The sequence below is a fragment of the Giraffa tippelskirchi genome, chromosome Y, assembly GCF_054371585.1.
Source record: "Giraffa tippelskirchi isolate mGirTip1 chromosome Y, T2T-mGirTip1v1.2.pri, whole genome shotgun sequence".
Lineage (NCBI taxonomy): Eukaryota > Metazoa > Chordata > Mammalia > Artiodactyla > Giraffidae > Giraffa > Giraffa tippelskirchi.
Window position 1 is genome coordinate 9,214,585 of NC_137290.1, and position 71,544 is coordinate 9,286,128.

At 44.2% G+C, this 71,544-nt stretch overlaps 2 protein-coding genes and 2 long non-coding RNA genes across 5 annotated transcripts in view; 3 read left to right on the plus strand and 1 right to left on the minus strand.

Annotated features, from left to right (window-relative positions):
- Positions 1-22,424: 22,424 nt before the first annotated feature.
- Positions 22,425-25,971, minus strand: LOC145537505 (testis-specific Y-encoded protein 3-like). Of its 2 annotated transcripts, none has more exons than XM_081568177.1 (6): positions 25,277-25,971; positions 24,617-24,694; positions 24,352-24,463; positions 24,109-24,254; positions 23,903-23,989; positions 22,425-22,580 (listed from the first exon to the last, which is right to left on the minus strand). In XM_081568177.1, exons 1-6 carry the CDS (start codon positions 25,790-25,792, stop codon positions 22,440-22,442), a joined length of 1,080 nt encoding a protein of 359 aa, XP_081424303.1. In that variant the 5' UTR covers positions 25,793-25,971; the 3' UTR covers positions 22,425-22,439. The 2 variants fall into 2 exon arrangements, with proteins under 2 accessions (XP_081424303.1, XP_081424305.1); XM_081568179.1 differs by having other exon boundaries at positions 22,425-22,635.
- LOC145537506 (uncharacterized) lies at positions 25,383-55,598 on the plus strand. The gene is made up of 5 exons (XR_014076392.1): positions 25,383-26,320; positions 32,528-33,045; positions 51,446-51,573; positions 51,768-51,860; positions 54,254-55,598. It is a non-coding gene; the product is annotated as an uncharacterized LOC145537506 (long non-coding RNA).
- Positions 55,599-57,670: 2,072 nt separating this feature from the next.
- Positions 57,671-64,308, plus strand: LOC145537507 (uncharacterized). Its single transcript, XR_014076393.1, has 2 exons — positions 57,671-57,776; positions 59,100-64,308. It is a non-coding gene; the product is annotated as an uncharacterized LOC145537507 (long non-coding RNA).
- Positions 64,309-69,215: 4,907 nt separating this feature from the next.
- LOC145537675 (uncharacterized) overlaps positions 69,216-71,544 on the plus strand; it is a 19,554-nt gene continuing 17,225 nt past the window's right edge. The window contains exon 1 of the mRNA XM_081568528.1: positions 69,216-69,246. Coding sequence (XP_081424654.1) covers positions 69,216-69,246 — 31 coding nt within the window. The remainder of the gene's footprint in view (positions 69,247-71,544) is intronic.

Here is a 71,544-nt window from a genome sequence, read left to right on the forward strand (position 1 = left end):
CTATTATCCTTTGTCCTTCTTCATTCTGTTTTCCACAGCCAAATTTGCCTGTTATGCCAGGTGTTTCTTGACTTCCTACTTTTGCATTCCAGTCCCCTATAATGAAAAGGACATCTTTTTTGGGTGTTTGTTCTAGAAGATCTTGTTGGTCTTCATAGAATTGTTCAACTTCACCTTCTTTGGTATTACTGGTCGGGGTATAGACTTGGATTACTTTGATATTGAGTGGTTTTTCTTGGATACGAACAGAGATCATTCTATAGTTTTTGAGACTGCATCCAAGTACTGCCTTTCGGACTCTTTTGTTGACCATGATGGCTATTCCATTTCTTCTAAGGGATTCTTGCCCACACTAGTAGATATAATGGTCATCTGAGTTAAATTCACCCATTCCAGTCCATCTTAGTTCGCTGATTCCTAGAATGTCAACGTTCACTCTTGCCATCTCCTGTTTGACCACTTCCAATTTGCCTTGATTCATGGACCTACCATTCCAGGTTCCTATGCAATATTGCTCTTTACAGCATTGGACTTTGCGTCTATCACCAGTTACATCCACAGCTGGGTATCGTTTTTGCTTTGGCTCCATCCTATCATTCATTCTGGAGTTATTTCTCCACTGGTCTCCAGTACCATATTGCGCACTTACTGACCTGGGGAGTTCATCTTTCAGTGTCCTATCTTTTTGCCTTTTCATACTGTTCATGGGGTTCTCAAGGCAAGAATGCTTTAGTGGTTTGCCATGCCTTTCTCCAGTGGACCACATTCTGTCTTATTATAAACTACTATTATTTTCATTGGTGCTGCTTGGATACACAGCAGGATATCCGAAAAGCCCACCTGAGTTCACCTGGAGTCTACTTTGGACCAGCGCTCAGTACCAAGCACGGGCCCTTTGAGCCCCTTCGCCATCACAGCACCCTCAGGTGACTCTGTGAGTTTTCCCTTGTATCTGTCATTCAGTCGTTAAGTCGTGTCTGACTCTTTGTGACCCCATGGACTGCAGCACGCCAGGCTTCCCTGTCCTTCACTATCTCCCAGAGTTTGCTCAATCTCATATCTGTTCAGTCGATGATGACATTCAACCCCTCATCCGCTGTCACCTCCTTCTCCTCCTGTAATATCTGGATCTCCTTATATTAAGTGATGGTCCACTGAAGAGAGAGATGATCCTTTTTTCTAGGCAAAGGACCTAGGCGGAAGTTCCAGGTAGGAAGGCCTGGAATTTTGGTGTGAACCGGGTTGGCGTTTTTTTTTTTGTTTTTTTTTTTTTAATGTGGCTTAAAAAACATGGATGGACCTAGAGATTGTCATAACGAGTGAAGTAAATCAGACAGAGAAGGAGAAATTTCATATGGCATCCCTCATATGTGGAACCTAAAATTAAATTATATAAATGAAGTTACAACACAGAAAGACTCTCACAGAACAAACTTATGGTTTGTTCTTATGGATAAACTTACGGATAACCAACAAAGTCCTACTGTATACCACAGGAAACTTTGCTCAATGTTACGTGGCAGCCTGGATGGGAAGGGAATTTGGGGGAGAATGGATAAATATATACATACGGCTGAGTCCCTTTGCTGTTTACCTGAAACTATCACAACATTGTTAACTGTTTATACCTCAATACAAAATAAAAAGTATTTTTTTTTAAGTTGTATAAACGTATGATGACTGAGTAAAATATTTGCATGGGAGTAAGAACCACAGGGTAATACCATGTTCAGGGGGATGATTTTCCTTTTTGTCTTAATAATATTTTCTTTCAGCAAATAAAAATCAAGATTCAAATGTGCATAAATTGCTTTTATATGATTACATATTGTGACATCTTAAATATGTATGAATATATAATCCCTTTATCTACTCTTGCTGCTCTGATTTTAACATAAGGAGTTAGAAAACCTTTTAAGACAATGTAACCTCCTACTTATGATCTCTTAAGAGGTGCTGCTAATAAATCTAACTGGAAGTTTTTAACTTTTTATTGTATATTGCAGTATAGCCAATTAACAATGCTGTGATAGTTTCAGACGGACAGCAAAGGGACTCAGCCACAGATACACATGTATCCATTCTCCCCCAAACTCCCCTCACATCCAGGCTGCCACTGAACACTGAGCAGAGTTCCCTGTGCTCTACAGCAGGTCCTTGTTGGTTCTCCATTTTAAATACAGCCGGGTGTACATGTCTGTCCCACACCCCCTAACCATCCCTTCCCTGCATCCTTCCCCTCAGCAACCATAAGTTGAACATACAGCTTTTTCACACTTGACTTCGTGTCGTTCCCCTGGCAGGCACCCTAGACAAGACACTCACACATAAGAAAATATTTGTGAGTTACCTTCAGCCTAGAAAATAAGAACAAGGGAGAAAAACAGATCCAGAACAATATATGAATTTCCAAGAAGTTGACGTGCACTTAAGGTATGTGTGTGACTTAGAGGTGGGAGTCTCCTGACCTCTGGATGTTTCATGTGGATTTTGAGAAAAATGTCTGCTTCTTTAATTAAATGGAAATGTACACAACAGAGAGTGTTGCATCAAGGCTGACATTTAGTGCATGACTCCCTGAGACATTCCAAGTTGGGTTGTTGACCTACTTTTCCTCTGGACCCCAAGCTGTGTTAACTCCTCACTGACTTCTATTCTGGAATCAGCGATCCCTGTTGGGAAAACCCTTGTTGCTTCCACCTTATCTCCATTCCTCCCTCAACCACTGTTATTTCTTACCTTTTAGGTTGCTGTGGTTGTTCGTCATCAATTCATGTCCACTTCTTTGCTATCCCACGGACTGCAGCACGCCAGGCTTCCCTCAACTTCGCCATCTCCCGAAGTTAGCTCAAACCCAAGTCTATTGAGTCAGTGATGCCATCCAAACATCTCATCCTCTGCCGCCTCCTTCTTCACTTGCCTTCAGTCTTTCCCAGCCTCAGGTCTTTTCCAAGGAGTCCACGCTTCACATCAGGTGGCCAAAGTATTGGAGCTTCAGCTGCAATGTCAGTCCTTCCAATCAATATTCAGAGTTGATTTCCTTTAGGATTGACTGCTTTGATCTCCTTGCAGTCTAAGGGACTCTCAAGAGTCTTCTAATAAAATTGAAGCCAACAGATATAAACTGCCTGTATGGATCTCAGACACCACTTTAATCATTTGACATGTGATGGGGTTCAGGATACCTCACCCCAAAATATGGCACCTGGCATATTGAAGGTGAAGCAGTTTGAGAAAACAGCGGAAGGAAGAGGTTCACTCTCTTCCCCTTCCCCCTTCTTCCATGAAACAAGCCATAATCCCATCATGGGAGAGGTACCCTGCCTATAGCAGGAGGAAAGGAGCATTCTTATCTCCAAAGGGTGAGGAACACTTCCAAGAGGAAGCCTAACACACAGGCCTTGCTAAGTTTCTGCCAGCTTATTACACTCACCTCTTATTCCTTAACCGATCATATTCTTCCACAACTGTCCCCACCTCATCAAACCTAGTTTGAAATACTCAGGTCTGTTTCTTTAGGTCTTCATTTCCTTAGGAAGGCTCCTGTGTCACTTAAAACATATTAAAATAAGTTGTAAGCTTGTCTCCAGTTAATCTGTCTTTGTTGATTCATTTTCAGACCCACCCATCGACCCTCAGCACGTAGAAGAAAAGATTATCCACCTCTACATGTTATAATCCTTATATTTAGTAACTTGCTGTCCTTTTAGTCTAGAAGGACAGACTGCGGCTCAGGGAGCTTGAATGACCTCCAAATTGCAGGTTTTCAGATACAATACATAGAAGGGCACTTCTGGGGAATCCCCCACACCAGGGGTTTGTGAGATGCATGTGTATACCTAAAATGTTATCCCCTAATCTCAGGTCATAGGTTTCCTCTTAAGTTCTCTTCCTGGAGTTTTCTAGTTTTGGTGTTGCATTTGGGTGTCTGATCCACTTTGAGTTAATTTTTGTCACAGGTATAAGGCCAGTGACAAGAATATTAACCATTATGTCATCATAATCATAATCCACATCACCATGCCTAAAATACTTATTGCACCTTTCACTATACTTTCCCTACATATCTTGAGGCCCTGATAAATGTTCTTTAGTTAAATACAAATGGCTCCTCAACACAGGAAAACATATTCTACCCTGCTCCTGAAAAATTTCTCGACCCTAGTTTTGGAAAACCTGAAAAAGCATCCTATAACACTGAGAATGCAGGTTTGCTCACACAGGCTGGTGGGGGTCTGATAGGCAAGCGTCTATGGAAGGCAGCTTAGAAATCTCTGTCAAAATGACACACACATGTGCACTGTGGCTCAACAATTCCACTGCAGGGGTTTTTCTTCCCAGAAGGTTTTACACAGCAGCAGGACTGCTGAAGTTCATAGTTTTGCACAGAATACTGGTAGCAAAGGGCTGAAAACAACTCAACCACCCAGTAGTCAGGAATGGGTTAAATAAATCAAGTCACAACAACAGTACAACAGAATTCAAATAGCTGTTCAGAAAAAGTAGGCAAATTCTCTTTGTACTGATATGAAAAGGTCTCTGAGATGGGAAAAAATGAAGGCATAGAACAGTGGGTACAGTCTGCCACCTTTTGTATAAAAAAGGTAGGCAATGAGACCATGAGTATTTTTGCAAACTAAAAATATTTCTACTCTATTTGTACAAAGTTACAGTTACACATAATATGAATCGGTGTGTCATCATGATATACGTGTTATAGTTGATCAGTCTTGTCTGACTCTTTGAGACCCCATGGACTCGACAGTCCATGAAATTCTCCAGGTACAAATACTGGAGTGGATAGCCGTTCCTGTCTCCAGGGGAGCTTGCCTACCCAGGGATCGAACCCAGGTCTGCCTGCATTGCAGGTGGGTTTTTTACCAGCTGAGCCACAAGGGAATCCCAAGAACATTGCAGTGGGTAGCCTATCCCTCCTGCAGCGGATCTTCCTGACCCAGGAATCGAACCCGCGCCTCTGGCACTGCAGGCGGATTCTTTACCAACTGAGCTTCCAGGGAAGCCTTACATCACTATCAAGGAAGTATATATATTACTTAGCTACACATTTTAAGCTACAGTATATACCACATTGCGTCACATTATAGGTTGTCTTACATCGTCACACTTATTTAGAAAATATATTTTTTATTTTAAAATATTTATATCTATTACAGATAAATATCTACCGAATTTATACTATAGATATTTATAATACTTATCAATGATAATGACATGTATGTGTGTATAATGCACACATGTATATACGCACATATCTCTATTTACATATACATAAAGACACTGTGGAAGGACACTGAAATCATGTTCACGCTTTCATAATTATTCATACATATTCAAGTAATTGCACCGGTCACCTGAGTGTTCCGTGGTTTTATAGCATGAGAATTTGGTCGGTGGCACACACAAAGTGAGAAGGCTTTTCACTGCATACTGTTTATTTTGAAACCGTTTTAAACCACGTGCTAACTACTGCCAAAACTCGTAAAGCATCTAAAGGAAGTAGTCCTCCGGCCCCTCCCAGCCCTCTCTAGGCCGCGTGGTCCTCGCGGGCCCGCCCAGCGGAGCCGGCCAGAAGCGGCCTGCGTTTTCTGCGCGGCGCTTTCTGCACCGGCCGTCCCACAGGGCGCATGCGCAGACCGCTGGTAGCGCCTGCCTGGCGGGTTTGCGCTGCAAGACCGAGGTGCAGAGGTTTGGTCAGGCGAGGGTGTCTGTCTGCGAGGTGAGCGCGCGGCGTCCAGGGCCCGGACGCGAGGGAGGGGCCCTGGGGGTGAGGGCCCGGCTCGCGGGCAAGGAGGCGCGGGCGTCCTCTCAGGGACGCCGGAGCAGACGCTCCTCTTCGCTGGGAACCTGACGGAAAGGGAGGCGCGAAGTAGCGGCCCTGAGAGGAAGGGGTGCGGGAGGCCGCGTGGGCCAGGTCAGCTCTGAGGAGGACGCGGCGGCCTCCCTGTTGCTCATGCCCAGGCTTCCTGCCAATGCTTCCCCCGGAAGGCCTTCCACCCGCCCTCCTCCTCCCGAGGAGTCGCACCTTCCTCCCCGTCCCAGGACCCCACAGACCCTCCCTTTTTAGGGCCTCTCCGCTCTCACCCCCAAGAACGCGTTCCTTGTTCCCTGAGGACCCTCCCCGTCCTCCTCTCGGATCCCTGCCCTCTCCGTTGAGGACCCCACGGGCCTTCTTCAGACACACCTGTTGGCCTCCTCAAGGACTCCGGCCCTAGAAAACCCTCCTTCCCCCTCTGAGGACCTCCCTTCCCTTCCCGTCCCCCTCCCGCCCCGTTTGGAGGATAAGTCTCTATACAGACTGAAATTTAAATTCTGTCAAAATTTTACTGGTCTCTTAGAAACTCAAAGTTACTTGATTGGAACTAAGGGCATCTCACTGGTGATAGAAGAAAGCCATTCTCTCCTGATAGCCCTTTGAATGAAACTGATACTAAATCAAAGCTTTGATTGTGTGTGTGTGTGTATGTGTGTATATATATATATATATAGACAAGGAGAGAAAGGCAAGGGTACAAGACGTGGATGTGGACCAGTGGGATGGGTTGATTACATTGAAAAATATAAAGAAGTAAATTTGAAATAAACATGAGTGTCATGTATGGCTGAATGATGATATAGCAAGGATTATGATCAGTCCAGTTTTGTGCACCTGCATTCATTAAAAGGATTTTGAAGATGCTAATAGTAAACATGTTGGACACTTAAAATGTACTACATTGTACATATTTTATAATAGTGCTTTACCTCTCTTAGTAGTTCTTCAGATAGGTATTACTCTCCTTCCACAGATGAGAAGACAGAGGCACAGGGAGGTTGAATAGCTTAACCTGTGAACGTGTTAGTCGTTCAGTCGTGTCTGACTTTTTGACCCCATGGACTGTAGCCTGCCAGGCTCCTTGCCAGTCGAATTCTCCATGCAAAAAAGACCGGAGTGGGTTGTCATTTCTTTCCCCGAGGGATTACGTCTGAGCCACCAGGGAAGCCCAACTTGCCTGTGGTCCACAGTTATTAGTAGTAATTGGCAGTCAGGATTTAGACTTCCGTGGCTGGCTCCAGAGTCTGTCATCTTAGTAATTGTGGCCGTTAATAGCACCTCCAGTGGATATAGGGCATATGGTCCCACAGAATTTTTAAACTTGGTCAAAGACACAGCCTTTGATGGAGCTGAAATTCAAGAGAAGGGAAAGAGCTTGCTAGGGTATGAGAAAGAATCTATAGAATAGTGAAAGGTACTCTTGGGAAGAGACCACAAACGAGGAAGGACTTCAGGTTTCCTAAGGGAAGGTGGTGGTTCTCTTCTAGATCCCTGAGTGAAAAAGATGTAGTAATAAGAGTTGTGGTCTTTTTTTTTTTTTTTTTAATACCTGCTTTGTGCTCCACATATGTAATGGTTAACCCTTACAGGCGCCCATAGAATTAGAGAGATCATTGTAATTTTCATGTTACAGATGAGAAACTGAAGTTCTCTGGTGACTAAATGGATGGTGAATCTAGGACCATTGATAGAAATAAAGAGGGAACTTTTGCTTTATTTGGAAGGCACTGAAAATCCATGGAAGCATTTAGAGGTGGGAGATAACCAAACCTCTTTTCTGGAATTGCCACACTGAGCTGAGAAATGATTTTTTTGGTCTTTCTCTTGTCATAGGAAGTGCTGCTTCTGCCCATGGCAGGTGAGGGGTTGGCAGGCTACTCTCTGTGTCTGTGGGTGCTGCCAGACTGGACTCAACTCTGTGGTCATTCCTTCTCCCTTCTAGATTTCTCTGCTTAGAACTCTGTCCTTGCAGAAGAGAGAAACACAAAACACTACCAAAAGAAGGACACAAAGATGTCTGACAGGAAGCCATTTGTTAGATCTCAGGTGAGTCACGTTTTCTTCTGACTTAGTTCTGCAGTGTGAGGAGCTCCCCTTTCTGATTTCTAGACCTCCTCTATCTAATTAAACCTCCTCATTTCCTTAAAGTCTTTATATAAACTTTACCTAACTGAGCCTTTTTTACCCTGGCTGCTGTATCAGAGTTTTCTTCTGACTCTTTGTTTTTGCTTTCCTGCTTTTTCTCACACTTACTGCCAGCACCACATATGACATCTTTAATATTTTCTCTCTTTTCCTATCTCTTGAATTAACTTTTCATTGCTTATTGTTCCATTATCTCTCCACTTTTGACTTAGTCAAAGCAACCCTCATGTGATTTGTACTACTATTATGCTCCTTTTCATATACGAAATAACTGTTGTGAATTTTTAAAAATTTGCTCCTTCATGTTCTTGTTAAATCATGTTTTGAAACCTAGAAGAAGCTAACGTGCTGCACTTCCTTTAGAAAAAAATTCACGGGTGGGGTGAAGCTGTTTGACAATTAGGAAAAGAAAGTGTTTAAAAATGCTCCTTGAGGAAGAGCTAAGGGGAAAAGGGTTGAGAAACGTTGTTCTAGATGATCTGTTCCTGAGAATAGCCCTCTGTCCCTACAGTGTCCGTGTCTACGATCCCAAGTGAAGATGCCCACAGAGACTACTGAGGTAATAAAAGAGAATTTGTAAGTGGGTATATTGTGACAAACTGGGGGGCATCTGCCCCATCTAAGGGGCAGCTATGACTCAGCTTCAGCTGATGGCGCCATGTGAGAATGTGGACCCAGATCTCTAGATCTTCTGATTTTTTAAAGAGAAGTCAAAAAATCCAACTAATAATATGAATTATACTAATATTTTGGTGTTGGCAACTAACAAATTTTGAAGAAAGAATAAAGAACACATGTGGGCCAAATAAACCCCTCTATAAAAGCTGGGCAGTCAGTACATGCTCTCTAGTTCATTGATCTGCATAACGTTTCCGTGAAAACACAAAAGATGTATATTAGTAAAATGGGTATCATGGTCTTCGGTAGTCTTCCAATACCTGCTTTTTACATCCAGCTTTCTGTTACCAAGAATGTTGCATGTAATTGTAATTAATTAGTTTGTATTACTGGATTTTTCTGAGGTGTGATTATGTGTGTGTTAGTCGCCCAGTGATCATGGCATCTGGTGCCATCACGTCATGGCAAATAGATGGGGAAAGAGTGGAAACAGTGGCTGACTTTATTCTTTGGGGCTCCCAATTCACGGCAGATGGTGATTGCAGCCATGAAATTAAAATACATTTAGTCTTTGGAAGGAAGGTTATGACCAACCTAGACAGCGTATTGAAAAGCAGAGATGTTCCTTTGTCAACAAAGGTCCATCTAGTCAAGGCTATAGTTTCTCCAGTAGTCATGTATGGATGTGAGAGTTGACTGTAAAGAAAGCCAAGTGCTGAAGAATGGATGTTTTTGAACTGTGGTGTTGGAGAAGACTCGTGAGAGTCCTTTGGACTGCAGGGAGATCCATCCAGTCCATCCTAAAGGAGATCAGTCCTGGGTGTTCACTGGGAGGACTGGTGTTGAGGCTGAAACCCCAGTCCTTTGGCCACCTGATGCAAAGAGCTGACACACTGGAAAAGACCCTGTTTCTGGGGAAGATTGAGGGCAGGAGGAGAAGGGGACGACAGAGGATGAGATGTTTGGGTGGCACCACCAACTCCATGGACATGAGTTTGGGTAAACTCCGGGAGCTGGTGATGGACAGGGAGGCCTGGTGTGCTGCAGTTCATGGGGTCGGACATAGTCGGACACGACTGAGTGACTGATCTTAAGTGAACTGAACTGAGTGACTCAGTTGTGTCTGATTCTTTGCAACCGCAGGGACTGTAGCCTGACAGTCTCCTATGTCCATGGAATTCTCTAGGCGAGAATACTAGAGTGGGTTGCCATTCATTATACCATGGGATCTTCTTGACTGAGGGATTGAACCTGGGTCTCCTGCATTGCAGGCAGATTCTTTACCATCTGAGCCACCAGGGGAGCCCCAATATCATCATACATTTATCTCTTCTACCATAAATGAGTGTTTGGGTCTTGCCTAGATTTTGGAGGTTAGAAGACAGTACACATGAGCAGATACACCTAGGAATAGGTATATTTCTGGACCCAAAAGTGGTTTACCAATTTACATTTCCCTGGTGGCTCAGACGATGAAGCATCTGCCTGCAACGCGGGAGACCTGGGTTCAATCCTTGGATCGAGAAGATCCCCTGGAGAAGGAAATGGTGACCCACTCCAGTACTCTTTGTCTGGCAAATTCCATGGACAGGGGAGCTTGGTAGGCTGCAGTCCACGGGATCACAAAGAGTCAGACACAACTGAGCTCACACACAACTGAGCAATTTCACTTTTAGCATCTTTTAAGAGGTCTCAAAAGTCCACCGGAGAAGGCAATGGAACCCCACTCCAGTACTCTTGCCTGGAACATCCCATGGATGGAGGAGCCTGATAGGCTACAGTCCATGGGGTCGCTAGGAGTCGGACACGACTGAGCGACTTCCCTTTCACTTTTCCCTTTCATGCACTGGAGAAGGAAATGGCAACCCACTCCAGTATTCTTGCCTGGAGAATCCCAGGGACGGCGGAGCCAGGTGGGCTGCCGTCTATGGGGTCGCACAGAGCCGGACACGACTGAAGCGACTTAGCAGCAGCAGCAGCAAAAGTCCACATTCTAAGATTTTCCTTGGTGGCTCAGTCAGTAAAGAATCTGCCTGCAGTGCAGGAGATGGAGGTTCAATCCTGGGTCAGAAAGATCCCCTGGAAAGGAAATGGGAATCCGCTGTGTAGTATTCTTGCCTTGGAAATTCCATGGACAAAAGAGCTTGGCTACAGTGGATGGGTCTCAAAATTTTGAGTCAGGCACGACGGAACAACTACACCACCACCACCACCAGGAGTCCCCCTTCTCGACAGTATTTGGTATTGTCCAACATCTTAATTTTTGTCAGTTGAATGGGTATAAAGTCATACTTTGTCATTTTGAAATGCATTTTCTTATTATAATAAGATCGCCCATCTCTGCATATTTATGAGCTGTTTGTGTTTTGTGGATGAGTCACTGAGGCTTAACCTATCCACACTCACAGCGCTTGTAAGAGAGAACCAGAATGTAAACCCAACTGTCTCTTTTTCCTGGGATTGGGGTATACTGCTCAGCTTTTATTTGCATTTTTCTCTCTTTATTAAGGAACTTAAAAGGATCTTTCTCCTCCCACACAGATCTCTAGAAATTCGCAGCAGGAGCTGTCTTAGAAATACTCCCACTTCTCTCAGACTTCAAGACAAAAGAAAGATATGCTTATTTTTTCTCTTTCTTTGCTATGTTTTAAATTATGAAACTATGATAACACATTTACAGGAGGCTTGGAGAGTTCAGAACAAAGTTACATATAGTTCCACTATGTGGTGGTTGGTGGTTTAGTCGCTAAGTCATGTCCAGTTCTTGTGACTGCATGGACTGTAGCCTGCAAGGTTCCTCTGTCCATGGGATTCTCCAGGCAAGTATACTGGAGTGGGTTGCCATTTCCTTCTCCAGGGGTCTTCCCGACCCAGGAATCAAACCCAAGTCCCCTGCATTGTAGCGAGATTCTTTACCAGCTGAGCTATGAGGGAGCTATGGGGGAAGTTCTACTATAAATTACAATTATTTTTTAGTAGATAAATTACAATTTTTAGGTGGACTTTCAATATCAAACTCAAAAATTAATGGAATGAATAAAGGTAGAAGTCTATAGTAGATCTGAAAGGCAGTATGAACCAATTGAACATAACTTCAGATTTATATAGTTTTGACACAACAAGAGAATCCAAATTCTGTTCAAGTTCCCATAGACTATAAACTAGGAGACCCTGGAACATATCCAGGAACATAAAGTGCAAAAATGTCATGGCCTGAAGGTATTGAAATCATATACAAACTGTTCTCTTATCACTGTGGAATTATGTTAGAAGTTAATACCAAAAGATGTTGGAAAATAACCCACATATTTTCAAGTGCAGTGTGACGTTTCCCAAGAGAGATCTTTGACTTAGCCATCGAAAGCCTCTATAAAGTTAGAAGACTGAAAGAAACAAGAGGGTGATTGCAGAGAAGAAAACATTTTAATGAGAAAGACTTAAAGGAAAGAAACCCTTGTAGGTCCCTGAAACCTTTGGATTAGAGTCTTTCTGCTTGTCTGAATGTGTGCTTCATGGTCAGTCCCCTCTTATCAGGCACCTTTCCCCCTCTTTGGGATAATTCCGGATTTCAATCATTTAGGAGTATATCTGGTATTTCAGGAATTGGTGACTTTTGAGGATGTGACTCTGGACTTTAGTCCAGAGGAATTACCCTAACCTCAGTGCTTCTCAGAGGAAGCTCTACAGGGAGGTGATGCTGGAAAATTACAGGAACCTGGTCTCCCTTGGTAAGCCATGATGACCAAAATTGTTTCCAGACACTGGCATATGTCCCTAGTGGCAGAATCTTTGGAAACAGGCTTTATTTTTCTTGTGTGTAAATTTGCACTTGCCTGTTATCTCAGAGCCTTTAGAAACCAGGCTGGGAGTTCCTGAGGGTACAGGACAGAACCCCCAAGTTATAAGTCTCCTTCTTCAACAGGGTACCAGTTCCCTAAACCTGACATTATCTCACAGCTGGAAGAGGAGGAGTCACATGCTAGGGAGGAAGACGGGAGCGCAGTGACATGTCAAGGTGAGAACGGGATCTTGGGGAGAAAACCCTGCTCAGTGAGCAGGGGCTGGGAGCTGGTCCTCAGAGCCCACTCAGCTTAGGCAGAGGGCCGGTAGGTGCTTTCACCTTAGGGGCTCGTGTGGCCACGCCACATCATGCTCACTCAGTACTTCTTTTGTCTCCTCTCTGAAGCTTATCTCTTCCTCTCCTGCTCAGCTCCAGGGAGGCCAGTTTTCCTATCTTCTAATGTTCAAGCCCCTGCATTCATTTGTGCCTTTCCCCTGACAGCTAGAAATCAGAGGTCTTTCCTCTGTCACTGAGAAAAGCGAAAACCTTGGTGTGATACCACTGCTCTTTCCAGCCCTCAGGGAGTTGACTTTATAAAGCACACATCAGGTTCTTACCACTCCCAAAAGAAAATCCAGACTTCTAGCAAAACATTTAAATCTGTCCCAGTCTGGCCCAAAAGTCACATCCAGCTTCATCTCTCATAGATATTCCTAGTAGAACCCTATATTGCTGCTCCCCAGGACTGTGTATTTTCATAGTCAGTGTCTGCTCAGAATAAGCTTGCCACCCATTTCACTGCTTGCTGAGCCCTAATGCCTTCCCCTGCCTGATCTTTTTCTGTTCCCAAATGAAATTCCCCAAACTCTCCTTTTGTACATTTATAGCCTGATTAGAGTCTCTATACAGACTTATGAACATCCAGGTGGATAACGCTTTGCTCAGAATCAGCATTTAGTAAATGTTGAATTGAATGGGTAAAACGAGAGATTGGGAGCCAAGAAAAGAGTTGAAATTCTCTTGCTTTGTTCTGAGTGAGAAGGTGTTGACCAGGGTACTCCAGTGTTTCCCCAATAGTCCTACAGAATTATAATAGGGGTTCTTTACCAGGAAAAAAAAAAAGTGTTGCCAAACAAGATCAGTTCAAGAAATGCTACGTCTTACATCTCCCCTCTTTGAGATCTGAGATGCTGGTTAAGGGATCTGAAGAGGCCTACAAGAGTGAAAGCTGACTTGCATCGTACGGTATCTCCCGGATTGACCTGACAATAGAATCCCTTTATGGCCACAGTTATATTAGTTCCTCCACACCGCAGTGATGTACCAAGCATGGTCTGGAAGTTGCAGCCAAACCCCAGTCCCCCCTCTTTCTCTGGTTTCCTTCTCATTCTCTTGTCGGTGCCTCTGGCATCTTTGTCAATGTTCAGTCCTCCTAGATGGTCTTTTCTATCAAGCATGGTCTGGAACTTGCAGCCAAAACCCAGTCCCCCCTCTTTCTCTGTCCATAAGTGCATGGATTTATCCCTGGGATTGCTATCCGTTCCATGGATCTATGTGTCTCTCTCTGTGCCAGTCCCATACTGTCTTGATGACTGTTGCTTTGTAGTATAGCCTGAAGTCAGGCAGGTTGATTCCTCCTATTCCATTCTTCTTTCTCAAGATTGGCTCTTCGAGGATTTTTGTATTTCCATACAAATTGTGAAATTATTTGTTCTAGTTGTCTGAAAAATACCGCTGGTAGCTTGATAGGAATTGCATTGAATCTATAGCATCCTTAGGGTAATGTGCTCGTTTTCACTATATTGATTGTTCTGATCCATGATCACGGTATATTTGTCCATCTATTTGTGTGTTTGATTTCTTTCATCAGTGTTTTATAGTTTTCTATATGTAGGCCTTTTGTCTCTTTAGGTAGATTGAGTTTTGTTTTTTGTTTTTGTTTTTTATTTTATTTTATTTATTTTTTAAATTTATCTATTTTCGTTGGGGGCTAATTACTTTACAGTATTGTAGTAGTTTTTGCCATACATTGACATGAATCAGCCATGGGTTGCCATGTGTTCCCCATCCTGAACCCCCCTCCCACCTCCCTCCCCATCCCATCCCTCTGGGTCATCCCGTTGCCCCAGTCCTGAGTATTTGTCGCATGCATCGAACATGGAATGGTGTTCTGTTTCACATATGATAATATACATGTTTCAATGCTATTCTCTCAGAACGTCCCACCCTCACCTTCTCCCTGGTTTAACAGGGAGTCCTTAGAGATCATAAATGGACTACTTTCATAAATTCAATATCTTTCAAGATTTTGAAATATCACCCATTGATGATGATTTGAGAGTATTGCAAAAAATAGTGGAAAAGCGCAGGCACCTGGGAATCATGTTTCATATGGGTCTATCTGAGCTCCACTTAGCTGTGTGACATAAGTGCACAACCTCACCTCTGTGCTTTATAGCCCTCATCTGTAAAATAAGGATAATAATGATTCCTATCTCATTAGACTATTGTGAACATTTTTCAAACAATCCATTAAAACACAGAAGTGAGTAATACATAATAAATACTTGATTAATAGTAGTTATTATTACTGTTAATACTAAACAGGTAGATTGAGGTTTTTAAAGGCGTAAGCCACACTTCTTGCATGGCTCTGCAATAAAACATACTCTGCTTTAAACTCTAGTGTTTCGATATTGCTTGGCCCAAGGTTGTTGGGTACAGGGGTATTAGGTTACAGTAACACCTTATCTCTCAAGTCTATGGAGGTTAACAGACTCTCTTCAGAGAATGATTTCAAAACCACATACACTCATAAAAGTATGAGCAGTTTTTTCTTCTGTGTAAAGCAAGTTAACAGACACTGAGAGCTCTCCCAGTTACCAGGTGAATTTAGGACAAAGTGTGACAAAGGCTGTCATCAGGTCTTACTTGAGGACTACTTATTATTTTGGAAACTTTGTCATGAACTGATTTGCTAGGATATATAGACAGAGTATATCTTTTATCTTTTCCATCGTTTAGTAGTTTGCTTCTCATGTGCGTCACATTATGGTTTAATATGTGCATACATTTTCATATTATAAAATATAGGGAATGCCATTCTTGATTTGGAAAGTTTGTGGTGAGATATTCACAAGTGAAATGCAGAAAATTCCGTATTTCATTCAGGAAATATACATGCGTGTATTCAGATGTGAAATACCGAGTTCCATGCTTCACGTAGAACACTTTTGCCCTCATGTCAAAATGTGATACAGACATGGAATTCTCTCTGTAGAGAGAGATTTATACAGAGATGCTAAGGCCAGCATCCCGCCAAGGGCCACGGCTCTCCATTGCCAGAGGAATTGAAGTCTGCCCATTTATTGTACAGAGGCCCTTTCAAAGTGATTCTGTTCTCCAGTTTCTGGAGCCCATTATACAGAGTGAAGTAAGCCAGAAAGAAAAACACCAATACAGTATACTAATGCATATATATGGAATTTGAAAGATGGTAATGATAACCCTATATGTGAGACAGAATAAGAGACACAGATGCATAGAACAGTCTTATGGACTCTGAGGGAGAAGGTGAGGGTGGGACGTTCTGGGACAATAGCATTGAAACATGTATATTATCATATGTGAAACAGAACACCATTCCATGTTCGATGCATGAGACAAATGCTCAGGGCTGGGGCAATGGGATGACCCAGAGGGATGGGATGGGGAGGGAGGTGGGAGGGGGGTTCAGGATGGGGAACACATGGAAACCCATGGCTGATTCATGTCAATGTATGGCAAAAACTACTACAATACTGTAAAGTAATTAGCCCCCAACTAAAATAAATAAATTTATTAAAAAAAAAGAACCAGAAAAAAAGAAAAGCTTTAGAATAAAGTTCAGGGATATTTAAAGGACCCATTATTTACAAATGCTTCCCAGTTTTAAAGATTTCATAATTTTATTAGGAGGATGGTTGCAACTCAAATCTGCTATGTTAATAGGAATGTTTAGAGATGAGAATTTAGTTTTAGATGTAAAAATGCTTCATGGCCTAACCTCATTTTATGCATTTAGTCTGCTCTGGCAATTGTTGAAGAACTTGGTGTAAGGATTTCTTTGTTAATATCCTTATCTCCTCTTAGAAAATGGAAGACAAATAATTTCTTATCGTGAGCGAGACTGAGATTATGTACCCAACTGGTTAAAACATTAAATCGTGCACTGTCTATTCAAGCAAGTGCAGCTGCCTCTGCCACATATAGTCTCTTTCTGAAGAGCTATGGTTAAAATTCAAGTGCTAAGTGCAGCTTGTCCCCTCCATCTGAGACTTCCATGAAAAAAACAAAAAGATTTTCCTAACCAGGCCTCCACAGAAACATGAACAGCCATGAAGGAGGCAAGGAAATCTATCTATTAAATCTATGAATGTATCAGAAAGGAGGAGCAGTGAATAACTTACATTTTCTACTGCAGAAGCATCAAACAAATACATCTTTAAAGTGTAGATTTCTCAAGAAAGTGAAATTTAGAAAAATCTGGCATTATTCAACAAGGGAAGCTCTTTTTATAACTTAGAAAATTTATTTTTTATAAACACAAAACACTGATTTGAACTATGGAGAATCTGGGTGGAACACATACTCAAATTACCTCTGCCACTCTGGTGTTAACTTCTGTGTGTTGCCCTTCTGTGGACAGGGATTAACTAAGATCTTCAGTTGGCTGAGTCCTGCATTGTTTAGTCTGAGGACTTTGTTTTTAAAAAATGAATACTATTTTTATAGCTTTTTCTTGTAAGTCTAAAATTGTTAAAAATAAAGTTAAAAAATACCGAATTTTAAAATATATGGAGAAAGTACTACTTCTTGTATGCTTTTAGGTTTAAAAATTCAAAAATGATTTCAAATACTTCAAAACTCTTCCATCTAAAGTATAAAACAAAGGCATTTATAAAATTTTAAATATATTGGCCAGTTCTTAGAAGTTATGGAATGAAAGTCTATTTCATTTAACAGTAATTTGAATCTCAAAGACAAAATCATTTACTTAAAAATCTGGGTTGTCATGTAATGATGACATACATTTCATGGGAACTGTAATGGTTAGTTCTTAGAAATAAAACTTACACGGAGTGAACGTTCTCTTGCAAACAAGTAAGAATCACCAGCTAATATGTGCTTTATACATGTTTAAATCTGACCTGATGACAAATCATTAGGTACTAATACCTTTACCTTTTACTTCCATCACCCTAGCTTCTTCCATGAGCACAGAACATAAATTGTAAGGGAAATAAAATACCTCAGGAGTTTATCTCTAAATATTTACTTTCTAGGTAGTCTGCAGTATATCATGTCTCTCCTTATAAAAATGAATACAGTTAGGAATTAAGAACATAAGCTATACATAAGCTATACCTCAAAAAATTAACAAAAAACTGTATCACATTTAAAATTATCCAGCATAGCCATTGACTACTTTTTTTTTTTTTCCTATTCAACTATGTCCTGAGTAGAAAATGCATAGTGTTACCCACATGACCTTGGATAATGCCAGATGGTTCTGCAAAATTATTGTGTATTTAGTAAGTGTGTTTTAGAGTAAAACTGAAAGCCAAGATGATTATTTCATAGATTGTCCATTTAACAACATAATTGACCCTAAGTGTTCAACCATACTGAACTGCCTAGTTCCAGTGAACAGAAACACCCTCAGCGTCCAGGGCAATCCTTTAAAACATGAATGAGTTGTTTCTCAGGAAAGCCAAGAGACCCAGTGAAACACTGTATGTACGGTGACTGAAGGAGCCACATTTCATCAACACTCTTCTGTGTCCTGTGTTTTATTTACAGCTAACAGTTCAGCTAGTGAATACACAGAATACTGTCCAAATATTACTCAGCTTCATTCACTATCTGTGGTAAAGTGATCTACAGAAAACAAAGACGTCTCTTTTCTATAGAGAGAAACAGAATCTCTCTCCCATTCTTGTTTTCTTATACATCTCTCCACAGAATCATACTCTATAATCATAATCTATTATTAAGAACAGCAGCCTAGCAAGGTCAACTTCGTTAAAATAAAGTTTAAAAACTTACGAGTCACTGGGGAAAAAAAAAAGTAAAAGTGGTTCTGTTCTCATCCAGCCTCCAGGTGAGAACACACCCCAGCCTACCCCATCAGCCCAGGCCTGTGGGACTGGGAAGGGCGAGATCAACCCAAGACACCCTTTTAAGGAGTGATGTTTCAAACTGGCCTACACTGGATGTAGCAGGTGCTTATGCTACAGTGCCATCAGTCTCCCAAACCTTACAGAAAAGGGCAAGCTGTGCTCATGTGCCTGGTCATGTTGAGGATAGAATGGTTCTGCACTTGAGAGAGACAGAAAACCCTTTGTGGCTGGGTGTCCTAGGGGCTGTGCATAGCCCCTCTTCTGTGCCTGGGGATCTGGCCCACTCTTATTTCTCTGCTCCTTCGCATCCTCCCTGACTGCCCCCAGGTGCTTTTTTCCTGCCTCTCCTTTCTGCTCAGGGATCCATGTTTACACTTACAAGCCTGTTTACACTTCCAGCTTGCTCTGTCGCTGAGATCCCTGGGCTTTTTTCCATGGCATCAGTGCTTCTGCTGCCCTGTGATCTTTATACCTTACACAAGCTCTTTCACGTTTTCAGTGTCCATTCTTCCATCCCCCAGCCAGACCAGTTCAGACAGCTCACACACACATTTGTGTCAGCGCATATGTGTGTGCATGCACACCCCCCCCACACACAAACAGTCCTGAAAAGAAACTTCACACATGCACAACTATTTGTTTACTTGTCCAGTATAATGGACTTTGGTAAGCACCCCTCTTTTTTTGGCCTGGTTGTTTTTTATTTCCACTCACTAGTTGATCAACTCAGCGTCCTCTTCTACTTCTATGATACATCCTAGAAGGTGAATGGGATTTGCTCATGAGGGGGACTGACATGCAAAGAGGTTGGCAGGGTTGGAAGTCCTCACTGTGGACGGTTGAGTGACGTGTGCCTGTGTTCTCTACTCCCATCGCATTGGACTAGTTCACAGCACCAATCACGTTGGCAAGATAATATTCCCTGGGCTTTCCTTCCAGAAACAACAAAGAAATAGCAAGGGGCTTTGAACTTGAAATTGATCATGCACCCCCTTTCCCCGGGCTATAGAAGGTCACTGAGGACAAGAATTCTTTAACAACTTCCTATTCGCAGAAAGGCAAGCCCCAACTCCTACTACCTGGGTGATGCTTCACTTAAAATCATGAAGAAATACTGCATGGGTAATGTCAGTTTAACGATCAAAGCAAGAAGTGGTAAAAGTCAATGTCCTTCATTTCTGCAGCAGCGTTTATAGAACACTTAACAAGTCAACCCCAAATCTTTTCTGACAGATGAAAATTTTTCTGACAGATGCATTCCTGCAACATCTTTGCCCTTTGTGATCCTAATTAATATTCTCACTTCAACGAGTGATAATCTTGCCCCACGGGCATTTCTGTAAGTGTGTGGGTATTGTTGTTTCCAAACGTGGGTCACTGTTAACTATTCCTGCGATAAAGCATTTCTTGCTGTTCACAAATATCGCGTAAGTCTTTTAAAAAGTCACTATTCAAGGTGTTGGAAGCATTTGATCCAGGAATGAAAGAAAGGGTCGAATTCACACACAGTCTAACAAAGACACACAAATTTAAAACAAAAAAGGGAATACAAGCAACACAATTCATGTATGTTGAATAGGGCCATGCAAGAACTGACACAGCTACGGCAGCAGAGCTGTGCATAATGGCACAGGCATGGGTGCCACATCAAAGAAGACAGGAGGCATAGGCAGACCCACAGGAAGAAACATCAGCTTACCTTCATGGGCAAACACAACGGAGACACCCAATCTTCATTCTAAACAGAGGAAAACATGAACACATCCAGGGAACAGGAAACAAATGCAGCTCAGGGTGATTGAGCCAGAATGCTCTTGAAATCATCAGTAATCCGCTAAGTCTCCCACACATTGATATTCAGTGGAAGAAAACCTTACACAACACGTCCAAGTGCGCAGTCAAATCTAATAGCACCTAGACCTTAGGGCCCAAGTGAAAGCCCGAAAGACACTGGGACACAAGTCATGGCAAGTTTCCAGAGAATGACCATCAAGTCAACCACACACAGTTCAGTTTCACTAACCGATCCATGACTATCTCTGCAGTCTTCACTCCAGGACAGGTTAGAGCTAAAGCCATCCCTGGTACTGAAGCACTGGTACTGAAGGCAGGAAGTATTAGGCATTGGGGGACCCTGTCCTTAACTTGTCTTGTCTTTAAGTTCTTTGCAATGCCTAACTAAAACTTCTGAATGTGGATAAATACCATGCAGCCCCTAGAATGAGGCCAGTCTAAGGTCCCCCAAACCATGCACCAATATGCCATCCCACACCCACTGCAGAGTTACTACAGCATAATTTCTCCTTTGCTTTGTTTTGAACTGGCGCTGAGAAAGACAGGTACCAGCCTGCCAGAGCCCCAAGGGTTCTTTGAAGTTTACAGAATAAGAAAGTAAGAAGACATGTTTCCAGTGTTTGCTGGGCTGCTTGTACAGAAAGCACCCAGAGAAGGCCAAGCCTTGCCTTCTGGAACTGTAGATGCTCCTCTGCAGAAGGGGCAAAGCGAGGGTGCAGATATTCAAATGCAAAAGTTGGCCCTGAGCAGGAGATCTCGTTCAGTGCACCTTGAAGGGGACATCCATAAACCCATGAACGTTGATGTTCATCCTTTACCCTTTGCCCTCAAAAGAGATGCTGCTGTAGGGAGACAAGCTGTGGAGTGAGAACTCCATGTGGGACAGATCCATCACCCTCAGGCATGCCCACGTTGGAGCCATTGTATCTGGGGCAAGAGGACAACAAGGGAGGACAAACGCTGAACTCTCCCTACTCCCTTTGTGCCAGTCTGTCCTTTGCCCGATCCAGAGGTGGGCGTGATTCCGGAAAGCAGCCATCTACTTGGAAAGGGCCACCCTAAGTGCTGACCAGTCCCTCGGTGAGCTCCGTATGCCCCAGGTGTTCCTATTGGCCCTTGGCCCACAGAGTAGCGACAAAGCCCCAGAAGAAGGTCCCTTGTGGTTGAAAACAGTCTGTGCTGAGACATTCAGCAAGGAAGGGACACTATTACCAGAGGGTTCATGAGAAAACGGTTATTTGTACACCTAGGCCTGACAGAGAGCCTTGGGCACAGAGCTTAAGCCTTCCTGGGAAAAGGGATATTAACCACCGAGCCATCATGGGACACAGAGCGCATGGCTGGGTAGGCTGGACCTTGCCTGTTTACCATCCCCACTCCCCTGACTTCTGCCCCTGCAGACTTTGTACCTAAACTGAGTTCCTGGAAAAAAAGAACAGAGTTCACATGAGCTCAAACAGATACGATGGGATCTGTTTTTGTTTGTCTCTCTGTTTCCTGGCAATTGATCTTTTCCCCTGGTCACTTTTGCCAGAAACTAATATCCTTACTGCCTTCCCACCCCCTCACTTTCTCCCTAGGCCACAGCCCCTCCATATACCTTACGCCCCCATCCCCTAAGATGTTACCTGGAACCCTAGCTCTGGGAAGCTGACTTTGAGCAAAGCTGAACTGTGCAGTCATACACACAAGGAGGCTATGTGGTTCATAGTGAGCTGAATGTTAAGGCTTTTTCCTTGTCCTGTACTCTTAAAGTATCTGATGATATCCAACAGGGACGATACCTGGGGCACCACCTTCCAACAAAATTGCGTCCCACTATTTTGATCTCTGGCCCTTGTTCACCAGACCCTTTCCATGAACATCCACATTTCCCTTGAAAAATTGACAGACCCACAGTTAATGGCCCCTCCTCTTCCTCCCCAACCCCCACCCCACAGGAAGAACTGTGTCCCCTGACACAACCCCAACATATGACTTAACCCCCTCTACAACTCTCCATGGTCTGGTAATTCTCATGCGGTAAACTGAGAATCCTACGCGGAGCTGAAGTATTTATCCTGAGGACCTGTCCAAACAATGCACAGACACATACAGTTGATGCTTTTTATTTATCCTTCGGAATTATTTCAGGTTTACTTGTGTCTCCCTCTCGATCCGTTTCACCACCAGACCGCTCTGCATTACTTTCCTGTCCGAGAGAACTAGCTGGCCATTGATCTTCATGTGAAGCACCTTCATAGGTTTCCTATTTTAGGTAAAGGGGGGCACTCCTTCATAAGTTTCTCAAGATCGGGGGGGTCCTTTCAAAACAGACACAGACACAGATATGTAAACCTATCCTCTCTGAACTACACTAAAGACAGCTTTAATCTTTCAAGTCAGTTCCCAGGAGGGAGAGTCTGTGAACTTTTACATTTCCTCTCTAAGCACATACTAAAAACCACGTACCCCAGTCTTCACCGTAGAACTATTTACAAGAGCTAGGACATGGAAGCAACCTATATGTCCATCGGCAGATGAAGGGATAAGGAAGTTGCGGTACATATACACAATGGGATGTTACTCAGCCCTAAAAAGGAATACATCGAACTCAATTCTTATGAGTTGGAATGAACATGGAGCCTATTATACAGAGTGAAGTTAAGTCAGAAAGAGAAAAAACAAATACTGCATGTTAACACAAATATACGGAGTTTAGGACCATGTAGGTGGTACTGAACATCCAACATGCAGGACAGCAAATAAGACACAGACATATAAAGAACAGACTTTGGGCTCAGTAGTAGAACGTGAGGCTGGGTTAATTTGAGAAAATAGCCCTGAAACCTTTACATTACCTTAGGCAAAATAGATGACCAGCACAAATTTGATGCATGAAGCAAGGCAAACAAAGTCATGTTGTGGGACAACCCAGAAAGATGGGTAGGGGAGGGCGGTAGGTGGTGGGTTCAGCATTTGGGGGGGACATGTGTATACACGTGTATACGGGTGATTCGTGTTGGCCAATGTATGGTGAAAACCGCCGTGGTTTTGTAAAGTAATCATCCTCCAGTAGAAAGAAGTAAGTTAAAACACTCTTCTCCAGAATCCTGCACAGTGGTCAGTATTCTCAGAATGAGGGTGGCAGGTGAAAAAGATGCAAAAGAAAATAAAAACAAGTGCGATGATCAAAATGGAATCAAATGATGGTCAGTGGGGAACAGCCTAGCAGAAAGGAGACTCACAGACCTTTGTGGAAAGGGGACTTCAATAGTAGGTGGGCCCCAACTTAAGAGAAGCCTGAGGGTACACTTGTTGGCCATGGAATGGCAGTTCAGAGATGTGCAGCTGAGTCAGATATAAATTGGAGTGAGTTTGCCCTGACCAGGCCACTTCATCTACCTCAAGCTTCTCTACTTAGAACCCATTTTTCACTACAGTTCTCTACTCCTGCTGTCTCTTGCTGATTCCCTCATTCCCTGGTGGTACTCTGCATTCCAAGGAGTCTCACTTTCTCCACAAGTGAAATAAATGACCCACGTTTCTGGAAAACATTTAATGCCAGTGCCCAGCCCCTGGGCTCCTCACCTCTCGTCCTCCCAGTACCTCTCGTGGGGGAGCCTTCCTCCTCATATAGTACCACACGGGATTGGGCCACAGATCCTTTATGATGATCTGCCAGGGCAATGAGCAAGGTCAGCACAGGGCTGGCCAGACCCTGAGCCCTCCCGTGCACCGCCAAGAACTCCAACATACATCACCAATTCTGGCCCAGTGGCCACGTGGGACCCTACCTCAGCAATCCGGTCAGATCCTGTGAAATTGTGGTCAAAGAACCAGTTGAAGAAGTTAACGCTGCTGTTGTGGTGCCTGCGGCTGTATGCCTTACGTTCAAATCCCTGGTTCCAGTGAATTGGGGTGGAATGAGATGCGCGGTATCCTGCAGGAAAAGGGAGTATGGGAGAAAGACCTAAGTCATTTTCCAATTCAACCTACACTTTTCTGCCCCCCACCCCATCCAAGGAGCTGCCTCTTACCGGTGACATTAATGAGATATTCCTTAACAATCACTTCATTCTGGAAATACCTATTCTTCCGGAAGAACAATGTGATCTTGCAGTGATGAGTGGGATGCCTGAGTTCCTCCACCTGCCAGGACAAAGTGTGGGGAGTGGGGTAGGGGTGGGTGGGTGTGAAACCTCTTTACAGAAGAGCTGTCCTTTCCTGTTTTCAGGGGTAAATCATGTCCTCTCCCCTCCCCAGTCACCATTCCTCCACAATTATCAGTGTCCCCTGCCTGACCTTCAAGTTGGTCATGAAGTGAAGCATGTCTTCATCTTGGTCAGCCATCATAGCTGACATCTGGGGATGGTTCATAAACTGCTGTAGGTCAAGGAGCCTCCAGATGCTAGAGGAAAAAAGTGCTGGAAGGACAAATCTAGCCTAAAGAGGAGAATGGCACTGCCTGACTTCAACTTGCTACGAGTTAACTCGTCACATTTCTGTTGACGCAGACTGTATGAAGGCATGACAAGCCCCAAGGCTGTGCCTATGAACGCACTACCATAAGAGGGTCTGTTCCTAACAGGAAAGGCCCTAAGCTCCATCTCAGCCTCCTAAAAGTTAGCTTACTTCTGGAAAACAAGCACTCCGAGGTACAAGCAGCATGAGCATTTACACATCCCAACCTCACCCCCAAATTCACTCAGCTTTTCAGAGAAGACCTGGATCCCAGACAAGCCTTTTCTCTGAGGAGTCCCTGGTGCTAATGACAATTCTGACTGGGACCTCTGCAAGTAAAGCCCAAGTAGCAATTTGTGCTAACCAGAACAGCAAGGACAGCCCACCTAATATCAGGAACAGATACATAGAACGGTAACCAATATCCACGATCTGTAAACCGCTTCTGCAATAGCCCAGGTTTAAAAAAAAAAAAATCCACAAGCACCACACCAAGGATACAACTTTGACCCAGAAGCCACAAATTCCCTGGATGATGGCACTTCTGTGCTCTAGATGCAGCTTCCGCCTCTGGCAGTTCTTGTGTTTCAGGCGAGCGTGGGCCCTTTGGGCTTGCTTATTCACGGGTTCCAGCTCGGCTTGCAGGGCCTTGAGCGCCTCCAGTGCGGGCCGGTCACTCGGGGCTCCGGGGCTTATATATTCCTGGCCCTGCTTCTCCGAGGACACCTGCTCTTGCTCCTCGTAGGCCACCAGCTCCACCTCCTCCATGACGTCTAACGCCAGCAGCTGGAACTCCTGCCCGATTCCCGCCACCTCGCCCTCCTCCAGGGCCGCACCTTCCTCCGCCGCCTCCACCCAGAAGAGTGCGGCCTCCTCGCCTGCGGCCTGCATCGCCTCTGCCGCCCCCACCGGGCTGGTAGGCCCCAGGGTCCCTCCCTCGTGAAGACCCGGACTCACAACTAAGACCCCGGATCCCGGGGTGCTGCCGCCTTCCTCTGGCCCCGTCTCACTCTCCATGGTGTTCTGGCCGTAGCCCAGAGCCGCGAAGAAGCTGCACGTGAGGGCACAGCGGGCGGCTGGCACAGCCCGCCCACCGGCCGCAGTCTACGTGGCACAACCAACTGGCTACTTGCCCACAGCCAATGAGCAGGGAAAGGGAGACAGTCATGCGCAGAGCCGTGTGCCACCACGCACGCACAATATGGCGGCGGGAAGGGGCTGAACTCTACCCCCTGACCTCTAGACCTCATCACAGAACCAATCAAATGGAGTCGAAAGGGCTTGGCTCACGGGACACGCCCCTTGGAATTCTGGGCACTCTCTCAGCACGTGACCCAGGGGCCCAACTTGGCTCAGCGCACAGTGCGCCGGTCCAGGCAAGCGGTTTGCCTGATCAACAGTGCACATGTGCCAGCCCAGCGACTGGGCGAGCCAGGCCAGCTGGAGGCGAAGGCAAGGAACTTGAACCTGACGCTGCAACCGTCCTCAAGCTTGAAATTGCCTCTGGGGCAGCGGGCGACTCCGTGTGCTCAGGGATCCACACAGGTGAGACGGGGTTCCTGGGTACCTCAGGGACACAGGTGCTCACCTTAGATCTGAACTGCAAGCCACGGGCAGGGTGTGGGAGGCGGGCTTACCGCTGACCTCACCGAAGTTCACTGCCTGCAGAGTCCATCCCTAAACTTGTGCCTTAGGCTTGAGCAGTGTCAGGAATGCAGTCATCCTCTCCTCAGAGGATGAAGCAGCGCACTTTCCTCAGCTCGCTGTTCGGGCCCCACAACGCAGCCCCAAGCCAAACCACCCTGGAGCCCCTGGCTTGCGGTCTGTCAGCTCTTGGCCTTTCCCCCGGCCCACGGCTTAGAGCAGGCACCCCGGTGGCTAAGGATGTGCTCCTGCGGATGCACTTCCCAGAGCAGCAGAGCTCCTCCTGGAAGTGTTTCAAGGGGACCAAAGTGCTCCTCCTGACCATTGCTTACTCCCTTCCTCTCGGCTGCATAGCTAACATGGGCACACTCACGTTAAGTGCCTGGATAGATGCAACACTCACACTCTGCCTCCTAGGATGTCTGGTGTTTCACACTGAGCACCTGTCTTAGGCCACACACACACACATACACACACACACACACACACACACAAACAGGTGCCACAAGCACACACGTGTACACACACACGTTTGATGCACAGGGACACAAATGCAAACAGGTGTTTCAGAGACTGAAGAACCAGTGGTTCACATGAAATGCAGAGATTTCCTTATTTCTCATAGGAAAATGTTCGTTCTGATCATCAGATGTGAAATATAGAGAAGCCCAACTTTCATGAAGGAGAATTAATGCCTAGATTTTGGTGCAGGTAATATAGAGAACTCCATATTCCATGGTGGACAGTCATTGTTTTATATATGAGAAATACAAGGAATGAAGTATTTCACGAAGAAACAGTGGTGCCCAGAATTTCATTTATGAAATAGAGAGAATTCCAATTCCATGTTGGTTCCCCATATCTTAATTACATACTTCATGTCAGTAAAATTTCATTGAGATTTTCACATAGGAAATGTGTACAATTTCAGAGTTCTGATGCAAGAAAGGATGTGCTCAACTTTTCATATCTGAAATATGTAGAATTCCCCATTCATGTAGGAAAAATGCACAGATATCCATAGGTAAAACAGACAAGATTCCAAATATGATGAAGAAACTTATACAAATAGATTTTCAAACATGAAGTACATATCTCCTATTTCACATAGAAAAATGTGCCCCCATGTTCTCACATGTGAGATAGAGAAAATTACGTATTTTATACAGAAAAATCATCTTTCAGGTTTTCATCTTCACGAAGCAGGGCATGCAAAGCAAGTGCTCTGGAAGAACCCAGAAAAATAGCGTAGGAAGGGATGGGAGAGGCTCCAGGATGGGCGGGACGTCTATATACTTATGGCTTATTAATGTTGACCCATGGAAGAAGCCATCACGATATTGTATGGTAATTAACCCCCAGTTAAAATTTAAGAAAAAGTTACAGTTTGAGAAAAGTGAAAGTACAAGGGGACTCGACTCGGCTCTGTAGTGACCTAACTGTGAAGGAAATCCAAAAATGACGGGATATATGTACAGCTAAAATGGATTCACTTGGACATACGTACAGCAGAAACTAAAGCAACATTGTAATGCGACTATAGCCCAATAATAATTGTTTCAATCATATTCATGTCAAGTATAATTCTAGCAGTGAATAAATAAATGGTAGCCTCATTTGCAATGTATGTCCAAGGGGACATTATTCTAAGTTAAATATTTCAGTTAGAGGAAGACGAAACCTTTTTCATCACATGACATTGTGAAGTTGAAATCCCTGCATTATAGAAACAGAGTAGACTGTGGTCCTCGGGCTACTGGAAATGGCCCGTGATGGTCCAGGTTATCAACTTTTAGTCACAGGTTGAATAAGCTCATCAAGGAAGATACTGTAATAGAGGCAGGATGGAAAACTGAGCTGCAGGCCTCAGCCCAAGACCTTTAGTGCAGTTAGAAACCCCAACACCACCAACAAAAAGCCTCTCAGCAGAGTGTAGTGAGAGATATATTACAGCCTTCCCACAGAGCCCTCTAGGCCCTCGGGCCTTGGGCTGGGGAATGAACTGTGGAGCTTGGGGACAGGCTGTATCTTGTAGAGTCCCAGAGCCCTTGCTGGAGCCACTGACTGGCCTGGCCCAGGTTTCAAAGCAATGGCCAACGTGTTCCATCCCCACCTCCATGACCGAATGGTTGTGGCAATCTCCATGGGTCACAGTCTACAGGACCCAGCTTTCCATCTGGGTAGACTGAGGAGGCTGAGGGCCAGCTACATGCTGGGTACCTGGCTCGCTCATTGAAGGTGGCTGGGCAGTGTATGGGGGCCTTGGTAAGAGGAAGGCACAGAGAACTGAGAAATGCCTCTTCCGGCTGGGACTGAGCACTGCTGGAAGTAACAAGAGTGGGTGCTAGACGAATGCTCCACAACTAGGATAACCGGCCTGCACAGGGACCCCTCCCCCTCCCAACCAGGACCGTGGAGGGTGAAAGTCAAGCTTGGGACCTTTCCTTTCGGGAAACAGGGAATAGGGAATAATATTTGCTTCCCTCGAGGATTACAGGAACACAGTTAGCTGACCACCACCTCGCTTCAAGAGCACACGATCTGACAGCAAGAAGTTTGCAACAGCTAATCACATCCCTCCCTCACCTTTCTTATACGTAGCCTTTGCTGAACACTTTGAGGGAGTGTTTTGTTTTTTTTTTTCTTTTTTCCATTGGCTTAGGCTTTTATTCTTTTCTCATGCAAGCATTTAAATTTATGAGCACTTCTAGACATGCATCTCATGAATTCTGATATGCTGTGTTTTTATTATCACTCTCTTAAAATATTTTCGAAGCTTTCTTTTTATTTTTTACCTCTTTTTAAAAATGGATGTCAATTGGAGGCTAATTACTTGACAGTATTGTGGTGGCTTTTGCCATATATTCACATGAAAGAGCCCTGGGTGTACATGCGTTTCACATCCTGACCCTCCCGCGTCCCTCCCCATCCCATCCCTCAGGGTCATTCATTCCAGTGCTCCAGCCCTGAGCACCCTGTCTCATGCATCGCACCTGGACTGGCGATCTATTTCACATACTATACATGTTTCCATGCTATTCTCTCAAATCATCCCACCCTCGCCTTTTTCCACAGAGTCCAGCAGTCTGTTGTTTACATCTGTGTCTCTTTTGCTGTCTCGCATATAGGGCCATCGTTATCATCTTTCTAAATTCCATATATGTGTGTTAATATCATGTATCGGTGTTTTATCTTTCTGGCTTACGTCGCTCTGTATAATAGGCTCCAGTTTCATCCACCTCATTAGAGCTGATTCCAATGCATTCTTTTTAATGGCTGAGTAAAATTCCGTTGTGTGTATGGATCAGAGCTTTCTTCTCCATTCGTCTGCCGATGGACATCTAGGTTGCTTCCATGTGCTAGCTATTGTAAACACTGCTGCGATGAACACTGGGGTACACGAGTCTCTTTCGGCTCTGGTTTCCCCGGTGTATATGTCCAGCAGCAGGATTGCTGAGTCGTATGGCCGTTCTAGACCCAGTTTTTTAAGAAATCTTCAGGTTTCTTTGTCACTGGATGCTCTGGACCTTCGGGTGAGAAAGAAGCTGTAGTTGGGAGTCACCCAGGCTGTGTAACCAAAGCACTCCTGGCTGGTTCGCCCATTTGGCTAGGACATTGAGTGACGTGGATGAACTATGCAGTCCATATCCCTGTTGGGTTCTTCCAGGCAGCTGGTCTAGCTCCTCGATTTGTTATTTTCAATAAGGATTTACGGAGGACTTCCTATGGCCCCTGCACTGTGCATAGATTGCCCTGGAAGGTTGATACTGTTATCAAACCCATTGTCCGGAGGAAGAAACGGAGGCTCAGAGAGGTAGTCCACTCGTTCACAGTCACACAACTAATAGAAGCAGAGGAGCAGGATCTGAATTCACCTCCTTTGGGCTCCGGTATCCAAGCAAGTGTGGTCATGCTTGTCGTTCTTGTGTCCAACCTTTAGTTCCCAATTGCACCAGCCCTGAGATCCAGAAATTAAACCACACTTGGTTTTTAGGTTCTTTCCATTTGAGCCCTGGAGGAGGTGGATATAGTTCACTCCTGATCCTGCTGGGATGTTTGTGGCTCTTGGCCTTTTAAGATTTTCTCTTCCATGATCCCACTCATGGTAAGCATTGCTCTAGAATGAAGACAATACAGAGTCGATGGGGATTTCCTCTTTTCAAAATTGTAGGGTAACAGATTATTTACGTTCAGATGGATGATGCTCACTTCTGGGAGCAGGAAACATAAATAGGTTAAATGAAATTATTGTTAGAAATAGACTTTTGCCCATTTTTGCTTGTATATGTAGGAAACTCCTGCTGTTTTATCGTTTTTCCTTTTGCTTGAGACATGGAAATGTGTGACTTTCCTCTGGACTCAGTTACAAGTAGAAAAACAGTAGAAGCACAATGGTGGTTGACTCTGCTTCAGGGCAGGAAGCCAGATGGGGGCTGGGCAGCTGGGTCACCTGGAGACAGTGCTCCCCCAACCGAAATGGGCCAGAAGTTCTCAGCCCCAGCCAGCCTTGCAGGCCTGTGACCCAGAATGGCCAGGTCTCCCGCCTTTTCCAGCAAGCCTAACATCTTAATTTCTGTGTGAAACTTCGGGATTTCTGAGTTGGCCAGCGTATTCTAAGTTAAAAGCAACAAATAACGAAAGATTGGAAAGCATTGGGTCAAACCATTGCTTCCTTAATAACACGTTTGCTCGCCCCATGTGGCTAGTGGGCTGTGAGTTTGCATCCGCTGCTTTAAGGCTTGGCTTACTTCTTTGAGTCCTGGACACAAAGAGTAAAAGACTTAATGCTTTGGGAATTTGTGGGAAGAGTCCTAGCGGTGACTCAAGAGCCCATGTCTCTGGTCTCGCCTCTCTGTCTTGGTTTTCTATGTGTCCCAGGACAAGGGATTTCTCAGGCCCTCTTTTTTTTTTTCCTAATCTGTAAAATGGAAGCAGAAGCTGGAATCAAGATTGCCGGGAGAAATATGAATAACCTCAGATATCCAGAACTAAAAAGCCTCTTGATGAAAGTGAAAGAGGAGAGTGAAAATGTTGGCTTAAAGCTCAGCATTCAGAAAACTAAGTTCATGGCATCTGGTCACGTCACTTCATGGCAAATAGATGGGGAAACAGTGGCTGACTTTATTTTTCTGTGCTCCAAGATCACTGGAGATGCTGATTGCAGCCATGTAATTAAAAGACGCTTACTCCTTGAAAGGAAAGTTATGACCAAGCTAGACAGCATATTAAAAAGCAGAGACATTACTTTGTCAACAAAGGTCCATCTAGTTGAGGCTATGGCTTTTCCAGTTGTCATGTGTGGACGTGAGAGTTGGACTGTACAGAAAGCTGAGCGCTGAAGAATTGATGGTTTTGAACTGTGGTGTTGGAGGAGACTCTTGAGAGTCCCTTGGGCTGTAAGGAGATCCAGCCAGTCCATCCTAAAGGAGATCAGTCCTGTGTGTTCATTGGAAGGACTGATGTTGTAGCTGAAACCCCAATCCTTTGGCGTTTCAATCCTCTTCTGATGCGAAGAGCCGACTCATTAGAAAAGACCCTGATGCTGGGAAAGATTGAGGGCAGAGGGAGAAGGGGACAACAGAGGATGAGATGGTTGGATGGCATCACTGACTCAACAGAGATGAGTTTGAGTGGACTCCGGGAGATGGTGGTGGACAGGGAGGCCTGGCGTGCTGTCGTTCATGTGGTCACAAAGAGTCGGACACGACTGAGTGACTGAACTCAACTGAAATGAACTGAACTGAAAATGGATCAGTTTTAACAAATCCTGTGTAGCGTTCCCTTCCATCCCTCCCATTCTATGTGTCCCAGTTAGTTACCCATGCTGCCAAGATTAGGCTCTGGATAGATTAGAAGTTCACATGGTTTGGTCCCATGTCATCTTTGAATGTCAGTAACTGAAACCCTCTCCAGGCAAGTTCCATTTATCACCTGTAGTCAGCTGCAACTTAAGTCTACTGCTAATCCCACCAGGCCAGTGTGATGCACCGTGATTTTTTTTTTTTTATTTCAGCATTGAGCGTGTTAAATATTTGCGGTTTTCTGGTCCTGCTCTTTTTTTCTGTGAGTATGCGACATCTTGTTGTTGTTGTTGTTGTTTTAATTTAGGCATAAATGAAATCTCAGAAGATGTTTATATGACTGTCGGGCCTGGCGATTCAAGGCATTCTGAGAAGTCAGATAGTAGCGGAAGTAACTCTATCGGTGATGAGGAGCAGAGGTCCAAGAATGAGCCAGAAGATGCTGAAGACAAAGAGGTGGCTCAGATGGTCAAAGAGCCATCTGCTATCAAAAAAAAAAAAAAATGCCCAAAGTGCCAAATCCCGTGGAGATGGAAGAGGAGCTGAAAGCAGGTCACCAGTCTGTGAAAAAGTGGACTCAAGATCAGTCAAGGAGAAGATGAGCCCCAGCTTGAGAAGGACTTTTCAGACAAAGCAAAAAACCCTTTCCTCCTCCCACAAAGGATAAGCTGAAGGGAAAAGGTGAGACTGACTCCCCAAGAGTGCATTTGGGCCTGGATTCTGATTCAGAGAGCGGACTTGTCATAGATTTAGAAGAAGACCTTTCTCCGCTGGAGGGTCGAAACACTAGGAAGGAACCCAAAGAACCATCTCCCAAGCAGGAGGGTAAGTGACTGTACCAGTTTCTGGTTTCTTGATTTGGTTTTAGGATGTCACCTTGCCATTTGTAGTATCACACGTCATGTCGCCCTCAGACGTCATGAAGTGTGGCACAACCAAGCTCGGATTAGCTCCAAGTCCCCTAGCTAGTTACTGAGCAGGACAAGGACTTGAGCTGGCCCTGCCTACCATTTACCTCCTTGATACCCAATGTGGTTGATTTTGAGCACAGGAGAAGAAGTCTCTTAGAAAGTAATAGCTGCTTCTAGCAGTCAGGTCATTGTGAACCTAAGCAGTTTTGTTTCCAATATGTTCACTTACATGCCTCACATGGTTATCAATGTTAAAACATTGTACAGGGCTGATATTGATAAAAGCGTTCAGTTCAAAGACCTTGATGAGTTTCTTCTCCCTTACCTCCCCTCACACTGCCCAGGCATTTCAAAATACATTTTCTCACTCGAGTATAAGACTTCCCGAGTGGGTGGCACCAGACTGCTGAGTTCTTCTTTAGGCCTGTAGAAGTTCAAGGGGCATTGTAGGATGCACACCTGAGCCCGTATTCTGCCATATTTGCATTTACCTGACGTGGGCCCGAGGCTTCTCAACCTTGGCGCTATTAGCTTTTTATGCTGGATAATTCTTTGTCCTGTGTATTGAGGCATGTTTAGCAGTATCCCTGGTCTTTACCAACTGGATGTCAGTAGCATCTACCCAGTGGTGGCCTTCAAAAGTGTCTTGACAAAGCTAAATCTCCCCTAGTTGTGAACTGCTGCCTGAGTCTTAGCAGTTCCCCCGTTGCTGTTGTTAGGGACTGAACCAGCAGAGGCTTCTCTCAAACCTGCCACACGCCAGGCATGTTGGCAGACACCACAGTGGAACATAGGAATGATTTGAAAGATATTCGGTCCATTGGCGAAGCAGTCAGCAAATTTCTCAGCTGGCTTGGCAGGTGTGTGTTGATATGCCCAAGAAAGATAAGAATTAATTAAGGCCCAGGAGAAACATGGCCTAAGGACAAATTGGATATTGTAGCCATAAAACCTCTTGTACTTTGTGAGTTACATACACGGATAGCCAGGCTTAATCATGTAGCTCAGTGGTCAAGAATCTGCCTGCCAATGCAGGGGTCGCAAATTTGATGCTCGTATCGGGAAGATCTCCTGGAGAAGGAAATGGAAACCTACTCCAGTAGTCTTGCCTGGAGACTTCGTGGACAGAGGAATCTGGTGGGCTGTATAATCCATGGGGTCACAAAAGAGCTGGACACGGCTTAGTGACAAAACAGACAACACACAGCTTCTGACAGGACCCATCTACAAGTTGTGTGTCCCCTGGGGTTTTCTTAGTCTTGCTGCTTAAAGCAGGAGGGGGGATGAGTTTTGAGCTTTTTTCCTCCGTGTTTGTATCATTGGGAACTGTTCCAGAACCTCAGTTCCTGCAGTTCATTGAGAGAGGATGGAATATCTCTCCGTGATACAGGGCAGGAAGAGAGAGAGCAGTTGGGTTAGTCAGGAAGGGTGGATCACCACCCCATTCCTTAAAATTCTGAATGGCATCTGAAACATCCAATTCTGTGTGGATTGGGGTTTGAGGGACCACTTCTGATGCTGTAGAAAGCAACAGGAGTAGCATTTATTCCATGAAGTTTGTGGAATTCTTGGGTCCCAGATGGCAGTGTTCCTATGAATGATACATTTATACTATTCTTCTCTTTCTGAAGTAGATTGTTCATTTGGTTGTGGGTTTTTTCACTGCTTCCGGAAAGGATTTCAGATATACTGACAAAATGGATATCAAAGACAGTGAGAAAGATGAAAATGTCAATGTATGGCAAAAACTACTACAATATTGTAAAGTAATTAGCCCCCAACTAAAATAAATAACTTTATTTGAAAAAAAAAGAAAGATGAAAATAGAATAGTGAGAGATCTGGAGAAACTTTGCATACAGAAATAACTATTTCGGCCTTCAGAATTAGCAAAGTCAGTCTTCCATTTTGGCCCCGAGCTTGCTGGCAGTCAGAGGGAAAAGGGAAAAACATATGAGTGCTTTCAAAGAGCTCATGTTTCCACCGTAAATAGAAAACACTCCAGTTGATCAAATGAAGCTGAGCTTTTCCTCTGACTGGTGTCTGAAGGAAGTTTCTCTAGGATCCTCTGAGTGTGGTGGGACGTTTATGCAAAGGATGATTCTGAAACAGTAAGTCAGTCAGAGGAACTTCACAGAGGTTGAAATCCAGAGCCACCTGAGGATGATTTCGGTCTTGAAGAATCGACTTCATGTCAGACTCTGCAGTTGAGCATCTTTTCAAAGGTGTGCTTTCACTTACGAGTTTATTAAGTGACGGGTGTTTTGGAGAGTGCTTGGTGACCTCCAAGTGATCTTTAGTTAGGAGTGCAGCTTATACACAGAATCTGAATCCTCAGATCGAAAGGTGGCTTTTCTAGCTAGAGATCCCAGAGCAGAGGCTAAGGGAGCTCGCTTCAGGACCGTGACTCCACTTACCTGTGTCATATAAGTCATTTCCAGCCTTCTCTTCAAAAGTCCTGTTTTAATGTACAAGACAGCGACCTAAGTCTGATGTAAGTGGGCTAGTTGGGTGGGGTCGCTTTTGCAATGTTGACCGTTAAGAAATTCACTTCTTTTTGAGGCTACAGGTGAGTATATACTCCCAAATTTTAGGACAAATGGAATTCTCCATGGCCTTTCCTCTCCCTCCCCACTGCCCCAGTAAACCATCCATATCCTTTAGAAATTAAAACGTTTTAGTTTCTAAGTAAAACCCCCCCAAGAGTGCGTCAAGCCCGGAAAGTTTTCGGATTGCATACTCCTGTTTTTTTTTTGTTGTTTGTTTGTTTGTTTTTTAATTTGGAGAAGAGTTCCAATGGGACTCGTTCAGGGCAGTAACCACTCTACAAAGCCAGCTGCTTGCTTTTGCAAGATGAGAGAGAGAAAGGACTTTTTTGTGGTTGCCCTTTGCCCAAAGAGGTATCAGACTAGCTAATCAACAAGGACAGTGTATTTTTTAATCACATGGCAGAAAAGAGAGGCGCTGAAGTTCCTTTTGCAGGTTAGAAGCCTTGCCTGTGGGATCTCTGCCTTTTAGAAGGGCCAAGCTCAAAGCCGTTTCTGCCCATGGAAGTGGAAGGGGCAGTGGCTGTGACCGATATCTGAAAGGTTGTCCTGGGCAAGGATGGGGTTTCCTCACTCTAGGTAGAGAACTTCTCCCAGCCCCACCCTGTGTTCTGACCCAGGACTTTGGCTGAATTCTTCCCCAGAGGAGCAAGAGGGCCACTCAGTTTTGTAACCACGAAGACACTCCCACCCCCAGGCAGAAAGGTCAGCCTGTCAGCACTGTTCTCCTTTCACACTCCTTGGTTTTCCCAGAGCCACAGTTAACTGAAAATTTCCCCTAAAATAATCAAGAACTCATGTCTTTTCTGGGTAACAGAAATCTAAAATGACAGGCATGGAGTTATGCAGCGGAAGCATGCTGAGCCCCTAAAAAAGGTGTTGTCATTAAGGGCTTCCTTGGTGGCTCAGATAGTAAAGAGTCTGCGTGCAATCTTGGAGGCCCAGGTTTCTTTCCCTGGGTCGGGAAGATCCCCTGGGGAAGGAAATGGCAACCCACTGCAGTTTTCTTGCCTGGGAAATCCCATGGACAGAGTGGCCTGGTGGGCTACAGTCCATGAGGTAGCAGAAGAGTTGGACATGACTGAGCGACCTCACTTTGAGTCCTTATTTAACAGAGTCTGATGACCAGGCACATCGTTTGAGATCAAGGATGCTGACTTGCATCCGTGTTTTTTGTGTGAACCCGAGGGAATCCTCTCTGGGGGTGCGTGTTCATCTCCCCAGTGCCTGGGGCCCCTGCAGTCGTAACGGACCCCGTCCCCTTACCTTTCCTTTCAGGAAATAGGGAATCGGGAATAATATTTGCTTCCCTCGAGGATTACAGGAACACAGTTAGCTGACCACCACCTTACCTCAAGAACACAAGCTGGGACAGCAAGAAGTTTGCAACAGCTAATCACAACCCTTCCTCACCTTTCCTAAATGTAGTCTGTGCTGAAAGCTTTGAGGGAGTTCTGTTTTTTGTTTTTTTTTTTTTTCCATTGGTTTAGGCTTTTATTCTTTTTTAATACAAGCATTTAAAATTATCAGCACTTGTAGACATGCATCTCATGAAATCTGATATACTGTGTTTTTATTATCACTCTGTTAAAATATTTTCTAAGCTTGCTTTTTTACCTCTTTTTTAAAATTTGTATTAATTGGAGACTAATTACTTTACAATATTGTGGTGGCTTTTGCCATATATTCAAATGAAACAGCCCTGGGTGTACATGCATTCCCCATCCTGACCCTCCATCCCACCTCCCTCCCCATCCCATCCCTCAGGGTCATTCATCCCAGTGCACCATCCTTGAGCACCCTGTCTCATGCATCGAACCTGGTCTGGCGATCTATTTCACATTATATATGTGTTTCAATGCTATTCTCTCAAATCATCCCACCTTCGCCTTTTTCCGCAGAGTCCAGCAGTCTGTTCTTTGCATCTGTGTCTCTTCTGCTGTCTCGCATATAGGGTCGTCGTTATCATCTTTCTAAAGTCCATATATATGTGTTAATGTGATGTATTTGTGTTTTATCTTTCTGGCTTGCTTTGCTCTGTGTAATAGGCTCCAGTTTCATCCACCTCATTAGAACTGATTCTAAGGCATTCTTTTTAATGGCTGAGTAATATTCCGTTGGGTGTATGGATCACAGCTTTCTTCTCTGTTCATCTGCCGATGGACATCTAGGTTGCTTCCATGTGCTAGCTATTGTAAACAGTGCTGCGGTGAACATTGGGGTACACGAGTCCCTTTCAGTTATGGTTTCCTCAGTGTGTATGTCCAGCAGTGGGATTGCCGGGTCGTATGGCAGTTCTATTTCCAGTTTTTTAAGAAATCTTCACGTTGTTCAAGGAGAGATAAGAAAGCCTTCCTCAGCGATCAGTGCAAAGAAATAGAGGAAAACAACAGAATGGAAAAGACTAGAGATCTCTTCAAGAAAATTATAGGTACCAAGGGAACATTTCATGCAGAGACGGGCTCGATCAAGGACAGAAATGGTGTGGACCTAACAGAAGCAGAAGATAGTAAGAAGAGGTGGCAAGAATACACAGAAGAACTGTACAAAACAGATCTTCACGACCCAGATAATCACGATGGTGTGATCACTCACCCAGAGCCAGACATCCTGGAATGTGAAGTCAAGTGGGCCTTAGAAAGCATCACTACGAACAAAGCTAGTGGAGGTGATGTAATTCCAGTGGAGCTGTTTCAAATCCTGAAAGATGATGCTGTGAAAGTGCTGCACTCGATATGCCAGCAAATCTGGAAAACTCAGCAGTGTCCACAGGACTGGAAAAGGTCAGTTTTCGTTCCAATGCCAAAGAAAGGCAATGCCAAAAAATGCTCAGACTACTGCACAGTTGCACTCATCTCACACGCTAGTAAAGTAATGCTCAAAATTCTCCAAGCCAGGCTTCAGCAATACGTGAACCGTGAACTTCCAGAAGTTCAAGCTGGATTTAGAAAAGGCAGAGGAACTAGAGCTCAAATTGCCAACATCTGCTGGGTCATCGAAAAAGCAAGAGAGTTCGAGAAAAACACCTATCTGCTTTATTGATTATGCCAAAGCCTTTGACTCTGTGGATTACAATAAACTGTGGAAAATTCTGAAAGAGATGGGAATACCAGACCATCTGACCTGTCTCTTGAGAAATTTGTATGCAGGTCAGGAAGCAACAGTTAGAACTGGACATGGTACCACAGACTGTTTCCAAATAGGAAAAGGAGTATGTCAAGGCTATATATTGCCACCCTGCTTATTTAACTTACATGCAGCGTACATCATGAGAAGTGCTGGGCTGGAAGAAATGCAAGCTGAAATCAAGATTGCCAGGAGAAATATCAATCACCTCAGATATGCAGATGGCACCACCCTTATGGCAGAAAGTGAAGAAGAACTAAAGAGCCTCTTGATGAAAGTGAAAGAGGAGAGTGGAAAAGTTGGCTGAAATCTCAACGTTCATAAAACTAAGATCATGGCATCTGGTCCCATCACTTCATGGGAAATGGATGGGGCAACTGTGGAAACAGCATCAGACTGTATTTTTCTGGGCTCCAAAATCACTGCTGATGGTGCCTGCAGCCATGAAATTAAAAGACGCTTACTCCTTGGAAGGAAGGTTATGACCAACCTAGATAGCATATTTAAAAGCAGAGATAGAACAGTCTTATGGACTCTGAGGGAGAAGGTGAGGTTGGGACGTTCTGGGAGAATAGCATTGAGACATGTATATTATCATATGTGAAACAGAACACCATTCCAGGTTCAACGCATGAGGCAAATGCTCGAGGCTGGGGCAATGGGATGACCCAGAGGGGTGGGATGGGGAGGGAGGTGGGAGGGGGGTTCAGGATGGGGAACACGTGTAAACCCATGGCTGATTCATGTCAATGTATGGCAAACACCATTACAATATTGTAAAGTAATTAGCCCCCAAGTAAAATAAATAAATGTATTAAAAAAAAAAAGCAGAAATACTACTTTGCCAACAAAGGTCCATCTAGACAAGGCTATGGTTTTTCCAGTGGTCATGTATGGATGTGAGAGTTGGACGGTGAAGAAAGCTGAGCACCGAAGAATTGATGCTTTTGAACTGTGGTGTTGGAGAAGACTCTCGAGAGTCCCTTGGACTGCAAGGAGATCCAACCAGTCCATCCTAAAGGAGATCAGTCCTGGGTGTTCATTGGAAGGACTGATGTTGAAGCTGAAACTTCAATACTTTGGCCACCTCATGCGAAGGGTTGATTCATTTGCAAAGACCCTGGTGCTGGGAAGGATTGGGGACAGGATGAGAAGGGGACAACAGAGGATGAAATGGTTGGATGGCATCACCGACTCGATGGACATGGGTTTGGGTAAACTCCGGGAGTTGGTGATGGACAGGGAAGCCTGGAGTGCTGCGATTCATGGGGTCGCAAAGAGACGGACACGACTGAGTGACTGAACTGAACTGAACTCCCGTTGTTCTCCATAGTGACTGTACAAGTTTGCATTCCCAACGACAGTGTAAGAGGGTTCGTTTTTCTCCGTACCCTCGCCAGCGTGTATTGTTTGTAGACTTTTGTATAGCAGCCATTCTGACCGGTGTGAGATCGTACCTGATTGTGGTTTTCATTTGCATTTCTCCAATAATGAGTGATGTTGAGCATCTTTCATGTGTTTGTTAGCCATCTGTATGTCTTCTTTGGAGAAATGTCTGCTTAGTTCTTTGGCCCATTTTTTGATCGGCTCGCTTATTTTTCTGGAATTGAGCTGCAGGCGTTGCTTGTGTATTTTTGAGATTAATTCTTTGTCAGTTGCTTTGCTTGCTATTAGTTTCTGCCATTCTGAAGGCAGGCTTTTCCCCTTGGTTCTAGTCCCCTTCGTTGTGCAAAAGCTTTTAAGTTTAATTAGGTCCCATTTGTTTACTCTGGGAGGGGGGTCATAGAGGATCGTGCTGTGATTTGTGTCAGAGAGTGTTTTGCCTATGTTTTTCTGTAGGAGTTTTATAGTTTGTGGTCTTACGTTTAGATCTTTAATCCATTTTGAGTTTTGTGTGTGTGTGTGTGTACCGTGTTAGAAAGTGTTCTAGTTTCATTCTTTTACAAGTGGTTGACCAGTTTTCCCAGCACCACTTCTGAAAGAGATTGTCTGGTCTTCATTGTATATTCTTGCCTCCTCTGTCAAAGATAAAGTGTCCATAGGTGCGTGGACTTATCTCTGTGCCAGTACCATACTGTCTTGATGACTGTTGCTTTGTAGAACAGCCTGGAGTCAGAGAGGTTGATTCCTCCAGGTCCATTCTTCTTTCTCAAGATTGCTTTGGCTATTCGAGGTTTGTTTTTTTGTTTTTTGTTTTTTGTATTTCCATACAAATTGTGAACTTATTTGTTCTAGTTCTCTGAAAAATACCACTGGTAGCTTGATAGGTATTGCGTTGAATCTATAGATTGCTTTGGGTGGTATACTCCTTTTCACCATATTGATTCTTCTGATCCATGAACACAGTATATTTCGCCATCTATTTGTGTCCTGTTTGATTTCTTTCATCAGTGCTTTATACTTTTCCATATGTCGGTCTTTTGTTTCTGTAGGTAGATTGAGGTTTTTAAAGGCATATGCCACCCATCTCCATGCACGGCTCTGCAACCAAACATATCTCGGCTTTAAATTCTAATGTTTCGGTATTGCTTGGGCCAAGGATGTTGGGTACAGGGGTGTTAGGTTACAGTAACACCTTATCTCTCAAGTCTATGGAGGTTAACAGACTCTCTTGAGAGAATGCCTCATTTCAAAACCACATGCAGTCATAAAAATATGAGCAGTTTTTTCTTCTGTGTAAGGCACGTTAGCAGACATTGAGAGCTCCCGCAGTTACCGGGTGAATTTAGGACAAAGTGTGACAAAGTTTGTCATCTGGTCTTCCTTGAGGACTCCTTATTATTTTGAAAACGTTGTCATGAACTGATTTGCTAGGATACATATATAGAGTATATCTTTTATCTTTTCCATCGTTCAGCAATTTGCTTCTTATGTGTGTGTCATATTATGGTTTAATACTTACTCAAAAATAGAATGTTTTCCTTCCCTTGTGTCTTTGAGGAGAGGATTTCTAGATTGGTTATAAATTCTGAATTTTGTCTTCATCTGTATTACCCCTGGACAATCCGTTTTTCTTAACCAGTTGTTTTCTGTGTTGTGGAGACCTACTTCGTAGGTTGAACTCTGGGAGACAGATACGGCAGTACCAAGTGGAAAGAACAAAAATCCATATCATGGAATAAACTGTATTCTCTCAAAGTGTGTATGTTGAAGCTCTAACTCTCTGTATTTTATATGTAGTCGTACTGCATAAATTATAATTTCTTTCTGACCCTTTCTGGAAATAGGGCCTCTATATAGGTGGTTGGGTTAATACGACTGGTACTGTATAAGAAAAGGAGATCAGTCACAAACAACACAGAGACATCACTATGTGAAGACAAAGGCAAACAATGGCCAGTCTCAATCCAAAAGAGACGCCGGAAGAAGACAAATCTGCTGACCCTTTGATTACTGACTCGATCCCCAGGAGTTTGAGAAAACATTTATTGAAGCTGCCTGGTGTGGGGCACTTTGTTATGGCAGTCAGTTCCAGAAGAGGTGTCCTTTTCTTACATGTGTTTTCAGGGAATGGAAAATGGCTAAGAACTCTCTTTCCCATCAACTGAAAATCCTTAAAGATTCCTAATGCTCCCTAAGAGCTTTCAGTGCCTCTTTAGAGACTCAGCTGGGCTAGAACGTATTCTTATTTCATGGGTCAAGTTGGCCTATGAAATATCAGAATGAGCATAATCCACAGGAGGTGGTAGAAGAAGATACGCACATCAGGAAGGCAGTCTGTCCTCGTGAAAAAGATACAGTCCTCTCCTTTTATCCTTCCCATACATCTCTTTCTAAATCCTAGGTGGCAAATGGTAGTGCCCAAGGCATTGTTGCCTGTCGCTTTAGTGAAATCACATTGTTGTGATGTCATGGTCACCATGCCTCCTTAAACCTCCCCTCACCAAGACAGTAGGCTTCAGCAGCCATGAGGCAGCCTGGAGGATCACTACTGCTACTGCTGCTAAGTCGCTTCAGTCGTGTCCGACTCTGTGTGACCCCATAGACCGCAGCCCACCAAACTCCGCCATCCCTGGGATTCCCCAGGCAAGAATACTGGAGTGGGTTGCCATTTCCTTCTCCAGTGCATGAAGGGGAAAAGTGAAAGTGAAGTTGCTCAGTCGTGTCCGACTCTCAGCGACCCCGTGGACTGTAGCCTACCAGGCTCCTCCGTCCATGGGATTTTCCAGGCAAGAGTACTGGCACAAGGCCACCCAAACTGTTGGAGCCGCCTGGGCCTGTCCCCCACACAGTTGGCCAGGTGGGCTTGCTGGTGTCATCTTCTCCATGGCAGAGTCTATTGTCTGTGGCCGCCACTCTTCTCTCCAGTCCTCTGGATTCCTGGGACCCCCAAAGAGGTCACCATTCTAGCTTCCAAACTACATATCTGGAAAAAAAAAAAAGCAAAAACAAAACAGGAATACAATCTAGTCCAGACTGAAGGGCCCCAACCCATGGAGAGGTGCATGGTCCTCAACCCCAACAAGGGCCTCTATGAGCAGCAAAACCACAGCTCCACACAAGCTCACCATTAACACCTGCAGCCATGCCAGGGGCATGTCCCCAGTATTGACAAAGAGTATAGACTTCAAGTCCTCTACCAGCTCGAGAAACTCTGCTAGCAAGACCTCTCCACCGTCCACCTTAGCCACGCCCGAAAGACTCTCTACTGCAGCACATCAGGCCCAAGGCATACTCAACTGAGAATAATTGGAGGTCACACTACAGGTAGAGTAGGCCTTGGAGAAGACAGACACTCAAAGTGAAGCCATATAGAAGCCTTTAGTGCCAGTTTTGGAGAGAAAATGCTGATCTCCCAGATGATCAGGTCAATAGGATTCAAATCACTACTAACACTCAGCCTAGCTAAAATGAAGTGCAGGTTCCCTCTATGGAACTTAATAAATTTCACTGCAGGCCTGTCTGCAACCTCTAATTTCCATTCCTCAAAGGTTTTCGGTCAGTCAGCAGGCAGCCCAAAATGTGGACGGTAAATGGGGACTCGTGGAAGACAGTGAGGACTGCAAGAACAGAGAATCTTTCCCAGGCCGAGGACAGAGAAGGCTACAGGTTGGTGATATGATGGAGGGAGTTGGAAAGGAGAACGAAGGGGAGATCTGTGAGCTACAAGCTGGCTTTTTGAGGTGGTGGGAGCTGCTTCAGACATGCCTGCAGGCCTTGGGGACATATTTCCAAATTTAATAAAGAAATGTGGTCGCTGGCCTCAGTGAGCTTTTACAATCTTAATGCCTCAGCATACTGCTGCTGCTAAGTCGCTTCAGTCGTGTCTGACTCTGTGCGACCCTACAGACGGCAGCCGACCAGGCTCCCCAGTCCCTGAGTCTCCAGGCAAGAGCACCGGAGTGGGTTGCCATTACCTTCTCCGATGAATGAAAGTGAAAAGTGAAAGGGAAGTCGCTCAGTCTTGCCCAACTCTTGGCGACCCCCACCATGCTCCGTCCATGGGATTTTCCAGGCAAGAGTACTGGAGTGGGTTGCCGTTGCCTACGTACTAGACTAGACTACATGCAGTGTCACCACTTAGAAATTCAGCAGATATTTGGGGGGTTGTGTGGAACTTGCTGGAGACTTGCTGTATCAGACTTGTTCCAACACTTAGAATACTTAATAGAGCTGGAGCCAGGACTCAGCTATAGTGGACTGTTCTCGTAAGCATTATTCAGTTCAGTTCGGTTGAGTCACTCAGTCGTGTCCGACTCCTTGTGACCCCGTGGACACCAAGCTTCCTTATTCATCACCAGTTCCCCCGGCTTGCTCAGACTCATGTGCGTTGAGTCAGTGATGCCATCCAACCATCTTATCCTCTCTCATCCCCTTCTCCTCCTGCCTTCAGGCTTTCCCAGGGTTAGCGTCTTTTCCAGTGAGCCAGTTCTTCGCATCAGGTAGCCAACAGTTGGAGCTTCAGCATCAGTCTTCCAATGAACATTCAGGACTGATTTTCTTTAGGACTGCCTGGCTGATCTTGCATTCCTGGGGACTCTCAAGAGTCTTCTCCAACACCACAGTTCAGAAACATCAATTCTTTGGCACTCAGCTTTCTTTATGGTCCGGTTCTCACGTCCGTCCATGACTATGTGAAAAGCCATAGCTTTGACTGGATGGGCCTTTGTCAGTAGTTTAATGTCTCTGTTTTTTAATATGCTGTCTAGCTGTGTTATAGGTTTTCTTCCAAGGAGCAAGGGTGTTTGAATCCCATGGCTGCATTCAGCATCTGGAGTGATGTTGGAGTTGAGGAAAGTAAAACGTGTCCGTGTTTCCACTGTTTACCTTTCTATTCACCCTGAAGTGATGAGACCGGTTGCCATGATCTTAGTGTTTTGAATGTTGAGTTCTAAGCCAGATTTTTCACTGCCCACTGTCACTCTCGTCAGGCCAGACTCTTCAGTTCCACCTCGCTTTCTGCCAAAGGGTAGTGTCATCTGCATATCTGAGGTTAGCGATATTTCTCCCGGCCATCTTGATTCCAGGTTGTGCTTCATCGAATCCGGCCTTTTGTATGATGTACTGTGCATATAACTTAAAAAATCAAAGTGGCACTATACAGACTTGACGTACTCCTTTCCCCCTATTCGGAACCAGTCCATTGTTCCACGCCCTATTCTAACTGTTGCTTCCTGAGCTGCATACAGATCTCTCAGGCGGCAGGTAAGGTGTTCTGGTATTAGCGTTTCCATTAGAATTTTCCACAGCTTGGTGTGATTCACACAGGCCAAGGCTCTAGCGTACTCAGTGAAGCAGAAGTACGTGTTTTTCTGGAATTCTCGTGCTTTTTTGTGATCCATCGGATGTTGGCAATTTGCTCTCTGGTTCCTCTGCCTTTTCGAAGTCCCGCTTGAGCATCTGGAGGTTCTCGTTTCACTTACTGTTGAAGACTTGGAGACTTTGAGCCTTCCTTTGCCTGATGTGTGAGATGAGTGCAACTGTTGGTAGTCTGAACATTCTTTGACGTGGTGTTTCTTTGGGATAGGAATGAAAACTGGCCTTTTCCAGTACTGTGGCCACTGCTGAGTTTTCCAAATTTGCTGGCATATGGAGTACAGCACTCTCACAGCCTCATCATTTAGGATTTGAAATAGTTCAGCCGAAATTCCATCACCTGCACTAGCTTTGTTCATACTGGTGCTTCCTAAGGCCCAGTTGACTTGTCAATCCAGGAAGTCTGGCTCCAGGTGAGTGAGCACACCATCGTGGTTATCTCGGTCATTGTCAGTAGTTCTTCTATGTATTCTTGCCACCTCTTCTTAGTATCTTCTGCTTCCGTTAGGTCCATACCATTTTTGTCCATGATTGTGCCCCTCTTTGCATGAAATATTCCCTTGGTATGTCTAATTTTCTTGAAGAGACCTCTAGTCTTTCTCAGTGTATTGTGTTCCTGTATTTCTTTGCACTGAATGCTTAAGAAGGCTATCTGCTGTCTCCTTGCCATGCTTTGGAACTCTGCATTCGGGTGGATACATCTTTCCTTTTCTCCAGTGCTTCTCACTTCCCTTCTTTGTTCAGCTATTTGAAAGGCCTTCTCAGACAACCTTTTGCCTCTTTGCAGTTCTTCTTGTGGATGGTTGTCATCACTGCCTCCTGGACAGCGTTACGAACTTAGTGACCTGGGGAGTTCATCTTCCAGCGTCCTATCTTTTGCCTTTTCATACTATTCATGAGGAGCCGGGAAAGGTCAGTTTTCATTCCAGTCCCAGAGAAAGGCAAGGCCAAAGAATGCTCAGACTACTGCACAATTGCACTCATCTCACACGCTAGAAGAGTAATGCTCAAAATTCTCCAAGTCAGGCTTCAGCAATAAGTGAACCGTGAACTTGCAGATGTTGAAGCTGGTTTTAGAAAAGTCAGAGGAGCCAGAGATCAAATTGCCAACATGCGTTGGATCATCGATAAAACAAGAGAGTTCGAGAAAAACACCTATCTGCTTTGTTGAGTATGCCAAAGCCTTGGACTATGTGGATCACAAAGAACTGTGGAAAATTCTGAAAGAGATGGGTGTACCAGACCAGCCGACCTGCCTCTTGAGAAACCTGTATGCAGGTCAGGAAGCAGCTGTTAGAACTTGTCATGGAAAAACAGTCAAAGGCTTTGGCATAGTCAAGAAAGCAGAAATAGATGTTTTTCTTGACCTGTCTTGCTGTTTGGATGATACAACGGATGTTGGCAATTTGATCTCTGGTTCCTCTGCCTTTTCTAAAACCAGCTTCAACATCTGGAAGTTCATGGTTCACGTATTGCTGAAGCCTGGCTTGGAGAATTTTGAGCATTACTTTACTAGCGTGTGAGATGAGTGCAATTGTGCAGTAGTTTGAACTTTCTTTGGCATTGCCTTTCTTTGGGATTGGCGTGAAAACTGACTTTTTCCAGTCCTGTGGCCACTGCAGAGTTTTTCCGAATTTGCTGGCATATTGAGTGCAGCACTTTCACAGCATCATCTCCCAAGATTTGAAATAGCTCCACTGGAATTCCATCACCTCCACTACCTTTGTTCGTAGTGATGCTTCCTAAGGCCCACTTATTCCACCTTCCAGGATGTCTGGCTCTAGGTGAGTGATCACACCATTGTGATTATCTGGGTCGTGAAGATCTTTTTTGTACAGTTCTTCTGTGTATTCTTGCCACCTCTTCTTACTATCTTCTGCTTCTGTTAGGTCCCTACCATTTCTGTCCTTTATGGAGCCCATCTTTGCATGAAATGTTCCCTTGGTATCTCTAATTTTCTTGAAGAGGTCTCTAGCCTTTCCCATTCTGTTGTTTTCCTCCATGTCTTTGCATTGATCACTGAGGAAAGCTTTCTTATCTCTCCTTGCTATTCTTTGGAGCTCTGCATTCACATGGGTATATCTTTCCTTTTCTCCTTTGCTTTTGACTTCCCTTCTTTTCGCAGCTGTTTTTAAGGCCTCCTCAGACAGCCATTTTGTTGTTTTGCATTTCTTTCCATGGGGATGGTCTTCATCGCTGTCTCCTGTACAATGTCACGAACCTCCGTCCATAGTTCATCAGGCAGTCTGTCTGTCAGATCTAGTCCCTTAAATCTATTTCTCACTTCCACTGTATAGTTATAAGGGATTTGATTTAGGTCATACCTGAATGATTTCTTGTTTTCTCCATTGTCTTCAATTTCAGTCTGAATTTGGCAATAAGGAGTTCATGATCTGAGCCACAGTCAGCTCCCAGTCTGTGGATTAGATGAGCAATTGGATCAGATTAGCAGTTGCCAAACTCTAAGCTTTAACCTTTTCTGCCTCAGAGGATAGTGTATGCAATAGATAACGATTTCAGCTGTTGGAGCTGAATTATGGAATGAATGTGGGCCTGCAAGGTCTGTCTTCCATTTTTTTTTTTCCTTTTCCTGCAAGCTTCATAATCAAGACATCTCCCTGGAACCTCTCAACTCTTTCATATATAGATATTTTCAATACCAACCACTTGGCTATTTTGCTCCTTAGAAGCCTTCTTATTCGTACGTATCTAATTCTGTGCACATCACTTTGTAATAGGGCATGCAGTTTAGAGGTTGACCTTACTGCCCGGATTGGGCTTCTCTGGTAGCTCAGTTGGTACAGAATCCGCCTGCAATGCAGGAGACCCCGGTTCAATTCCTGGATGAGGAAGATCCGCTGGAGAAGGGATAGGTTACCCACACCAGTATTCCGGCCTAAAGGATTCCATGGGCGGCTGAGTCCGTGGAGTCGCAAAGACTCAGACACACCTGAGCAGCTTTCACTTTGACTTTAGAACCTGGATTACTAGTAGCAGCCATTAAAGGAACCATTCGATAGGATAATTGGACCCCGGACCTTGGACTTTGAGTATGGCGGCTAGTCAGTGGAATACATGCATGGTATTCTCATTGTACTTGATGTGCACGGCTCAGACAGTAAGATACCTGCCTGCAACGTGGGAGACCCAGGTTCAGTGCCTTTGTCAAGATCCGCTGACAAAGGAACTGTCTACCCATTCCGGTATTCTTGGCTGGAAAATTTCACGGACGGAGGAGCCTGGTGGGGTCCAGTCCATGGGGTCGCCAAGATCGGACACCATTGAGCAACTGACACTTTCCAACTCCTATAATATATGGGTGTGGGTTGCTTCATGGCAAATTTTAGTGGCCCAAGGGTCAGAGGTAACCTCGGATACAGGCATACAATAAGTAGGAAGACCAGTGGTAAAAACGAGAGGCAGTGTGGTCTGCTGGGAAGACCGTACCAGACTATACCTATTATAGTGCACCACTCAGGTCCCTTTCACTAGGCACCCCTCAACTCCATAAATCCTGGCCACTAATCTTTGTGAAAGGTTCCCTGTTCTGGAAAATTGCCTTTGGTCACATGAAAGCCTCCTCATCCAAGAGGTGAAAATCCCACATCTATGGGTGAAATTTTGACTGAGTGACATGGAAGCAAATGCCTTAATACAAAGTGAGATAAAGCCTGGTGCAACTTGGTCTCTGCTTGACCTTAGATTTTGTTTTCCCTCTGCTATATCTTGCTTCCCTCATTCCATTTCTCCTGGAAAACCCTCACCATTGAGTCCTGTGAGTAGCAAACATGGGCTCTGCTTTTAGGGAATCTGATGGAAAACATTCCCACCACAGAATAGCAACTACCACTCGCCAAGAAAAGGAAAGGGAAAAATATTCATACTCTAGCCTCAGTTTCTCTTAAGGTAAAATGCCACTCTCTGCTGCTATTTGCTATCCTTTGTGCAGACCTCTGAGATTACATTGTTTGCTGTTTCGTTTTTTTTTTTTTTTCTTTTTTTTTTCCTTTTTGATGTTCCTTGGCCACATAAGTCATGGAAAGGTATGCTTTTCTTAGAAGCTGATGATGTTTTTTTTTAGCTGATCTTTGGATGGACACCCAAAGTTGGTGGTTTTAACTTGTAAACAATATACTTCATGTTTTCAAGGGCTAGGATCTTAATAATCTGTCTTCAAGTCCAGAGTTTATTAAGATTTGTAAGTTTAAACATGTTTCTTATTGATTCCATTATTTAGGTTGAATGTTTCAATACAGACCTCTACCCCAGAAGAGAATCAAATAAAATCGCAAGTGAAATAGACTTGGGAGACGATCGTCTATTCCAGTTAGAGAAGACAATCTATCAAAGTGCATTGAGCAGGTCAATCTAAAATAGTAATCTAATAACAATCTGTAAAGTCAGAAAACTCTGCACGAGGAACTTAAAATAAGATTTCGTAGGCATGAGGTGGCCAAAGTATTGGAGTTTCAGCTTCAACATCAGTCCTACACCACCACCACCAAGAGTCCCCCTTCTCGACAGTATTTGGTATTGTCCAACGTCTTAATTTTTGACAGTGGAATGAGTATAAAGTCATACTTTGTCATTTTGAAATGCATTTTTTTATTATAAGATTGGCCATCTCTGCATATTTATGAGCTGTTTGTGTTTTGTGGATGAGTCACTGAGGCTTAACCTATCCACACTCACAGAGCTTGTAAGAGAGAACCAGAACGTAAACCCAACTGTCTCTTTTTCCTGGGATTGGGGTATACTGCTCAGCTTTTATTTGCATTTTTCTCTCTTTATTAAGGAACTTAAAAGGATCTTTCTCCTCCCACACAGATCTCTAGAAATTCGCAGCAGGAGCTGTCTTAGAAATATTCCCACTTCTCTCAGACTTCAAGACAAAAGAAAGATATACTTATTTTTTCTCTTTCTTTTTCATGTTTTAAATTATGAAACTATGATAACACATTTGCAGGAGGCTTGGAGAGTTCAGAACAAAGTTACATATAGTTCCACTATGTGGTGGTTGGTGGTTTAGTCGCTAAGTCAAGTCCAGTTCTTGTGACTGCATGGACTGTAGCCTGCCAGGCTCCTCTGTCCATGGGATTCTCCAGGCAAGAATACTGGAGTGGGTTGCCATTTCCTTCTCCAGGGGTCTTCCCGACCCAGGAATCAAACCCAAGTCCCCTGCATTGCAGGGAGATTCTTTACCAACTGAGCTATGAGGGAGCTATGGGGGAAGTTCTACTATAAATTAGAATTATTTTTAAGTAGATAAATTACAATTTTTAGTTGGACTTCCAATATCAAACTCAAAAAATTAATGGAATGAATAAAGGTAGAAGTCTATAGTAGATCTGAAAAGCAGTATGAACCAATTGGACATAACTTCAGATTTATATAGTTTTCACACAACAAGAGAATCCAAATTGTGTTCAAGTTCCCATAGACTATAAACTAGGAGACCCTGGAACATATCCAGGAACATAAAGTGCAAAAGTTTCATGGCCTGAAGGTATTGAAATCATATACACTCTGTTCTCCTATCACTGTGGAATTATGATAGAAGTTAATAGCAAAAGATATTGGAAAATAACCCACATATTTTCAAGTGCAGTGTGACGTTTCCCAAGAAAGATCTTTGACTTAGCCATTGAAAGCCTCTATAAAGTTAGAAGACTGAAAGAAACAAGAGGGTGATTGCAGAGAAGAAAACATTTTAATGAGAAAGACTTAAAGGAAAGAAACCCTTGTAGGTCCCTGAAACCTTTGGATTAGAGTCTTTCTGCTTGTCTGAAGGTGTGCTTCATGGTCAGTCCCCTCTTATCAGATACCTTTCCCCCTCTTTGGGATAATTCCGGGTTTCAATCATTTAGGAGTATATCTGGTATTTCAGGAATTGGTGACTTTCGAGGATGTGGCTGTGGACTTCAGTCCAGAGGAATTACCCTAACCTCAGTGCTTCTCAGAGGAAGCTCTACCGGAAGGTGATGCTGGAAAATTACAGGAACCTGGTCTCCCTCGGTAAGCCATGATGACCAAAATTGTTTCCAGACATTGGCATATGTCCCTAGTGGCAGAATCTTTGGAAACAGGCTTTATTTTTCTTGTGTGTAAATTTGCACTTGCCTGTTATCTCAGAGCCTTTAGAAACCAGGCTGGGAGTTCCTGAGGGTACAGGACAGAACCCCCAAGTTATAAGTCTCCTTCTTCAACAGGGTACCAGTTCCCTAAACCTGACATTATCTCACAGCTGGAAGAGGAGGGGTCACATGCTAGGGAGGAAGACGGGAGTGCAGTGACATGTCAAGGTGAGCCGTGAGACCGGGATCTTGGGGAGACAACCCTGGTCAGTGAGCAGGGGCTGGGAGCTGGTCCTCAGAGCCCACTCAGCTTAGGCAGAGGGCCGGTAGGTGCTTTCACCTTAGGGGCTCATGTGGTCACGCCACATCATGCTCACTCAGTACTTCTTTTATCTCCTCTCTGAAGCTCATCTCTTCCTCTCCTGCTCAGCTCCAGGGAGGCCAGTTTCCGTATCCTCTAATGTTCAAGCCCCTGCATTCATTTGTGCCTTTCCCCTGACAGCTAGAAATCAGAGGTCTTTCCTCTGTCACTGAGACAAGCAAAAACCTTGGTGTGATACCACTGCTCTTTCCAGCCCTCAGGGAGTTGACGTTACAAAGCACACATCAGGTTCTTACCACTCCGAAAAGAAAATCCAGACTTCTAGCAAAACATTTAAATCTGTCCCAGTCTGGTCCAAAAGTCACATCCAGCTTCATCTCTCATAGATACTCCTAGTAGAACCCTATATTGCTGCTCCCCAGGACTGTGTACTTCCATAGTCAGTGTCTGCTCAGAATAAGATTGCCGCCCATTTCACTGCTTGCTGAGCCCTAATGCCTTCCCCTGCCTGATCTTTTTCTGTTCCCAGATGAAATTCCCCAAACTCTCCTTTTGTACATTTATAGCCTGATTATAGAGTCTCTATACAGAGAGACTGTTCAGTCCAATGAACACCCAGGACTGATGTCCTTTAGGATGGAGTGGTTGGATCTTCTTGCAGGCCAAGGGACTCTCAAGAGTCTTTTCCAACAGCACAGTTCAGAAGCATCAATTCTTCAGCACTCAGGTTTCTTCCCCCTGCAACTCTCGCATCCATATGTGACTACTGGAAAAACCATAGCCTTGACTAGATGGACCTTTGCTGGCAAAATAATGTCTCTGCTTTTAAATATGCTGTCTCAGTTGGTCGTAAATTTCCTTGCAAGGAGTAAGTGCCTTTTAATTTCATGGTTGCATGCACCATCTGCAGTGATTTTGGAACCCCCCAAAATAAAGTCTGACACTGTTTCCACTGTTTCCCCATCTATTTCCCATGAAGTGATGGGACCGGATGCCATGATCTTTGTTTTCTGAATGTTGAGCTTTAAGCCAACTTTTCCACTCTCCTCTTTCACTTTCATCAAGAAGCTCTTTAGTTCTTTTTCACATTCTGCCATAAGGGTGGTGTCATCTGCATATGTGAGGTTATTGATATTTCTCCCAGAAATCTGGATTCCAGCTTGTACTTCATCCAGCCCGGCATTTCTCAGGATGTACTCTTATTAGATCTTAGGGATACTAATTTAAAAGAGACAACATAATAAATTGTGCAAAGCATAAAATATACACATACAATAAGAGTTGTACACAGTACAATGGAATATTAGCCATTAAAAAGAATGAAATAATGCCATTTGCAGCAACATGGATGGACCTAGAGATTGTCATAACGAGTGAAGTAAATCAGACAGAGAAGGAGAAATATCATATGGCATCCCTCATATGTGGAATCTAAAATGAAATATAAATGAAGTTTCACCACAGAAAGACTCTCAGACTTAGAGAACAAACTTATGGTTTGTTCTTATGGATAAACTTATGGATAACCAACAAAGTCCTACTGTATAGCACAGGAAACGTTGCTCAATGTTCCCTGGCAGCCTGGATGGGAGGGGAATTTGGGGGAGAATGGATAAATATATACATATGGCTGAGTCCCTTCACTGTTTACCTGAAACTATCACAACATTGTTAACTGGCTATACCTCAATACAAACAAAAAGTTGTTTGTTTTTTTTTTTAAGTTGTATAAAGGTATGATGACTGAGTAAAATATTTGCATGGGAGCAAGAACCACGGGGGTAATACCATGTTCAGGGGGATGATTTTCCTTTTTATCTTAATAATATTTTCTTTCAGCAAATGAAAATCAAGATTCAAATGTGCATAAATTGCTTTTATATGATTACATATTGTGACATCTTAATATGTATGAATATATAATCCCTTTATCTACTCTCGCTGCTCGGATATTAACATAAGGAGATAGAAAACCACTTAAGACAATGTAACCTCCTACTTATGATCTCTTAAGAGGTGCTGCTAATAAATTGAACATGAAGTTTTTAACTTTTTATTTTCTATAGCCAGTTAACAATGCCGTGATAGTTTCAGGCAGACAGCAAAGGGACTCAGCCACAGATACACACGTGTCCGTTCTCCCCCAAACTCCCCTCACATCCAGGCTGCCACTGAACACTGAGCAGAGTTCCCTGTGCTCCACAACAGGTCCTTGTTGGTTCTCTGTTTTAAATACAGCCATGTGTACATGTCTGTCCCACGCTCCCTAACCATCCCTTCCCTGCATCCTTCCCCTCAGCAACCATATGTTGAACATACAGCTTTTTCACACTTGACTTCGTGTGGTGCCCCTGGCAGGCACCCTGGACAAGACATCCACACATAAGAAAATATTCGTGCGTTACCTTCAGCCTAGAAAATAAGAACAAGGGAGAAAAACAAGATCCAGAACAAGATATGAATTTCCAAGAAGTTGACGTGCACTTAAGGTATGTGTGTGACTTAGAGGTGGGAGTCTCCTGACCTCTGGATGTTCCATGTGGATTCTGAGAAAAATGTCTGCTTCTTTAATTAGATGGAAATGTACACAACAGAGAGCTTTGCATCAAGTCTGACATTTAGTGCATGACTCCCTGGGACCCTCCAAGCTGGGTTGTTGACCTATTTTTCCTCTGGACCCCAAGCTGTGTTAACTCCTCGCTGACTTCTAATCCGGAATCAGCGATCCCTGTTGGGAACGTCCTTGTTGCTTCCCCCTTATCTCCATTCCTCCCTCAACCACTGTTATTTCTTACTTTTTGGGTTGCTGTTGTTGTTCGTCACCGAGTCACGTCCACTTCTTTGCTATCCCACGGATGCAGCACGCCAGGCTTCCCTCTCCTTCGCCATCTCCCAAAGTTTGCTCACACCCATGTCCATTGAGTCGGTGATGCCATCCAAACATCTCATCCTCTGCCACCTCCTTCTTCTCTTGCCTTCAGTCTTTCCCAGCCTCAGGTCTTTCCCAAGGAGTCCGCTCTTCACATCAGGTGGCCATAGTATTGGAGCTTCAGCTGGAATGTCAGTCCTTCCAATCAATATTCAGAGTTGATTTCCTTTAGGATTGACTGCTTTGATCTCCTTGCAGTCTAAGGGACTGTCAAGAGTCGTCTAATAAAATTGAAGCCAACAGATATAAACTGCCTGTATGGATCTCAGACACCACTTTAATCATTTGACATGTGATTGGGTTCAGGATACCTCACCCCAAAATATGGCACCTGGCATATTGAAGGTGAAGCAGTTTGAGAAAACAGCGGAAGGAAGAGGTTCACTCTCTTCCCCTTCCCCCTTCTTCCATGAAACAAGCCATAATCTCATCATGGGAGAAGTACCCTGCCTATAGCAGGAGGAAAGGAGCATTCTTATCTCCAAAGGGTGAGGAACACTTCCAAGAGGAAGCCTAACACACAGGCCTTGCTAAGTTTCTGCCAGCTTATTACACTCACCTCTTATTCCTTAACTGATCATATTCTTCCACAACTGTCCCCACCTCATCAAACCTAGTTTGAAATACTCAGGTCTGTTTCTTTAGGTCTTCATTTCCTTAGGAAGGCTCCTGTGTCACTTAAAACATATTAAAATAAGTTGTAAGCTTGTCTCCAGTTAATGTGTCTTTGTTGATTCATTTTCAGACGCACCCAGCGACCCTCAGCACGTGGAAGAAAACATTATCCACCTCTACATATTTTAATCCTTACATTTAGTAACTTGCTGTCCTTTTAGTCTAGAAGGACAGACTGAGGCTCAGAGAGCTTGAATGACCTCCAAATTGCAGGTTTTCAGATACAATACATAGAAGGGCACTTCTGGGGAATCCCCCACACCAGGGGTTTGTGAGCTGCACGTGTATACCTAAAATGCCATCACCAAATCTCAGGTCATAGGTTTTCTCTTAAGTTCTCTTCCTGGAGTTTTCTAGTTTTGGTGTTGCATTTGGGTGTCTGATCCACTTTGAGTTAGTTTTTGTCACAGGTATAAGACCAGTGTCAAGAATATTAACCATTATGCCATCATCACCATAATCAACATCACAATGACTAAAATACTTATTGCACCTTTCACTATACTTTCCCTACGTATCTCGAGGCCCTGATAAATGTTCTTTAGTTAAATACAAATGGCTCCTCAACACAGGAAAACATATTCTACCTTGCTCCTGAAAAATTTCTCGACCCTAGTTTTGGAAAACCTGAAAAAGCATCCTATAACACTGAGAATGCAGGTTTGCTCACACAGGCTGGTGGGGGTCTGATAGGCAAGCGTCTATGGAAGGCAGCTTAGAAATCTCTGTCAAAATGACACACACATGTGCACTGTGGCTCAACAATTCCACTGCAGGGGATTTATCTTCCCAGAAGGTTTACACAGCAGCAGAACTGCTGAAGCTCATAGTTTTGCACAGAATACTGGTAGCAAAGGGCTGAAAACAACTCAGCCACCCAGTAGTCAGGGATGGGGTAAATAAATCAAGTCACAACAACAGTACAACAGAATTCAAACAGCTGTTCAGAAACAGTAGGCAAATTCTCTTTGTACTGATATGAAAAGGTCTCTGAGATAGGAAAAAATGAAGGCATAGAACAATGGGTACAGTCTGCCACCTTTTGTATAAAAAAGGTAGGAAACGAGACTATGAGTATTTTTGCAAACTAAAAATGTTTCTACTCTATTTGTACAGACATATAGTTACATATAATATGAATCTGCGTGGCATCATGATATACTTGTTATAGTTGGTCAGTCGTGTCTGACTCTTTGAGACCCCATGGACTCGACAGTCCATGAAATGCTCCAGGTATGAATACTGGAGTGGATAGGTGTTCCCGTCTCCAGGGGAGATTCCCTACCCAGGGATCGAACCCAGGTCTGCCTGCGTTGAGGGTGGATTTTTCACCAGCTGAGTCACAAGGGAATCCCAAGAACATTGCAGTGGGTAGCCTATCCCTCCTGCAGCGGATCTTCCTGACCCAGGAATCGAACCAGACTCTCCGGCATCGCAGGCGGATTCTTTACCAACTGAGCTTCCAGGGAAGCCTTATATTGCTATCAAGGAAGTACTTATATTAGTTAAGTACACATTTTAAGCTACAGTATGTACTACACTGTGTCACATTATAGGTTGTGTTACATCGTCACAGTTCTTATTTAGAAAATATATTTTATATTTTAAACTATTTATATCTATTACAGGTAAATATCTACCGAATTTATAGTATAGATATGTATAATACGTATCAATGATAACGACATATGTGTGTATAATGCACATATGTATATACGCATATATCTCTATTTTCATATACACAAAGACACTGTGGAAGGACACTGAAAACATGTTCACGCTTTCATAATTATTCACAGTTGCATAATTATTCAGTTTAATAATCATACGTATTCAAATAATTGCACCGGTCACCTGAGTGTTCCGTGGTTTTATAGCATGAGAATTTGGTCGGTGGCACACACAAAGTGAGAAGGCTTTTCACTGCATACTGTTTATTTTGAAACCGTTTTAAACCACGTGCTAACTACTGCCAAAACTCGTAAAGCATCTAAAGAAGTAGTCCTCCGGCCCCTCCCAGCCCTCTCTAGGCCGGGTGGTCCTCGCGGGCCCGCCCAGCGGAGCCGGCCAGAAGCGGCCTGCGTTTTCTGCGCGGCGCTTTCTGCACCGGCCGTCCCACAGGGCGCATGCGCAGACCGCTGGTAGCGCCTGCCTGGCGGGTTTGCTCTGCAAGACCGAGGTGCAGAGGTTCGGTCAGGCGAGGGTGTCCGTCTGCGAGGTGAGCGCGCGGCGGCCAGGGCCCGGACGCGAGGGAGAGGCCCTGGGGGTGAGGGCCTGGCTCGCGGGCAGGGAGGTGCGGGCGTCCCCTCAGGGCCGCCGGGGCAGACGCTCCTCTTCGCGGGGAAGTCGACGGAAAGGGAGGCGCGAAGTAGCGGCCCTGAGGGGAAGGGGTGCGGGAGGCCGCGCGGGCCAAGTCAGCTCTGAGGAGGACGCGGCGGCCTCCCTGTTGCTCACTCCCCGGCTTCCTGCCAATGCTTCCCCGGCCGGAAGGCCTTCCATCCGCCCTCCTCCTGCTGCGTCGCACCTTCCTCCCCGCCCCAGGACCCCACAGACCCTCCCTTTTTATGGCCTCTCTGCTCTCACCCCCAAGAACGCGTTCCTTGTTCCCTGAGGATCCTCCCCGTCCTCTCGGACCGCTGCCCTCCCCTTCGAGGACCCCACGGGCCTTCCCTTTCAGACACACCTTTGGCCTCCTCAAGGACTCCCGCCCTATAAAACCCTCCTTCCCCCTCGAGGACCCCTCCCTTCCCTTCCCGTCCCCCCTCTCCCCGTTTGGAGGATAAGTCTCTATACAGACTTATGAACATCCAGGTGGATAACGCTTTGCTCAGAATCAGCGTTTAATAAATGTTGAATTGAATGAGTAAAATGAGAGATTGGGAGCCAAGAAAAGAGTTGGAGTACTCTTGCTTTATTCTGAGTGAGAAGGTGTTGACCGGGGTACTCCAGTGTTTCCCCAATAGTCCTACAGAATTATGATAATAGGGGTTCTTTACAAAAAAAAAACACAAAAAAACAAAAAGTGTTGCCTAACAAGATCAGTTGAAGAAATGCTACCTCTTACATTTCCCCTCTTTGAGATCTGAGATGCTGGTTAAGGGATCTGAAAAGTCCTACAAGAGTGAAAGCTGACTTGCATCGTACGGTATCTCCTGGATTGACCTGATAATAGAATCCATTTATGGCCACAGTTATACTAGTTCCTACAAACAGCAATGATGTACCAAGCATGGTGTGAAAGTTGCAGCCAAACCCCAGTCCCCCGTCTTTCTCTGGTTTCCTTCTCATTCTCTTGTCAGTGCCTCTGGCATCTTTGTCAATGTTCAGTCCTCCTAGATGGTCTTTTCTGCCTCACCCTCACCTATCCTTGGTTGCTGTCTTCTGCATCCTTCTCCCACTCTCTCCTTACATCCCCAGACAACTCTCAAACCTCTGTACTAATTAATGTGTTTGTGATGTTCGGTCTCTTTCTTCTATTTCTACTATAATGATGTTTTTCTCTGAGTAAAAAATAGTAGAGGACCTTTTACATTTCTTTTAGGTTGTGAGGACCAATCTGAAACCAAAGATCTAACTCCAGAGCAAAGCCTGCCTGTAGAGACATCATCCTCGGGGGCAGGAATAAAGGATTTGGAGGCAGGTGACTCCTTGTGTGCCCACACGAGAGAGTCTTGTGCTGATGATCCACTGGAGTCACACCAGGTCAAGCCGGCACAAGTTTTGAGTCCCATAAAAATGAGTGACCCCAAGACCCTCGCTCAGGAAGGAAGCCACGAGGGTGATCAACTAGAGAAAAGCTCAGAACGTAAGAAAGCATCGGAGAGTCTGCTAGGAAAGGGTCCCCGGGAGCACAGTACTCTTGGAGTCTGCACCAGGTCCTGCCTGGCCCACAACTCGTTTTTCCTCCAAGAGAACAAACACTACAGATGTGAATTTTGTGGGAGAGACTTCAGTACCCGAGGAGGCCGGGAGAAGCACCAGCAAATCCACACGGGGAAGATGCCCTTTGTATGTAAACGGTGTGGAGAGGCCTTCTACCTCATGCCGCGCCTCAGCAGGCATCAGAAGACTCACTGGGATGGGAAGTCCTTGACCCAGCGTGCAGATGTCTACGGCCGCGTGAGCGTTCAGAGGCAGGACTGCCGTGAGCGTCTCGAATGCGGCAAAGCTTTCATCCAGGCTGTGCATCGTCTCCAGCATCTCAAAGCCCACGAAGCAGCAAGAGCCCTGCCATGTGAGTTACCCCGAGACAAGATGTATTTGATTGGATATAAGCGGCAGCACGACTACGTTGGAAAAAGAGCCCGTCAGTGTTGCGACTGTGGCAGAAGGTTGCATCAAAGGTCGCACCTCATCCAGCACTACAGGATTCACGCTCAGGAGAGGCCTTACCAGTGCCAGCTGTGTGGGAAGTGTTTCAGCTGACCCTCCTGCCTCACTCAACATTACCAACTCCATTCTCAAGAGAAGCCCCTGGAGTGCCATTACTGTTGAAACACGTCCAGTCAGAATATTCTCAACCTCTTAGGCTTTCTCCTGGAGAGAGACCCTTGGAGTGCTCTGAATGAAAGAAGGTCTTGCACCAGCCCTCCCACCTTGTTAACAACTCGAAAACATGTCATGCTGTAGTCAGAAAACAGCAAGCGGTTGCAAGGTGATAGAACAGTCTTTTTGCAGACGGACAGTCAGCACGTGTGCCAGTCACTGAGGCAAAAAACCTCAGAGAGTATTTTTGGCAAAGAAGCCGATAGATTTTGTCCTTCTCTGGTGGTGTCCATAGAACAGAGAACCTCGATTTTGACATCCCGACAAAAAATGTGTGACTGGCAGGTGTGCTCCAGACAGGAACTCTGTTGCCTGAATTTTTACAGAAGTTTTGACATACAATATCTTTACCACATGGGATGCATCAGCAAAGGGCATCGTAAAAAGGTGTGTGAGGTGTACCTATGGTGATAATCCACAAAGCTGAAGTAATTGGTAATGTGCTTACATAGACGTTCATAATTTTGAAAACATTGCCATGTGTTTTATTTGATCTGTTAAGGAATGCTGCACTGCACCTGTGTTGAGGATATTTATTTCATATGTACAGATAGAGCAAACTTGAAACTCCAGGTTGTCATTTGATTTGACCTGGGTTGTAAGTGATGAGGCAAAAACTGAACCCCAGCTTGGTTTGGTTCGCTTGTTTGGTTTTTGAGAGTCCCTGAGATACTTATTTTAAATCTTGATGCTCAACCCAGGTTTGTTTTGTTCCTGCCACATTCTCTCTGAAGAAAAGTAACATCTGTACTGACCGAAGCCACCTTTCTTTTTAGTAATTTCAGTGTTATTTCATGTTAAATCAGATGGGACACTGGTGGAATTAGGGGGTCAAAGAGATTGTTAAAGTGAAGTTCAGATAGCCATTTCTCTTACAATTTAGGATTAGATGAATTTTGGGGACACTGATCAGGGAAGAATATTTTTGCTAAACACTTTCTTATAATTGGTCTTGTAGTTCGTAAATCTGCTGCTGATCAAGTAGAATTTTTAGTAGTTTTATATTTGAGGGCTTGGGGTTTTGTATTTTTGAAAAAAGAAGGAGTATTTGAAAACGGTTTCTGTTGTTGGACTCTGGCATCATCAGCACAGCCAGCTTCACCTAAAGTCCTATTTCTGTGCTGAGCAGACCTCACTCAAAAGTATGAGCCACGACTTGCACTAAAAATCTCTTTCATGCCATAGTGTTCTAATGTAAAGGTTTTGCATCACTGACTGGAATGATGGTCAGATGCAAACACACCTGGGAACCAGGTGACCTAGTGTCTCAGAATCTGACTCCTGGCCTGGCAGGGTGGGTTGTGTCTGTTGTTATTCACTGCCGTGCTTTTTCTCATCCTGCCGTTTCTGACCTATGATGTGTGGCTCCAAAGTCATGAACTTAAAAACCAACATGAGTCATTAGGGCCTGCACCAGCCAAATGAGCACTTGATCCACATGAGTGCTCACTACACAGCCCCTCGTCCTTGTTTCCCAAGTTCCTGGTGGAACAGCCCTCACTGACTGGCCCTGTTTCCTCCCATGGACCACCCTCCCACCCACTGTATATTTGTTTCTGATCCTGCCACCACTACCTGAAGGGAAGATAATGTCAGTATGGCTTATTGTTGATGTTGTTAATTAACCTTCATTTGTTTCTCTTGGTAATTAATAAATATCTCTCAGGAGAAAGTTTCAGGAGAGCTTCCAATTTCTCCTCCAACTTTTACCTACTGAATTCTAGAATCTAGCAAGTGGATTTTACCTACAGCCGTTTTTACTCTGTCATACTGGTGATTTTTTCATTTTTCTCATCCCTTCTATGTTTAGTAATTAGAATTCTGTGAGGAAAAGTTGTTCCTCTAGATTTTTATTCAGTAATTTATTTATATAGCATGGATTTGTGGCATGGGCTGTAATTCAACATGACCATTACTTAGTTTAGAATTGTTCCAGCTCTGGCCACTGGGAGTCCTTTCGAGTTGGCTCCTGTGACTTTTCAACAAGACCCCATCCTTTTTCTGAATGGTTGTAACTGTAACCTCCATGCAACTCCAGGAAAACCCTGTCATTTCTTTATGATAACTTCTACCTCACCACTACCTTGTGAAATCTGCTGCTTTCCCCGGGATCATAGCTTTACTCACACCCTTCATCAGTCTGCCATCCCATTTCTTCCTTCACCATTTTTGCTAAATCTCCATACTACCTCAATTATTATTTGCACACTTTCTTTCAATTGTGTCATCTCTGTTCTTTAAACTTCAGTATATTTACCTAAGAAGGAAAATTTTGAATCAAGTCAAACAAAGTGTCTTACCCAGACCGTAATCAGATTTTCCTAGTCATTGCCAAGATGTCCTTTTATAACTGGCTTGTTTGAACCTGGATCCAAATGTGCTCTATTGATTGCATTTGGTTGTCTGATTTCAAGTTTCTCTTAATCTAAAGCAATCTCTTCTCACTTTTTCTTAATGCCTTGTGTGACCCCAAGAATAATGGAGAAATATATTTCCCCCCTCCCTCCACCCAATTCCTAGTATAGCAAACAGCTTTTATATTCCTTATATTAAGATTTAACTGTTTAAATTTAGAAGCACACGTTTTTAAATTTTATTTTTAATTCTGATAAACACATGACATAAAATTAACCATCTCAGACGTTTTTAAGTGGTCAGTAGTGTTAAGTAGTGGAGAAGGCAATGGCACCCCACTCCAGTACTCTTGCCTGGAAAATCCCATGGATGGAGGAGCCTGGTAGGCCACAGTCCATGGGGTCGCTAAGAGTCGGACACGACTGAGCGACTTCCCTTTCACTTTTCCCTTTCATGCACTGGAGAAGGAAATGGCAACCCACTCCAGTATTCTTGCCTGGAGAATCCCAGGGACGTCGGAGCCCGGTGGCTGCCGTCTATGGGGTCGCACAGAGTTGGACATGACTGAAGCGACTTAGCAGCAGCAGCAGTGTTAAGTAGAGCCACATTATTGTGCAGTGGATACTCAGGACTTTTCATCTTGAAAAACTCAAATTCTGTATCCATGGAACAAGAACTCCCCATTTCCCCCTCCCTCCAGCAATGGCAGCCATCATTCTAGCTCTCATTTTTTTTTTAAGCTTTGTGTGATTAAGCCAGTAGTCCTGGAAGAAACTAGGTCAGTTGTCCTGTGGAATGTCCCCCCTTGTAACTGTGTCTGTTTGCTTCCTGTGGTATCCTTAACTTGTCCCTCTCTCCCTGTGTTTTCTGTAAATGGAAGTTAGTGCTAAACTCTGGAGAATTTGGTTTGATTCGTCTTCAGCTACTTTGGCAGAATACCTCGTAGGTGGTTTTGTGTACTTTATATCATATCCCGGTCAAGTTTTTTGCCCCTGCCAAAGGTCTAGGCTCTTGAAGTCATTCTCCAAGCCACTGCACCATTCACAGGCAGGAAGGTTTCAGAGTTTTCACCATCCGTGGACTCTTCATGATCCAGCTGCATGTTCCTTCTTCACCACCTCTTCTAGACTTTTCTTTACGTGCCTCCCCCCATTACTGCATCCTGGTCTGTAGATATTTGGATTAAGAGGTGATGGAGACTCCTCAAGGGGGTCTGCTGTGGAACATTTGTCGAGGGTCCTGGGCCAAGGCTTCTTAAGAGACCTTAACTCTAGAAAGCCAGGGAGCATCAGACTTGACTCTGTTCTGATGCTGCTTTCATACCACAGATGGCAGCGGTGACAACGTGGGTAGTTAACTCTGCCGGTCATCCCTGGACTAGTTGGAATTTATAAAATATGCACAAGCCACTGCCTCCATACCTTTCAAGCTGAGCTCTAGTTGTGTGTGGTGGCAGGTACCTCAGCTTGTTATCTTTCACCTTGCTGCTTTTCTTGCTGCTATTCTAGCGGGCCCCCAAGGATAATGCTATTCTTCGTGGCTTTTCCCAACCAATTCCTGATACATCAGACAGTTTGAGCACTGCTGTTACACTCAGGCTATTTTTTTAATGTAGAATCACTCATGTTGTAAGCTTTCTTTGATTATGCAAGTAATACCTATCCGTTGAAGATGATTAGAAAATACTATCATCTTTGAGGTTTTGGGGTTTTGTTTTGTTTTGCTTTTTTAATATTTGTATTTCCCTGTCTTAGATATACTTGCTGCTAAAAGAGGTATACACTTTTCAGACATTTTTTCCTGTGTATAGGTTTATTTCGATTTTTAAATAAAATACATACTATTTTAAAGGTGGCGGTTTTTCTTCTAATGTGTCATAAACATCTTCCCACATTCCTAAATGTATCCCCCAGTGTCATCTTTCAGGACTGCCTGATACTTGGTTGCATAGATGTGGCCTAGTTTATTTCACTAGACTTCTAGGTTTGGAAAATGGGGTTATTGTTCTTTATATCTTTTTTTTTATTCCATTGCGAACCTTTTATTTTTTTTTTATTTAGTTATAATTAACATACTGTATTATATGAGGATGGGGGGATAGACCGGAAAAGTGAGGGGATTAAGAAGTACAAACTTCTAGCTATAAAATAAGTCACAGGAATGTAATGTACAAGTAGGGAATATAGTCAGTACTGTTGTGACAGCTTTGTGGTGGCGGATGGTAACTGTGCTGATTGTGGTGATTGTTGCTGAATGTGTAAGAATGCTCACTCCCTGTGTTGTACACCTGAAACTTATCTGGTACATGTGCGCTGCTTCCCCATTACCTCCTGAGTCTTGGAATTTCCATCAGCAACTTGCTCTGATGTCTTTGCATGTGGTTGTGTTCCCCAAGGAGAAGTTCCCAGCAATAGACCTTCTGGGCCAAAAGGTATATGCATCTTGAAGGCTTTGGAAGCACCCCTGGACTTCTCTCCTCAAGGTCAAAAAGATGTGTACACTTGTTTTTTTTTCTCTTGGGAGCAACTGAACTACTCAACTCTCTGTGAAGAACTACTACAGTTGCTCTGTGAAGAATTTGCACTCTTAACCCCGCTTAAGGAATTAAGAGGCCTAATGTCAGGCCTGGAAAGATCCACAGATGAAGTAGTTTGTCCACACCCTCATTTTACCAGTTGTTAGGTTTACTTTCCTCATTAAACAGTAGTAAGCATATTAAAAAAAAAAAAAATTCAGAAACACAGAAGGCTAATAAACTCCCCCGCCCCAGGGTGCTCTCATCAGAGCACACACCCAGGACCATGCTTGTGTTCACTGGCTGAGGAGCCCCTTGGTAGGGCAGGGAGAGTGTGGGATTTGGAGCCGGGCTGACCTGAAGCCAGAGCCGGCTCCCTCCTCAGAAGCCGCTTAACCTCACTTTCTCAGGAAATGCGGTAACAGTGCCTCCCCTTGGAACTCTTGAAAGGCCTGGAGCTCGTCCGTACAACAGAGCCTAACAGTGCCTGGTACATAGTAGGCACTCGGGGTGTTTTTAAAGTTCTCTTAGTGACAGTTGCTAAACCGCAGAATTAGAGACCACAGCCATATGTCAGATACAACCACACCTTAGCACATTGGAGTATTCACTGTACTTTAAATAATTTTTCTGAGTAAATATTTTTCGTATAATTACAGATTTGGAGTTCTCTTTTTCTCACTAATTTGTAATGCCAATTTAAAAATGGCAGTGATATAAAGGTTGGATGAACAGATCATAAAGCATTGTATTTGTAGTTGTTTTCTGAAGATAGATTTCCAAAAAGTGGTATTACCAGATGAGACAGGAAAAGCATTTCTGTGGTTCTCAAAAGATGGTGCAGAATTTGTTTCCTGAGGGGCAGCAAGCACTCACAGCCACCAGCTACAGGCAGGGCAGGAGGCGGGTGGGCAGGGATGTGTATAGCTAATCAGTCACGTTGGCCCTGAACCTGAAGAATGGCCCACAACCTTTCTCAGCATAGCACTCCTTATAAGACAGACTGAGCAGTTCATATTTGCAAAGAAATGGCTTTCCCATGCCTGGTATAAAGAAGCCTTTGAACAACATTACCAGCATTGGACATTTATTACTTAAACCAAGAAAACGTTTGCCTGTTTGATAAGCCAAAAAAGTGATTCTTGCTACCTCATGAATTCCCTCCTGCCCGTGTATGCTTTTAAACTTCTCTGTGTATAATCTAGGCCTTTTGCCCATTTTACTATTGTGTCTGTGCTTTTTTTCTTTTTTACTGATTTGCACAAACTGGTTTTCCTTTTTTTTAAAGGATTTTTAAAAGGATTCCTATTGTTCATTTGAGAGCACTAACTTGACTCATTAAAAACAATTTCAGTTTTATGAAAAGGTAGATCTCTCTACCTCATTGGAAAAGACCCTAATGCTGGGTAGGATTGAGGGCGGGAGGAGAAGGGGATGACAGAGGATGAGATAGTTGGATGGCATCACCGACTCGATGGACATGGGTTTGGGTAGACTCTGGGAGTTGGTGATGGTCAGAGAGGCCTGGCGTGCTGCAGTTCATGGGGTCGCAAAGACTCGGACACGACTGAGCGACTGAACTGAACTGAGATCTCTCTCTCTCTCTGCCTTGCTGTCCCCTGCCCCCGACTCCAATACACCATAAACAGCGTTAACATTTTGGTCATTTTGGTTTGTTTTCTTTTTTTTTGGCTGCACATACTGCATGCAAGATCTTAGTTTCCCAAACAGGGATTGAACCTGAGTCCCCTGTGTTGGGAAGCACAGGGTCTTAACCACTGTACCGCCACGGAAGTCCTCTTGTTTTCTTATAATTTAAAACTAATCACCAGACTAAGGAGGTGCTTGCCTGTAGGGAGTAGTGGGGAGGAAGTCTGGCTTCTGTGGTACCTCTGTTCGGTCTCACCTACTGACACATGTGGGTGTGTTACCTATTTTAAGATGGTTATAGTTTTCATTTAGCTGTGATCATCCCATGTGTGCATGGCATGTTTTTTTTCCATGTAACCGTACACCTCACACACTGCTCTGTCCCCGGGAAGTCGTTTTCACCTTGCTGATAGCTGCAGAGTATGCCCAGAGATTTATCTGTGTGGCCCTCCCCTCTGTTTGAATGTTTCATTTAGTTCTGGTTTTTCACAATTGTAAAGGATACTGTGATGAACATTTTGGTCCTTAAAATATTTTTCTAAACTTAGGAGTCTTTTAAGATTTTGCCAAAAGGGAGTTCCTGTATCAGAAGGGGATTCATTGTATTAGAAGGGGTATACTTGTCTAAGGTTCCTGATACACATCTAAGTTTTCATTCGAAAACATATCGATTTGCACTGCCGCTATTAACTCATGATGGTGCTTTTCACCTTTGCTAGTTTAACAAGAGAAGGGACATCTAATTTTAATTTTATTTATTTCGTTTTTAAGGACACTGAATAGTTTCCTCTGAGCTTCTTAAGCAATTGTATTTCTCCTCTTTGCATTCATTGTCTGTGTGGCTTTAATATCTTCCAATCTATTTGAGCAGTGTCTTTATATAATAAGGATATTATCTGTCTTCATTTTGGCCATAAACATTTTCCCCCAGTTTGTTTCGATAATTTTTTTCAGAAGGTTTCAATTTTTATATAGCTCAATTCTTCTGCTATCTTTTCTAAACCTACAAAATCTAACCACCTCTAAACATTAATGTTTTATTCTGCAGTTTTTATTACTTATAAAATATACTTTAACTGTTACTGAATTTACTTTGAATGTATTATGTGAAAATAAAAATGGTCTCCCATTAACTGCCCCAACATCAATTTTAATAAATGACACATCAAGTCATAATATGTTATTTTATAATACAGTTGTATATCTGTATCATCCAAATTGTTTTGTCACCCTTTACGCATCCTAGATCTATGTTTTTAACTTGTATATAGACTTAGATGAGCTTTCTGTCATTGTACCTTTAAAAAGTGTATTTATATGTATGTGTACTTATATGAGAAAGATATGATGGTTACTCTTCTGGATAAAAAATTTGTTTACCAACTAAAAACAGCTTTTTGATGATTATTGAAGTGAACTTCACAAATCAGGAAGAATTGACATTGTTACATTTATTAGCATCCAGGAATATGATGTTCTTTTATATATTCAAGCATTCTTATCAACTGGTAAAGCTTTGTGTTCTCAACAAAGCTTTTGTTTTTCTCATCAGTTTTCCTTAGTTATTCCCACATACTGTTGCAGTTGTAGGCTTCGTTGTGTAGGCTTTTTCTCGTTGGTTATAATTCCCCCAAACGCCAGCATCCTAGGGATGGGGTTACTATTCCTAGTGTTGCCCCGCGGCATGCACTCAAGCTAGCCAAACCCTGTGCTTCCAGAGGCAGGTGGGGGCCACAGATTCTCCGAAGGAAAATGCAGGAAAAGCATAGCATTAAGTATGTGAGCACAGGTATAGACACAACTTATAAATACCACCCCCATACCCCGCCCCCAGCCTCAGTTTTGAATCTCCTCTCACTCTGGTTCCAGTGCTGGGACCAGGCCATCTGATTCTCAGGTCTCCTCCAGGGGGGACCCTGAAAGAGGGAAGAAGTACAGGACCCACTGGCATGATACCTGGCCCACTTCAGCCTTTCAGACAGAAGACTGGTTTGGATCAGTTGACCATAGGCTTCGTCGTTTGTTTACTTGGGCTTTGGTTTTTCTTGTGGGGTGGGGCAGGATTGGCCATACCACATGACCTACGGGATCTTAGTTCTCCCTACCAATTGTAGAAGCCAGCTGGTGCTCCAGAGGGTGGCGCCTCACTGGGTAGCACTGTCTCCTGCTTTCTTTTAGTTTCATTCTATTACAGAATGCAAATCAAAAATTAGATTTCCTGTTTTAAGCCACATTAAAAAAAAAAAAAAAAAAAACGCCAACCCGGTTCACACCAAAATTCCAGGCCTTCCTACCTGGAACTTCCGCCTAGGTCCTTTGCCTAGAAAAAAGGACCATCTCTCTCTTCAGTGGACCATCACTTAATATAAGGAGATCCAGATGTTGCAGGAGGAGAAGGAGGTGACTGCACAGGAGGGGGTTGAATGTCATCATCGACTGAACAGACATGAGATTGAGCAAACTCTGGGAGATAGTGAAGGACAGGGAAGCCTGGCGTGCTGCAGTCCATGGGGTTGCAAAGAGTCGGACACGACTTAACAACTGAGCGACAGATACAAGGGAAAACTCACAGAGTCACCTGAGGGCACTGTGATGCCGAAGGGGCTCAAGGGCCCCGAGCTTGGTACCGAGCACTGGTCCAAAGTAGACTCCAGGTGAACTCAGGTGGGCTTTTCGGATATCCTGCTGTGTATGCCAAGCAGCACCAATGAAAATAATATTAGCCTATAATAAGAAGAGAGAAGAGTTGTGTTTACTTACGATAGAAAAAAGTGTTGATTTCTATAAGGCAAACATGGCCAACCTGAAAGTCATCTTCCCAGATTATTCTGACAAGCTGCTCCAAGTTTTCAGCACAGTTTTATATATTGTCAGAACAAAGGCTGCCAGAAGGTTGAGTGCTGAGGAATTGATAACTTTTGAACTGTGTTGCTGGAGAAGACTCGTGAGAGTCCCTTGGACCGCAAGAAGATCAAACTAGTCAATCCTAAAGGAAATCAACCCTCAGTATTCATTGGAAGGACTGAAGCAGAATCTCCAATACTTTGGCCACCTGATGTGAACAACCGACTCTCTGGAAAAGACCCTGATGCTGGGAGTGATGGAAGGCGGGAGGAGAAGGGGGCGACAGAGGAAGAGATGGTTGGATGGCATCACCAACTCGATGGACGTGAGTTTGGGCAAACTCGGGAAGATGGCGGACAGGGAATCCTAGTGTGCTGCGGTCCATGATGTCACAGTGAGTCAGACATAACTCAGCCACTGAAAAACAAAGGAACAAAAACATTAAACCAGTCAGGGGGGTTATATTTCTTCAGTGTTAAAAGAGAGACCAGCACATACATATCGAGTCAGTGTGGACCTGGCACCTGGGAAGGGAGTCTTCCTATCAAAGAAGAACAAACATGGTGACCCAGAAGGAGGGTCCTTAATCTTTATTTTTAACATGGACATTATTTCTGGTCAAGGTCCCATTTTCCTGAATAATTGAAGTAGATGTACAATGCATATAAGGGAGACCAAAAAGATGCTATTTTAGTTAGTTCGAGTTTGCTCAGACTCATGTCCATTGAGTCAGTGATGCCATGCAACCATCTCATCCTCTGTTTTCCGCTTCTCCTCCTGCCCTCAATCTTCCCCAGCATCAGGGTCTTTTTCCAGTGAGTCAGTACTTCGCATCACGTGACCAAAGTATTGGAGCGTCAGCTTCAGCGTCAGTCCTTCCAATGAATATTCAGGATTGATTTCCTTTAGGAGGGACTGGTTTGGTCTCCTTGCTGTTCAGGGGACTCTCAGGAGTCGTCTTCAGCACCGTGTATGAGACCTCGGCAAATTGTTTAACCTCTGTGCCTCATTTCTCTATCTGTGAAAGGGGGAATGAAAAAATGGGTCCTGCCTCCTGGGGTGGTTGGGAGAATTAAGTGTCTCATATGGAAAAGCACTCACTCAGGCTGGTATCTGGCTCTCAGGAAGCAATGTTTATTTATTTTTTTAAAGATTTTCTAAATGTGGACCATTTTTATTGAGGTTTTTTTTTTTTTTTTTTTTTTTTTTTACAATATTGGTTCTGTTTTATGGGTTTTTTTGGTCACAAGGCATGTGGGATTTTATCTCCCTGACCAGGCCTTGAACCTGCACCCCCCACATGGGAAGGGGAATTCTTAGGAAAGGATATTTAAATCCTCGTTGTCACTCTGCTGATGCAGCATCAGGGATTCCAGACTGAGGGGTCAAAGCGGCCAGCTTGGTGCTTCTGTTGCATGGGAGCTGGATCCGTCTTTGCTGGGGGGTGGTCCTGTGCACTGCAGGAGGTTGACCAACATCCCCTGTCTCTACCCAAAAGTGTCCCCAGATGGTGCCATAGATACCTTTTAGGGGAGCATGGCCATCCTTGCCTGAATAAGCACTGTTCTACGTGAGATCCCCGTGAGTGGAGTCATGTCAGCCAGAGCTGTGAGACGGCAGGATGGAAATACTGCGGGCAGTGCTCATGGAGAGGCAGTTGCTAAAATCTCATCCTACCCCCGAAGCGATGCTTCCATGCCACTCAGCAGCTGAGCTGACGTGTCGCGTTGGCCGATGGCTCAAACCCAGGGTGTCTGCTCCTCTCCACTGCTTCAGATTGTGATGCTTTTTAAGTTATGTGTTTGCTTTTGGCTGCACGGGGTCTTCGTTACTGCACAAGGGCCTTCTCGAGCTGCAGCGAACGGGGGCTATCCTGGGGTTGCGATGTGTGGCATTCTCATGGCGGCGGCTTCTCTGTTGCATAGCACAGGCTCCAGAGTCCACAGGCTTCAGTAGTTAGAGCACACGGGCTCAGCAGTCGCGGCTGGCGCACGGGCTCAGCTGCCCTGCAGCTTGTGGAATCTTCCCAGACCAGGGATTGAACCTGGGCCCCCGGCATTGGCAGGCGGATTCTTCA

Excerpts from the sequence above, each read along its gene's own strand:
- LOC145537505 (XM_081568177.1), bottom strand. The coding sequence starts at position 25,792 with ATGGAGAGTGAGACGGGGCCAGAGGAAGGCGGCAGCACCCCGGGATCC. Across the intron at positions 24,255-24,351 it reads ATATCTCATTAATGTCACCG|GATACCGCGCATCTCATTCC; the intron begins GTAAGAGGCAGC and ends CTTTTCCTGCAG. Across the intron at positions 22,581-23,902 it reads AGGTACTGGGAGGACGAGAG|GAAACCTATGAAGGTGCTTC; the intron begins GTGAGGAGCCCA and ends TACCTAAAATAG.